The sequence below is a fragment of the Camellia sinensis genome, chromosome 2 (assembly GCF_055761805.1).
Source record: "Camellia sinensis isolate YWXY chromosome 2, ASM5576180v1, whole genome shotgun sequence".
Lineage (NCBI taxonomy): Eukaryota > Viridiplantae > Streptophyta > Magnoliopsida > Ericales > Theaceae > Camellia > Camellia sinensis.
In genome coordinates, this window is record NC_138962.1 from 58,862,336 (window position 1) to 58,934,424 (window position 72,089).

Genomic DNA, 72,089 nt, shown 5'->3' on the forward strand with positions numbered 1-72,089 from the left:
AAAGATATGGACTTCATGTTGGTATGTAAGGCTGTGAGGTCCCACTTCACACACCGCAGAATGGCATTAGGGTTGCGGGGTTGTAAGATTTTTGTATGCTCACACAACCAGTACTGAAACAAATAACAAGCATCAGTAACGTGAATGTTCACATCAATTAACACTGTTGTGAATGTTTACACCAGTGGCTAGTAATTTGTGTTTATCCATTACTGAACAGTAATGTGAATGTTCACATCATTGATGTCAACTTCCACACCATTGCCTAGTAATGCGTGTTCCACATTTGTTTTGGTGCTAACATAAGGAAAACACTGGTGTCAATGTTTACATCAATACACATTGATGTGAACAACAACGTAATATGATTGATTGAGAAATTAATAGTAATGTGAACATTTACATCAATAAACACTGATGTGAATGTTTACACCAGTGTCTACTAATGTGTATTTATCCATTACTAAACAGTAATGTGAATGTTCACATCACTGATGTCAACTTCTATGCCATTGCCTAGTAATGTGTGTTCCATATTTGTTTTGGTGCCAACATGAGCAAAACACTGGTGTCAATGTTTATATCAATACACATTGATGTGAATATTCCTAACATTCCACACTGTCGTGAACATTCACATCAGTGTGTACTTATGCCAACCTTGCCACCAATGCGTACTAATGTGTATGTCACATTTGTTTTGCTGACAATATGAGTGGACAAGCCCTGTAAATGTTCATATTAAATATAGAATAAGATTTATGAGATTTACCATTAACAACATAACACATCCGGTGACTCGTCCTGGTTTTCCCTAGTTTTGGCCCACTGACCCCATCAGGGTTGCCCAGATGCTCTCAGCGCAGTCATACTCGATCATGTTGTCTAATGGATCTATGTATGAGTAGAATGCCCATCCAATTGTTTCTCCGGACGTGGAAAAAATTAGTTTGACGCATGCATACATGCAAACTAATCTTGCAACCTCTTCATTGTCTTGTTTCTTTGTGCCCTTTAATGCTTCGTTTAGAATTTCATGTATTTTTACAGCACTTAACCGACTAACATCCTTGCACATTCGGTGTATGATGCCAGCAGTTAGTTTTGCACCATAAGAGAGGTTCATTGGCTTGGTGCTTGTAGACATCCCTGAACGCCCCGGGAGGAACGAGCTCCCGTTCTGTTCATTTGGGATCACTACAGCTCAGGACTCTAAAATTGTCTCGGTTCTTAATCTGAACCAAAGAGTCCAAATCTGGCAAATCGTTTTACGAAAACAGATTTTGAAAGAAGTGCCAAACATGGACTGATTTGCCAGATACAGAGTCGCCACCTAAATATTTTATTTTGGGAAATTTAGGAAACCCTGACTCGGTGCCGAAGGCCACATGTCCGTCATCACCGGAGTTGTCTCGGCTCGGGAGCTAGGGTACGATTGGGGAAGGTCAGCTATGAGCACCCCCTCTCGCCCGATCCGAAGATCGGCCTCTACTAACCGTGATATCCGTTTTTGAAAACGCTATGTGTTCTTATTCCAGTTATTAGCCTAGCATTACTATATTATGCGCACAGCAAACAAGTATAGACTAGATTGCCAAATTTGGAAATAAACATTGCATATCCGTTTGTTTTGGAAAAATGTTTTGGAATTTGCTACTCGCAAGTGGGCTAAAATACGGATTTCAACGAGCTATTCCAACTCGGGCAATCCAGCCTTCACCCACAGGCAACCAAACAGTTTATCTCACATAAGCATCTAGCCACATGGTAAGCATGCTGTCATGATAGCATTCACACACATGCGAGATGCTAAAGCGAAAACACTTACATCGTACTCCGTGCCAAAACAATAAGCTAGTTAGCAAACATGCATGTCCTAGCTCATGTTAAATTGCCTAATGCAACACACACAGGGTGCAATCAAAGTAGGCTCGGCTAACCTAAACATGGCATATGAAATGCGATCAATTGATGCACGTATTCAATTTGGAATTAAAGTACAAATGCAGTTAGCGTGATGTACCGAGCCTGATGCGTGTAATACGAATGCATGAATGCACGCATGCGTAGCATAAGGTATGCTAATCTGAAAAATGCCCTAATCTACCATTATAAACAGGTAAATAAAAGGGGAGAAAGACGTGAGATTGGAAGACATTCACACACTCACACACACTTATTACATAATTGCCCTCACTCGGAGGAACCAAATAAATATTACAGTCCGAATGATAAGCAAATAAAATTATTACAGAAATTCTAATTAATTAATAGAAAGAATACAAAAAGAAAGGAAAAGGGTGGCCGCAGCCTCTGCCTCGGGACATGCAAATGATGCATGCTCGAAACCCGGCTCGCCTGGAAAACCCGTACTGTACCCCTGCTACCTCTGTTTATACTGCCCTGTCTCTCTGAAAATTGCCAAAGCCCTAGGACAGGTTCCTTGCATGCTGCAGAGTACCACCGGCTAGGGGGGATTCCCACCGGTAGTTCATAATTCCCATCGGCTGTTTTTGGATTTATCGGCCGTTCGAATATTGCCGGTCGGCATTGAATTCTGCCGGTCGGCAGAAACTTCCTGCAGAAGACAGTTTTGACAGCAACAGAGAACAGACAGTATACGGCATGGGATTTCAGGCACATGTGAGCATGGTCATGCTTCCCATCATGCTTTGAACTCAGGGAAGCATGGCCCTCGATCCTCGAGCCATCAATGGTGCATGATAGCCCAAGAGATCAAGCTTGCCATTTGATGTAAAGATGCATGCAACCACACAAATGAGGACCAAGACCCTATCATGCCGAAGTCAAGGGTCCCGGTGACCGAGAATCAAGGCACATTGCATTACTCGTAATATGAATGTTCCTTGATCCTCACACTTGGTTTGACACCCCAAACCAAGTAATGCAATGCATGTTATGTAATCATGGCTCAAAATGCAACAATAAGATGGAAATGCAAGGCATGCCAAATGTTATGCAACCAATATGGCAAGTATGCAATGCTAGGCATGCAAGATGTAAGTGTAATGCAAATATGGACCATTTGAGCAATGGGATCAACATATTACATGGCTTAATGAAGCAATCATGCAATGGACATGAGACAAGCATGCAAGAGGGCCTTGAACCATAAAGGGGCAGACCTTGATCCACCCCGAAACAGTGGCCAAAAGTGCCTAGAAAGGTAGACAAGAGCTCAAGCCAACAAGTAAGCCAAAGGTCCTAAAGTTAAGGTACAAAAGGAGGGCACTTCACTCCCATCAACAAGACCACTCATGGCATGAATTGGACAAGTCAAAACAGAAACTTAGCATGCAAAATGGACTCCGAACCTACTGATATGGCAGCTCAAATGGCTCCAAAGGGATGTATGCACCAAAGCTCATATCTAGGCATAAAAGGGCCAACTCTCAAGGCATGAAAGAGATCGCAAATGCACACATGTAAAATGATTTAGGGACTGAAGTATGGTCCTAAATGATGCCAAAATCATGAAGATGGTTTAAGCTACACATGTTAGAGGTCAAAATGCTCAAAGCTCACAAGCCAAAACACAAAGAGATGACATTAAACAAGGCAAGCATGACTGAAATAGATGACTAACAGACCTTAAACATGGTAAAATAATGCCAAGACCTTCATAGAACTAGGCCAATACATGCAAGGATCATGGCCTAAACACAAGGCGCATTTCTAGGCCAAATAGGGAGATGTAAAGCAAGTATATTAAGCATGTAAAAAGCCACAAATCCGACCAAAAACAAAGATTACATATGACCTAAAAACACCCAAAAACCTCTGAAAAAGGGCTAAAACCAAACAAGCATGCATGTTACCCTTTTAAGCCAAAATGCAAGAAAATAAGACAATGAAGGGAGAGAGGTGTCCCTCCCCTATGCAAGACTTCAAACCACCTTCCTTACCACTGAAAATCCACTAGTTTTCAGTGGTGAGGAGGCCAAAACACTTAAGCAAATAAGGCCTTACCAAGGAGGCTACAAAAAGGGCAAATGAGGCCTAAGAGGGTGAGTTTGAACTCAAACCACCAAGGACCCTTAATGAAAGTTCTAAAGCATGAAAATATAAGCCTTTTTTATGTTATGCACAAAAACTAAATCAGCAAGAAAGATAGGTAAAACACTAGTGCAAGTTTGGGGAAACTAAAGCAAGATGCTCACCCTTGAAGCACACCTCAAGAACAGCCAATGGAACCCTCTTCTTCTGATCAAAAACAGCCCCAAAACTCAAGAATCAACCCTCAAAGTCCCTCAACCTCGGAGCAAGGTGTAATAGTGTGTGTGTTAGTGCAAAAGTAAGGTAAAATCACACTTTTAGGCCAAGAAACACACACAAAGGAAGAGAGAGAGGGAAGTATAGAGAGAGGGTGTATCTATATGTGTAATCTCTGGTTTTGCCTTCAAAGTTTCTAACCTAGAACAAGAGGAAGGCTCCTCCTCTTATAGAAGTCCCTCTTGCAAAGCTTATACAACAAGCTTGCTTAGAGGGAGATCCCTCCATACACGTGTATGGAGGGAAGCAGAGTTGGTGCCAGCTATCACAGCTGGCACAAAATATCTACATAAAGTAGATGAACAGTGGTCGGCTGCCCAAAAATGCAATTTTGGCAAAAAAAAGTGCCGACCGGCATAAAATAGTGCCGACCGGCAATATTTAGTGCCGATGGAGACAAAAACCAGCCGGTGGCCTCTGGCTATAGCCGGTGGTATGTGGGGGTGCCTCACAAGGCATTCCCTACATACCCAAGGCAAAACACAAGTGTTTGGTGCAAAACCAGACACTAAACGGTCGAGTTCGGAGATCCTGAGGCAAGGCGCATAGCCGAGACCTTCGGGAACTCCAAACGAACACAAACATGGATGATCACCGGGTGTTCAGATGGTGACGTCCAAGTCTTGAGGACGGTCAAAAATGGGGTGTCTACAGTTGCCCCTCTTTGACAGAACTCGAAAGTCATAACAATGACGGGAGTGAATGTCAAAGCCCAGAGACGACCCATTTTTGACAAGGCCGAAGACTCAGACAAACATGCAGGACAGACAAGGTATGCGCCCGAAGGCAGGGGCGAAATGCAAGACAATGCACGAAGCCGAGCATAACTTATGATCATGCAAAGAAAGCTGTAATGAAGCACACATGCGACAACTTTAAGCCAACGTATACCAAACTACACTACAATGCAGAAAGGATGTAAGAGAATCATGCAATTCTCGATTCTTCTCACTCGGAGGATACAATACCTGTGCGGCTCGTCTGGTTGCACCAGCCTTTAATGAACCGTACATACAATATCGTGCCTGCAAAGAAAACAAACTTAACAGGTGCAATATTGTTAACAACATGCATAGTAGTGTACTCGAAATACGTGACAACGCAAAGCAAGTGGGGAGCATAACAATGCTGTGAAGGTACAGATGCGTAAGTGGAGCATGCGGTCTACGTAGGCAACGAAATTGATCATAAGCATGCGGTCTACGCAAGTAACGAAATTAACAAATATGCGGTCTACGCAAATCAAAACACGCGGTCTACGCAAGTAACGAAATTGAACAAGCATGCGGTCTACGCAATCAAAACATGCGGTCTACGCAAGTAATGAAATTAAATAATCATGCGGTCTACGCAATCAAAACATGCGGTCTACGCAAGTAATGAAATTAAATAATCATGTGGTCTACACAATCAAAACATGCGGTCTACGCAAGTAATGAAATTGAACAATTATGCGGTCTACGCAGACAATACATGCGGTCTACGCAAGTAATGAAATTGAACAATAATGCGGTCTACGCAGGCAATACATGCGGTCTACGCAAGTAATGAAATGGATTACAAACATACGGTCTACGCAGGTAATGTAATTAACATGCGGTCTACGCAAGTAATGAAATGGATTACAAACATGCAGTCTATGCAGGTAATGTAATTAACATGCGGTCTACGCAAGTAATGAAATGGATTACAAACATGCGGTCTACGTAGGTAATGTAATTAACATGCGGTCTACGCAAGTAATGAAATGGATTACAAACATGCGGTCTACGCAGGTAATGTAATTAACATGCGGTCTACGCAAGTAATGAAATTGATTACAAACATGCGGTCTACGCAGGTAATGTAATTAACATGCGGTCTACGCAAGTAATGAAATTGATTACAAACATGCGGTCTACGCAGGTAATGTAATTAACATGCGGTCTACGCAAGTAATGAAATTGATTACAAACATGCGGTCTACGCAGGTAATGTAATTAACATGCGGTCTACGCAAATAATGAAATTGAGAAGAGTTGAATGTACACATGCAAGCAAAACATGTTATTCACGATGCTGGAATGTAAAGTATTGTAACACAGCATGATCGAATCGGTTTTGTGGGATTCACAAGATATGAAAAGGATACGGGACGGAATGTCCTCCGTATGGGTCGAGCATCGCCCGCAGAAGTTATGGCCTGAGGTCAACTCGAAGGTTCACGTTTCAAAAGTGTGCGTTCCCGTATTGTGAGGGCGTCAAACCATGTGGTTGACCCGATCAAAGGTACGGAGGGTGCGTTGACCGCAAGGGGAGTTTCACTGGTATCAATTCCGACACTTTGCTACCCTGCCAATCTATGCTTTACTTTCCTTTTTACTGGTAGTTTAAGCACATTGCACTGCCTCAGGCAGGTTTTATTTTTTTCTCAAAACTACAAATTTTGCGAAACATGTGACGGGAATGAAACAACCATTTTGTTCAAAAGATGTTGTATTTGTAAACTTTCTGTGCATCGCATCACAAGGTATCACACCACAATGTGAACGAAATTGAACTTATTTTGAACACTGAAAATTTGCATCGTAATAATCAGGTAGTGAACCGACTTACAACTCAATAAGCAAAACAAAGACATGATGTCACCAATCAAGTGTGAGTACAACTCGATAAACAAATCAAAAGCTCAAAAAGAGTGAAATACAACTCGATAAGCAAATGTACAATAGCTTGACAAGCGGACAGGTGTGACTCCGCGAGAATCGATCGCCGGGGGAGGGATCGGAGGTGGTGAAGTTCCCCAATGCCTAGCATAAACAGCTCAGGGAACCAGGGGGAAGCCCACCGGCCAAGGGTAGAGACCACCGGCTGCAAGGAATGGCCACTGGCCATAAAATTGCTCGGTCGGCAAAATATAATGGTCGGTCGGCAAAGAGTTTGGCCGGCCGGCAGCTAATGAGGGAATCACCAGAATGTTGACACCTGTCCTCCACCCAACCTTATCTCCTACAAGAGACCCCAACTTCGTAGTTTTTCTCAATTCCACACTGATTTGCTCTAATGGAAGAGTTTCTTGCTCAAAATCTCACAGCTTGGATTGCTAGCTTGGATGGCTCGGAAAAATTGAATTTCCGGGGTTTCGGCCTAAACGCACTATTCACTTTGGGTCGTACCCCATTGCACCTCCCGTTTCTTCATGCCGCGGCAAGGTTTTGGAATCCGGTGACGCATGTCTTTAGCTTCGCTGGGCAAGAGATATGTCCTACTTTTGAGGATTTCCGAGCCTTAATGGAGTCCGAGCGCGACGAGGAGATCCTGCCCCAACTTAATTTCGGCCATGCCCAATCCATAAGGCGAATGTGTGGACTTAGTATGCGTGACGCTCGGTCTCTGATTTATGACGGGATGCTGGACATTCCGAGTTTGATCGATCGGTTTTCTGATGCCGGCGATCGCAACAACCATCATTGGCAAGGCTTCCGGCGACACGCCCTTTGTTTGTGCATGCTATCTCGTTTTCTATTTGTCTCAGGCTCTGGAGGGTCTAGTGTCCGACTGACCGAGGTCGCCCAAGGCTTGAAGGAGGGCAAGAGCTGTATTGCCATGACTCTGGCTGAGATGTTGATGGGCTTAGACGCCTTTTATCGTCATGAGACGACCAGATTAGCAGGGAGTCCACTACTACTTCAGGTAATGTTTCCCACCCAATCTCACATATATGCATTGCTCACATCACTCGGCCCTCAAGCTCGGTTTTTCTCACAAAACCCTATTCTCACTTTTCTCTCATCGTACATCTCTCTATTCTTTATTCTCTCATTTTTCATCCCTTTCCAGGTATGGTTGATGGACAAACTGCAGGTTGTGGACTCTTGCCCAGCGTATTCAGCTCGCGGCTACTTCTTCCGGCACCGTCTGGTCAATGCCCTGGATGAAGGATGGTGGTTCGCTTGGATGTGCCGCTTGTCCGCAGACTGTATCGCTTGGCGGTGCCCTTGGCTGAGCCTTCCGGCAATGAGTTACAATATGCCCCGGCAGACTGGGATTCAGCTGATTGGTCTCACTCACTGTGTATTCTACTTCCCATTCAGGATTCGACGTCAATTTGGCCATGATCAGACCTGCCCGCCAGAGGGTATAGAGTATCCTGCCGCATTCCCAGCCCGAGGCGCACAGCTTGCTTGGCAGGCCACCGCGTGGAGGATGAGAGAACTCCTGGCCCCCGCTCCTACTTTCAGTTGCACTTTGTCTGATGAGTGCGCGGATTGGCTCAACGAAGAAGCACAGATTGGGCCCAGCTTGGCATCAGAGGCTTCGACCAGCTCTGGGAGGGGGCGCAGGAGCACCTGACTTGACTATGCCCCAGATTTATTGCTTTATTAGTACTTTCAAGTTTTCTTTATGAATGTAATAAAAAGCAACTTTGATTATATGCAAGAGCAGGAAAGCGCTGTTTTGAAATCAATGAAATTGAACGGTTATGGTACTGAAAATTCTCCGCTTTGGTCCAAAAAATGGTCTTAGTTGTAAAAAGATTATTCTGAACAAAGTCAGCTTTTATTAAAGCTTTTCAAAAACATTTTCGATGTGGATCAGAACTGGACACGCCTAAGATCTGTCACTGAGATGCACAACTCCGGATCCCTGCAACTGGAAAGTTGCCCCTAGTCTGAATAGTACCGCGGCACTGCATTGCAACGGAAAGTTGCCCCTAGTCTGAAGAGCGCTGCACCAGAGATCATAACCGAACCCTTGAATGCTGAATAGACAAAGATGACCGAGATGATCAAATGGACAAAGTTGATCGGGGAAAAGGGTTATGGCTGAACTCCAGGATGAAGTTGCCTACGTATCCCAAAGATGGGAATCAAGCCTTACATAGTTCAGGCTCAGGTTCACTCGAGTATTTTCACTCTCCTTTTGCGCTCTAACTTTTGCCAAAGCCGCCCTTTGCGGGTTTTCAGCCTTGCGAGCTCAGTTTTTATATTTTCTAATTTTTTGTGCTCTAACTTTTGCCTAGGTCGCCCTTCGGGTTTTCGGCCTAGCGAGCCTCTCAAGGGTAATATTTCTTCAACTTGTCCATGTTGATTGGTTGGGAGAACGCCAGGCCATCTAAGTCCATCAGAACCACAGCTCCACCTGACCAGATAGCTTTGATAATGTAAGGACCAGTCCAATTAGGTCTGAACTTGCCCCTCGGGTCGTGGATGGGGGCTCAGTTGTCCTTAAGTACCAGATCTCCTTCCCTTAGATTCCGGGACTTAACCTTCTTGTTGAAAGCCTGGGCAATTCTGCGCTGATAACTTTGAACATGGTACAGTGCTTTCAGTCTTCTCTCATCAAAGAGCATGAGTTCCTCGAACCTGCTCTGCCACCAATCTGCTTCGGCTATGCGACACTTAGCCAACACTCGTAATGACGGAACCTCAACTTCGATAGGTAGAACGGCCACCATCCCATAAACTAATGAATACGGGGTCGCTCCGGTAGAAGTTCTAATTAAAGTCCTGTAGCCCCACAGAGCAAACGGCAACTTATCTGGCCAGTCTTGGTAGGTTTCCACCATCTTCCGTAGTATATGCTTGGTGTTCTTGTTGGCTGCCTCAACTGCTCCGTTGGTTTGCGGCCGGTATGTGGATGACTTATGAAAAGCCACGTTGTACTTCTCCAACAAGTCAATCACTTCCTTCTTAAAGTGGGAACCATTATCCGAAATAATCTCGTTTGGGACTCCGTAGCGGCAGATGATGTTGTTTCTGATAAATTTTGCAACGTGCGACGCCTTCAACACTGCATATGATTGGGCCTCAACCCACTTTGTGAAGTAATCTATCGCGACCAGGATGAACTCATGCCCATTTGACCCCTTCGGAGTGACAGCCCCGATCACATCGACTCCCCAAACTGAAAATGGCCATGGCGAAGTCATGTAATACAGCTTTGACGGCGGGATGTTCATGCGGTTTGCATGGATCTGGCATTTGTGGCATCGCCGAACAAAACCGATACAGTCCTCTTCCATTGCAGACCAGTAGTAGCCCTGTCTAAGGATTTTTCTGGTCAGCATTACTCCGTTCATGTGTGCACCACATTCTCCTCCATGGATGGCCTCCATCAGGCGCTTTGATTCTTCGGCTTCGACACATAGCTTGTGCATTCCCAGATGGCCTCTCTTATACAGCTTACCCCCACAGATGATGAACTGAGCGGCCATTCTTCTGATTGCCCTCTTGTACTTGGCATTTACCCCTGGCGGGTATACTTCCTTTTCCAAGAAATTCCAAATGTCATAATACCAGGGGTTGTTGTCCTGAGCCTCATCTATGGCGAAAATCGACTCATATGCTGGCGCAAACTTCTGGTCAATGATGACTGGACGCATCCGGACTCCGGACAGGATGTCTATCATGGAAGATAGAGTTGCTAGTGAATCTGCGAACCTGTTGTTCTCTCTCACTAGGTGAGTGAAATTTAGCTTCTCAAATCGAGGAATTAATAAATCCAAGGTTTGGTAATTATCATCCTTTCCTCTTTGACTTTCCAGTCTCCTTTTGCTTGAGATACAACAAGGTTCGAGTCCCCAATAACGTCCAACCGTCTTGCCCCTAGTTCTAGGGTTGCTTCTAGGCCAGCAATACATGCCTCATATTCTGCTTCGTTGTTCGAGACTTTGAACCGGAGCTTGAATGCTAAAGGGATACGGGAATCGTCCGGCGCTATCAGCAACACTCCTATCCCATACCCGTACTGGTTTGACGCTCCGTCAAAGTACATCGTCCAAGTTTCATCTTTGACATTCAGAATGGCTTCATCTGGGAATAGGTACTCAACCGCCTCATCCCCTTCAACCGGGTGGTCAGCAAGGAACTCCGCTACCGCTCTTCCTTTCACTGACTTGCGTGTTACATACTTCAAATCAAATTCGGAAAGCAACAGCAGCCAACGGGCTAGCCTACCCGTAAGTGCCGGTTTCTCGAAAAGATATTTGATGGGATCCAAGCGTGAAACCAACATTACAGAGTGAGCTAACAGGTAGTGTCGCAGCTTCCTGGTAGCCCATACCAAAGCTAAGCAAGCCTTCTCCAGCGGAGTGTAGCGGGTCTCGTAGTCCAACATCTTCTTGCTCAGATACTAAATGGCCCTTTCCACCTTATCCTCCGATTCCTGTGCGAGCATGCAGCCCATTGTAGTCTCAGTCACTGAAAGGTACAATATCAACGGTTTCCCCGGCTCTGGCAGTGACAACACGGGCGGATTCTGCAAGTATTCTCTGATCTGTTCAAAAGCAGCTTGGCATCGGCCGTCCCATTGGAATTTCTTGCCTTTCTTCAGGAGACCAAAAAGTGGTTCACAAGTCAAGGTCAATTTTGAAATAAACCGTCTTATGAATTGCACTTTACCTAGAAAGCCTCGCACCTCCTTTTCAGTCCTTGGTGGTGGCATTTCTAAGATGGCCTTGATTTTGGAAGGGTCGACTTCGATGCCCCTTTGTGTAATCAGAAATCCTAGCATTTTTCCCGCTGTAACACCAAATGTACATTTATGAGGATTCAGCCGCAACCGAAATTCTCTGATCCATTGGAAGAACTTTTGCAAGGCGGTGTAGTGGCCCTCTCTTTCTTTGGACTTGACAATCATGTCATCCACGTACACCTCAACCTCTTTGTGGATCATATCATGCAATATCGTGGTTGCAGCCCGTTGATATGTGGCTCCAGCATTCTTCAACCCAAACGGCATCACCCTGTAACAGTATGTCCCCCACGGGGTGGTGAAAACAGTCTTCTCCCGGTCTTCGGGTGCCATCACTATCTGGTTATATCCTGAGAAGCCATCCATGAACGAAAGCAAGGCATGCCCTGCTGTAAAATCTACCAACTCATCAATATGCGGCAAGGGAAAGTCGTCCTTCGGACTAGCTCTATTCAAATCCCTGAAATCCACACATACTCGGATCTTGCCATCCTTCTTTGGCACTGGAACAATGTTGGCCAACCAAGTCGGGTATTCAGATACCAACAGGAAGCCTGTATCAATTTGCTTGGTGACCTCTTCTTTAATTTTAATGGCCCAATCGGGACGGATCCTTCTGAGTTTTTGCTTGACAGGTCAGGCCTCGGGATCAAGAGGGATCCGGTGCTGTACAATCTCAGGATCGATTCTAGGCATGTCTTCGTAGGACCACACGAAAACATCTTTGAAATCTTTTAATAAAGCGACTAAGCGCTCGCGTTCCTCCGAAGACAACGTGGACCCGATCTGGACCAGCCGCGGGTCCTTCTCAGTACCAACATTCACAGTAGTGATTTCATCCATTAAGGGTTTAACAAATCTTTCCTGCTCTTGATCAATTAATCGTTGCAAAACCGGAGGAATTTCTTCCTCGTCGTTTTCATCAAAATTTTGAAAGTCCTGATTTAAGCAATAAATCAAAGGCACAGAAAAATACTCAGAAACCACGTCCACATCATTCTCATTAAATACTTCCAAGCCGTCCGATTCTTCTGTTACAACAGACTCAAAAGAGAAAGAAAATGACGACCTAGACAGGACTGTGGCATCCGGGTTATCACCCCCAGGAATACCGGACTCAGACTCAGTTGAGCTGGAACCTGATTCCGACTCACAAGATTCGGTGGAATCAGATTCCGGCTCACTACGTGACCCGGTGCTGCTGGACAAAAATCCTTCTTCATATTGCCAGACGAGAGAGGGTGCGATGGATGCATCCAAAATAGTTGATGGTAGGCCCGCAGCCGCTTCATTCCCGATCATGCATACCGAGGAGTTGTCCTCCAAGCACTTCTGTTCGATCGGAGGATCTGAAAGTAGACATGCCAGTGCTACCCCCATTTCATTTTCAGCGTCCTTAGACTGCACTTCCTTACTGTGTTCAGCCTCAGCCGATAGATCTGTTTGTCCTTTGGCGGTATCATCCTCAGGTAACTGTAAATCAAAGAAGATCTCAAACCCCGGTACGCGCTTCTTCTCCGCGTTCAGCCATGGTTCCGGGAAGCCGCAGAACGGAAAGTCCTCCCCCTCCCGGACGAAGCGTCCGTTTAGGGTACCCTGAATGGGCCGGTGCATTAAGTCAAAGGGCTTCCCCATCTGTTTCGCTTTGGCCCTTCCGGCCATCTCCTTTCCTTTCCTTATCCAGTCTTGTTTGGTGGGTAGGTAACCCAATCCAAAGGTATGAGGGTTGTGTGGCACTTCGGCCAATGCCGCGACGCCTTTCTGGCCGCTCTTCCCCAATCCCATCCTGGGGATGTGCTGGAGTTTGTTCATGAGATAGACTGCTTGGGCACTGACATATACCCCTTCATTAGCTGCCATGATGTCCTGTACAACCCGAGCCTCAGCCAAGGTAAAACCCGATATGAACACATCTTCCATGCCGTGCTTGATTTCTAGAACAGGCGTGGATACCTCCGGCGGCGGATGAATTGATGAGTTTCCAAAAACAATGGCTACTCCCTTCCCATAGGGGTATTTCACCACTTGATGTAGGGTGGAGGAGACCGCTTTCACCTGATGCAGCCACGGCCGCCCCAAAAGCAAGTTGAACGTTGCAGGAACCTCCAAGACATGGAAATCTATCTCATGCTGTCCCGGCCCAACCTTTGTTTGGATCTTAACTGTCCCCATTACTTCCCGGCTTGTGTTTTCGTATGCCCGAATCACCTGGGCCGTTGGCACAAAATCCGCGACTTTTAAACCGATTGCGTAGGCTGTCCTGGCCGGACAGACGTTGATGGCGGACCCCGTGTCGACAAGCACCACGGGTATCCATTTATCTCTGCACTCCACAGAGATGTAGAGTGGCTTGTTATGGTTCGCACCCTCAGGTGGCAGTTCTTTATCAGAAAAAGTCAACACCGGGGCAGCCCTTCCCGAAAAAACTAGGCCCACCAGCTGTTCGGGCGTGGTGTCTATGGAAAGCTTGGCTTTGTCCATGGCTGAGAGTACAGCCGGTCTATGTACTCGAGAAGCCATAAGCAGCCCCCAAATGGAGATGTCTGCTTGTATCTTCTTTAATTGTCTCAATACGGCCTCATCCTCGAGTTGCTTTTCCTTTTGCTTCTCTGCCTCCCTATCCTTTCCAGACGTCTCTGGGTGATCTAGGTGTGGGGGCTTGAAATACCGTCCACTCCTAGTCATGTGATCGACTTCGCCAATATACCAGGTATCATCTGGTTGGTCAATCCCCCAGTCTTCGTCCGTGTGGGCAAGACATAGGTCGTCGTCTTCCCACCACATTCCATCTGCAGCCGACAGGCACCTATCCGGTTCTGGCATGACTGTCCTCATGCTCACAGTACCTTCTATTCCTATGCTCGCGGCATTCTCCATTTCCGTACTTGCAGCGGTCTCAACCCCCACATGGGCTTTTGCCTTCCTGAGTCTCTCGGAATCTTCGAATCTTTCCCGTTCTGACTGTGTCAATGTAGTAGACTGTTCAATAATCCCTGTACTCAAAATGCTCCAATCCCGAGCGAAACTCTTGACACCGGCGCTCTCCGGCGATATACTCTGTTCTTCGGCCCTCCCGGCTGTTACTAACATTCCTACCCCTGCCGGGCCTTGTTCTGACTGAAACTCTCCTACCACATCTGGCTAATCGTCCAACCATCCCGTGGCCTCCGTCAATTCCTCATAATCGAACCAGTTGACGGCTGAGTCTTCTGGATCTTGGTTACTGTAAAACTGGAGCTGAGCAAGATCCTCTTCCACAGCTGTCAAATCATCCGTTCCCTGTCCTGGACTGTCCCCTTGGATTGTACACAGCTCTCCTCCTGCTAGAAATTCCACATCTGGTCTATTCTGGCCCATTGGTGAAATGTAGTCACTAGGACTATAAGCATTCCTAACATCACTCCCAAACTCCGCAGGCTCTGGCTTGACAACCTCCTTCTCCTTTGGGGTCTTCTCTCTCCTATTCTCGATGGTCACCACCACTGGCTTGGGTTGGGTTATGGAGACGTCCATCATGCACAAATCGGTGCAATCAGGAAGGAAAACCTCCGGCTTAGGCAGGTAGGAGGGTGTGATGTAGATACTAGGATCGTAGGACACGACCCTAGTGTGGGTGAAATTGATTCTTTTGGGTGGTGGAGCTTGGTTATGTGTGGGGAGAGGATTTGTAGTAACATTGGGTTTCTCAGGTGGTAAAATTACCCCGTTATCGATGAGATCTTGAACCTCATGACGCAACCGAAAGCACAGGTCGGTGTTGTGACCGTGCGCAATATTTGGCCGGATTGTGGGCAGCAGGGAGTCTTTCCGGTAAGGGCCGCGGCTCTAGGGGCTTCAGATGCCCTTTTCTGATCAAAACCCCCAAAGCTTTGGACAGGGGCATATAAAGCGGAGCGAAGGTTCTGGTGTTTCTGGGAGGGTATTTGGTTGTTTGTGGGTTGCACCGGACACACCGGAGAACGGTGCGGCTGCCATATTTCTTGGGGAAGGGTTGGTGGTAACCATACTCACTTCGGAGGTCCTGGTAGTTGTAGCGCCACTCGGGCCTGCATTAGTGTTAAGATTGAAAGTTTTGCGGGGCTACTCCCGGTCATTATCAATCAATCCTTGCTTTAAGGCATCCTCAATTTGCACCCCCATTTCATGTAGATTAGAAAAGGTAGGAAATGGGAGTACAATCATCTTTTGCATTAACTTCGGCTGAAGATTGCGCACAATCATCCGAATCTGGTCTTTGTCTATGGGCCTTAAGGTCATCATCGAAGCCTTAGCCCGCCATCTGGTTACAAATTCCGAGAAACTCTCTTTGGGTTCTTGCCTCGTTGTCTCGAGGTCCCGGGTCGTAATCTCGATCTGTGTATTGTATGAATACTGCAAGATGAAGGCCTCAGCCATCTCGTCCCAACTCCTCTTGACGTCATCCTCCAATTTGGCATACCATATGGCCGCTACACCCGACAGGGTTCGGCCAAATAAAGACAGCTTCTGCAGTCTAGTGAGGCCCATCGGCCTTAGGATGTCTGAAAACAATCTTAGGTGCACCATGGGGTCTCCAGACCCATCAAATCGATCAGCGTGTGGCATCTTGAATCTGTCGGGCAACGTCACGGCTGCATCGGTGTACCCATCTTCGATGTCAGGGATGGTCCTGACTCCCTGGGATCTTTTGAACATCTTTTCCAATTTACTCAATTTTAAGGTTGTGGGGTCCATTTCGAACTCAAAAGGAGAGTCCGATGTATTGACAGGTGTGGGTGCCTTGGATAGTTGTGGCGGAATCGGGGGCGGAGCTGGCCTCGTTGGAAGGTCGGTATCTTCTTGGACATTCCGGGCATTCGGTGTTTCTTCGGGTATCGGAACCCTTGGTGGTGGAGGAACTTGCTGTGAAGCAGACGCTCCAGTTTGCTGCTGCAATCTCACGATTAACACCGCTTGCTCATTCACAACAGTGGCCTGCTGTTTGGCGAATTCTACCTGCCGGACAGCATCCTGCTGCATCATTTTCATGCTTTCTTGGAGTTGGCGCACCATCTCCTCTAAGCTAGCCATACTATTCTGCTCTGGTTGAATTACTGGTATATGTTCCCTCTCTATAGGTGAAACAGGACCCTGATCCCTACCGAGCTCAGGCGGGGTAGATAAAGCTCTCTGAACTGACTGTTGGACTGGTGCCCTCTGCCTAACTGTCCTCCGTCTAGTAACCGGGGGTAGAGAGTGGTACACTGGTTGTCCGTCTATCAGATCCTCAGATCGATGGAGCCGACGACCTCTGATCCAGAGTGCTTGGGGAGTATCTATCGGGTTGGAAGTAATGGTGCTAAGCTACCTAGAAAAAAAGATAAATAAAGCAGTAAATAAACAAACAAACGGACAGCACAATGACGTAAAACAAGCACATACAACGCACAGTTGGGCATTCACAATACACAGTTGGCAAGGCAAAACACACTGTTCCTTAATACTGATCACTGTTCCCCAGAATTACTGTTCCCAAAACTGAACCTGGTACCCGCAGATAACTGATTCTTATAACTGATACTGATGCCCTCAGGTCTAATACTCAATCTTGCAGACTGATACGGACATTCCTGTAGAGATACACTCTGAAAGCACATAGCAAGTAAAGAGAACCAAAACACCCCTATGTTGGGGTAGGGTTTCCCTGTCCTATTTTGTCAGGAGCTAGGGTTTCACTATGCACGCAGCAATTTTCAAACAACCTAACATCGGGTAAGCAGCCTGTCCTAACTTGGAATGGTCACTATGGATCCGAATATGTACTAGGTCGAATGGCCGAAAAGGGTGGCCCGGTAAAACCGGGGTTTGTGTTCCCATACTGCAGAGCCCATAGCCGGTCAGCCTTATGGTCATGCCTTGACAAGACAAGCCTCCGGCAAACCGTTCAGGAATGGCAGATGGCAAACACTGTGTTCCTAGGCGCACCAATGCACATGCAATGCAAAGAGACACATAAACGAAATCAAAACAGGATATCATGAGTTCGAGTCAAGCTCTCTAAATTCCCCAGCAGAGTCGCCAGAAACTGTAGACGTCCCCGAACGCCCCGGGAGGAACGAGCTCCCGTTCTGTTCATTTGGGATCACTACAGCTCAGGACTCTAAAATTGTAATGGTTCTTAATCTGAACCAAAGAGTCCAAATCCGGCAAATCGTTTTGAGAAAACAGATTTTGAAAGAAGTGCCAAACATGGACTGCTTTGCCAGATACAGAGTCGCCACCTAAATATTTTATTTTGGAAAATTTAGGAAACCCTGACTCGGTGCCGAAGGCCACATGTCCGTCATCACCGGAGTTGTCTCGGCTCGAGAGCTAGGGTACGATTGGGGAACGTCAGCTATGAGCACCCCTTCTCGCCCGATCCGAAGATCGGCCTCTACTAACCGTGATATCCGTTTTTGAAAACGCTATGTGTTCTTATTCCAGTTATTAGCCTAGCATTACTATATTATGCGCACAGCAAACAAGTATAGACTAGATTGCCTAATTTGGAAATAAACATTGCATATCCGTTTGTTTTGGAAAAATGTTTTGAAATTTGCTACTCGCAAGTAGGCTAAAATACGGATTTCAACGAGCTATTCCAACTCAGGCAATCCAACCTTCACCCAGAGGCAACCAAACAGTTTATCTCACATAAGCATCTAGCCACATGGTAAGCATGCTGTCATGATAGCATTCACACACATGCGAGATGCTAAAGCGAAAACACTTACATCGTACTCCGTGCCAAAACAATAAGCTAGTTAGCAAACATGCATGTCCTAGCTCATGTTAAATTGCCTAATGCAACACACACAGGGTGCAATCAAAGTAGGCTCGGCTAACCTAAACATGGCATATGAAATGCGATCAATTGATGCACGTATTCAATTTGGAATTAAAGTACAAATGCAGTTAGCGTGATGTACCGAGCCTGATGCGTGTAATACGAATGCATGAATGCACGCATGCGTAGCATAAGGTATACTAATCTGAAAAATGCCCTAATCTACCATTATAAACAGGTAAATAAAAGGGGAGAAAGACGTGAGATTGGAAGACATTCACACACTCACACACACTTATTACATAATTGCCCTCACTCGGAGGAACCAAATAAATATTACAGTCCGAATGATAAGCAAATAAAATTATTACAGAAATTCTAATTAATTAATAGAAAGAATACAAAAAGAAAGGAAAAGGGTGGCCGCAGCCTCTGCCTCGGGACACGCAAATGATGCATGCTCGAAACCCGGCTCGCCTGGAAAACCCGTACTGTACCCCTGCCACCTCTGTTTATACTGCCCTGTCTCTCTGAAAATTGCCAAAGCCCTAGGACAGGTTCCTTGCATGCTGCAGAGTACCACCGGCTAGGGGGGATTCCCACCGGTAGTTCATAATTCCCATCGGCTGTTTTTGGATTTATCGGCCGTTCGAATATTGCCGGTCGGCATTGAATTCTGCCGGTCGGCAGAAACTTCCTGCAGAAGACAGTTTTGACAGCAACAGAGAACAGACAGTATACGGCATGGGATTTCAGGCACATGTGAGCATGGTCATGCTTCCCATCATGCTTTGAACTCAGGGAAGCATGGCCCTCGATCCTCGAGCCATCAATGGTGCATGATAGCCCAAGAGATCAAGCTTGCCATTTGATGTAAAGATGCATGCAACCACACAAATGAGGACCAAGACCCTATCATGCCGAAGTCAAGGGTCCCGGTGACCGAGAATCAAGGCACATTGCATTACTCGTAATATGAATGTTCCTTGATCCTCACACTTGGTTTGACACCCCAAACCAAGTAATGCAATGCATGTTATGCAATCATGGCTCAAAATGCAACAATAAGATGGAAATGCAAGGCATGCCAAATGTTATGCAACCAATATGGCAAGTATGCAATGCTAGGCATGCAAGATGTAAGTGTAATGCAAATATGGACCATTTGAGCAATGGGATCAACATATTACATGGCTTAATGAAGCAATCATGCAATGGACATGAGACAAGCATGCAAGAGGGCCTTGAACCATAAAGGGGCAGACCTTGATCCACCCCGAAACAGTGGCCAAAAGTGCCTAGAAAGGTAGACAAGAGCTCAAGCCAACAAGTAAGCCAAAGGTCCTAAAGTTAAGGTACAAAAGGAGGGCACTTCACTCCCATCAACAAGACCACTCATGGCATGAATTGGACAAGTCAAAACAGAAACTTAGCATGCAAAATGGACTCCGAACCTTCTGATATGGCAGCTCAAATGGCTCCAAAGAGATGTATGCACCAAAGCTCGTATCTAGGCATAAAAGGGCCAACTCTCAAGGCATGAAAGAGATTGCACATACACACATATAAAATGATTTAGGGACTGAAGTATGGTCCTAAATGATGCCAAAATCATGAAGATGGTTTAAGCTACACATGTTAGAGGTCAAAATGCTCAAAGCTCACAAGCCAAAACACAAAGGGATGACATTAAACAAGGCAAGCATGACTGAAATAGATGACTAACAGACCTTAAACATGGTAAAATAATGCCAAGACCTTCATAGAACTAGGCCAATACATGCAAGGATCATGGCCTAAACACAAGGCGCATTTCTAGGCCAAATGGGGAGATGTAAAGCAAGTATATTAAGCATGTAAAAAGCCACAAATCCGACCAAAAATAGAGATTACATATGACCTAAAAACACCCAAAAACCTCTGAAAAAGGGCTAAAACCAAACAAGCATGCATGTTACCCTTTTAAGCCAAAATGCAAGAAAATAAGACAATGAAGGGAGAGGGGTGTCCCTCCCCTATGCAAGACTTCAAACCACCTTCCTTACCACTGAAAATCCACTGGTTTTCAGTGGTGAGGAGACCAAAACACTTAAGAAAATAAGGCCTTACCAAGGAGGCTACAAAAAGGGCAAATGAGGCCTAAGAGGGTGAGTTTGAACTCAAACCACCAAGGACCCTTAATGAAAGTTCTAAAGCATGAAAATATGAGCCTTTTTTTATGTTATGCACAAAAACTAAATCAGCAAGAAAGATAGGTAAAACACTAGTGCAAGTTTGGGGAAACTAAAGCAAGATGCTCACCCTTGAAGCACACCTCAAGAACAGCCAATGGAACCCTCTTCTTCTGATAAAAAACAGCCCCAAAACTCAAGAATCAACCCTCAAAGTCCCTCAACCTCGGAGCAAGGTGTAATAGTGTGTGTGTTAGTGCAAAAGTAAGGTAAAATCACACTTTTAGGCCAAGAAACACACACAAAGGAAGAGAGAGAGGGAAGTATAGAGAGAGGGTGTATCTATATGTGTAATCTCTGGTTTTGCCTTCAAAGTTTCTAACCTAGAACAAGAGGAAGGCTCCTCCTCTTATAGAAGTCCCTCTTGCAAAGCTTATACAACAAGCTTGCTTAAAGGGAGATCCCTCCATACACGTGTATGGAGGGAAGCAGAGTTGGTGCCAGCTATCACAGCTGGCACAAAATATCTACATAAAGTAGATGAACAGTGGTCGGCTGCCCAAAAATGCAATTTTGGCAAAAAAAAGTGCCGACCGGCATAAAATAGTGCCGACCGGCAATATTTAGTGCCGATGGAGACAAAAACCAGCCGGTGGCCTCTAGCTATAGCCGATGGTATGTGGGGGTGCCTCACAAGGCATTCCCTACATACCCAAGGCAAAACACAAGTGTTTGGTGCAAAACCAGACACTAAACGGTCGAGTTCGGAGATCCTGAGGCAAGGCGCGTTGCCGAGACCTTCGGGAACTCCAAACGAACACAAACATGGATGATCACCGGGTGTTCAGACGGTGACGTCCAAGTCTTGAGGACGGTCAAAAATGGGGTGTCTACAGTGCTGCAGTCCACCCAAAAAATAAGTGATACATCACTTCTAAAAATCTGAATGCTCTTGTCCCCGACGTAAAACCTCCCACTGGATGGCTTGAATGTCTACGCTATACGTACAATGACATCATCGTATTTCATGCAATGGTTAAGGTCGACTTCCTTACTGATCAAACAATCAAATAAAGGCCAAAATGGTGTTTTCCTAAGGCATTTCAATTGACCATTTGTAAATTTTGTAGCCTTCAATAGTTTCACCAATCCAGTGATATTTGACCAGTAGTTGACCTTTTTTATGTTCACTTGTTTGGGACTAGCTGTTTGATCGGGTTTACCTTTGGCACACGATCCCTCTCTCTTTCTTTTGCCATCAAATCTACGGGGAAGACCTGTTTGTTCAAATAAGAACATATTTAATATTACGTCACAAATGAATAGTGATAATAAGTGTAAATAGAATGCCATGTGAATAATGGGATTGTGACGGTGAAATAGTATGTGAATAGCTGGTGCAAATATTCAGATGAAGAGGTGATACCATATGACAAACCAAAATTCACATGAAGAGGTGACAACAGTCATGCATTACAACTATTAAACTAACACGATGTATACACGATGTTAATCTTCACATCATTATACTTATATGTTTGAATGTGAATATTCACAGCCAAATATATGGTGTGAATATTCAATGTGAATGTAACAATGTGAATATTAACATTATATTCACAATGTAAATATTGAAATTATATTTAGAATGTTACAATGTAAATATTAACATTACGTTCATAATGAATGTCAACAACAACAACATAATATGACTGATTGAGAAATTAACAGTAATGTGAACATTCACATTATTATACACTGATGCGAATGTTCACAACAGTGTCTACAATGTCAGTTTATCCAGTAATGAACAGTAATGTGAATGTTCACATCATCGATGTTTACAAATTCAATTCCAAAAACAAAAGTAGTTATAGGGCAATATAAATATATATATTGGTGATCATATTATGTTATAATTGGTTGAAAAATAGAGGGTAGAACCAACAACACCCAACAACACCAACAAGTCTGACATTGATGTCACAATGTGAATATTTACATCATATTGCATCACATTGTTGAGTGAAGATTGGGGGTTCTATGGACATCAACAATCAACAATATCAACAATGACAGTAATGTGAACATTAACAATATTATACACTGATGTGAATGTTCACATTAGTGTCTACTAATGTCAGTTTATCAATTAATGAACAGTACTTTAAATGTTCACATCATCAATGTTTACAAAATCAATTCCAAAAAGAACAATAGTTATAGGGCAATGTAAATATATACATTGGTGATCACACTATGTTATAATTAGCTGAAAAATAGAGGGTGGAACCAACAACACCCAACAACACCAACAAGTCTGACATTGATGTCACAATGTGAATATTTACATCATATTCCATCACATTGTTGAGTGAAGATTGAGGGTTTTATGGACATCAATAATCAACAATATGAACAACGACAGTAATGTAAACATTCACATTATTATACACTGATGTGAATGTTCACATCAGTGTCTACTAATGTCAGTTTATCCATTAATGAACGGTACTATGAAGGTTCACATCATCAATGTTTACAAAATCAATTCCAAAAACAACAACAGTAATAAGGCGATGTAAATATATACATTGGTGATCACATTATGTTATAATTGGCTGAAAAACAGAGGGTGGAACCAACAACACCTAACAACACCAACAAGTCTGGCATTGATGCCACAATGTGAATATTTACATCATATTCCATCACATTGTTGAGTGAAGATTGGGGGTTCTATGGACATCAACAATCAACAATATCAACAATGACAGTAATGTGAACATTCACATTATTATACACTGATGTGAATGTTCACATCAGTGTCTACTAATGTCAGTTTATCCATTAATGAACAGTACTGTGAATGTTCACATCATCAATGTTTACAAAATCAATTCCAAAAACAACAACAGTAATACGACGATGTAAATATATACATTGGTGATCACATTATGTTATAATTGGCTGAAAAATAGAGCGTGGAACCAACAACACCCAACAACACCAACAAGTCTAACATTGAGGTCACAATGTGAATATTTACATCATATTTCATCACATTTTTGGGTGAAGATTGGGGGTTCTATGGACATCAACAATCAACAATATCAACAATGACAGTAATATGAACATTCACCTTACTATATACTGATGTGAATGTTCACACCAGTGTCTACTACTGTGAGTTTATCCATTAATGAACATTAATGTGAAAGTTCACATTAGTGATGTTTACAAAATCAAATTCCAAAACAACAACAGTAATACGGCAATGTAAATATATACATCGGTGATCACATTATGATTGAAAGACAGAAGGTGGAATGATATTGCTTACTTTTGTTCCTCATGGTGGGTGGGTACGGAAGTCTATGGACCACACTCAGTTGATGGAATACGGTCAATCGACCGACGGGAGTTTTGGAACAATGAACCACCCTCCTTCTGATGTAAACCTTTGCAACGGTGAGATGATGAGGAATAGCAGTGGCCAACGACAGTGGACGATGGATGACAACGATGGTGAGGCAATGTGAATCTAGGATTACGGTGAGGCGATGTGAATCTGGGGTCGACGATGAGATTTTGTTGGGGAAATTTTGTGGATTGAATAAATGAAATCAGAATGGGTTTGTTTTTAGAATCATTTAGACGCGGGAGAAGTGGAGAGATGGTTATTTCGTCCTTTTACAATTAATGGACCTAATGGAATATTCAAAAATAGTTTGGGTTTTATGGAATAAAATAGTTACAAATAGGATTTATCAAAAAAAAGCCCATAATTATATTGTAAATATTTTTTTTTTTTTTTTTTTTTTTTTTTTTTTTTTTTTTTTTCAGATGCTATTATTTTGAGTACGTGATGATATCTTCACATATTGATATTCGAGCTTACTGTTGGTACTAAAACAAGCTATAATATGTATGCTTTTTTTTTAATTTGTACCGTCTATATTTTTGTTTTGTTTTAGATAAAAATTTGAGTTCTTGAATTATCACAAATTATTAATACTGTTGGAGGATGTTTTATATATTTTTGTAAATAATGTTTGGTTAAGACTATATTGTTGCAGGGTACATATATATTATTCGTATATATGATTTTGTTTTTTTTTTTTTTTTTTTTTTTTTGAGGACTTATATATGATTTTGTGAGTGTAAATGTGAATGCGAATGCGAATGATGATGTGTGTGGATGTGGATGTGGATGTGGATGTGGATGTATTTTATTTTACAAAATAATAATAATTTGTACAGAGAATGAATTAATAAAAATATATATATATATATATATTTTACGTAAATAATTATTTTGCGATAGTAATAAACCGTCGCTAATGTAATCACTATTTACTTACATTTTATTATATGTGACGGGTTAACTTGTTGCATACACATGTTAGTGCTAGTTTAGCGACGATTTAAGTTGTTGTGAATACATTATTGATTTAATTCTTTTTTTTTTTTTTGCAATGATTAATACCATCATTAATAATACTTTTCGCGACGTCAACTATCGTCCTTAAAAAAAAATTGGCGATGGCATCCTGACCCGTCGCTAAAAGCAATGTTTTTCCCCCTTTCTTGTGTCAGGTTAAACCTTCGCAAATACCATTGATTTACCATCGCTTTAGCAACCCCCCATTTCCTGTTGCTACATGTGGACCTTTTGCAATGTTTGAGACCGTCGTAAAAGGTTCAGTTTTTAGTAGTGTTATTATCTAGGGTCGCTGTCAATTTGATAGATTTTTTTATTTTTTATTTTTTTTATGTTGGTGGTGCAGATCAAAAGGATAGTGTTTTTTAGGGAAAAAATTTGGTTATGAATGTTGTTGCCAGTTTGGAAAAATTGTTTAAATGTGGCAAAACGATATTACAAAACTTGGGTTCGGTCTAAGTTATCATTTTGTAATTATACGATGCAGATGATTGAGTGAGTTCATTCAATCTAAAGCATTATGCACAATGTTCTCCAAATAATCTTCTTTATTAGCTTTGGTTGGTCCACTAATTTGAAGGATAATCCACAAGAGGAAATCATTCCCAAAGAAAAACACTTGTAGCAGCAGGAAATAAGAGAACTTTAAATACAATGACAGAACCTAAAGGTAGCTTACCCGCCAACAAAACCGAGATCCTCACGTGCTCGCCAATAGCATTTTGGTAAAGAAAAAATAATTAAATTTTGGTAGGAAAACTGATGTGGCAACGGATATCTTTGCCAAACTTTTATCCACATTTGGTTCAAGATTTGGCTGACATTTTTTGTAAAGGCATTTGACTCACCATTAGAGGAGTGATTTTGTGAACTGAAGCCAATTTTTTGGCTTTGGCAAGGCATCTGACAAAGCTATTGGAGTTGCCCTGATTCATGTTATATAGGTTTGGCCAGGTGGCCAATCCCAAAGTAATACCCCCCAAGGTATCAAAAGCAAAAATACATTAAGTTATAAACACACGGAAAAAAAAAAATATTCGAAAGGAAAAAAGATATAGGGCTAATTTATAGAAACTTAGCTAATAATAGCACTTTTCAATTAAAGACTATTTGGTGCAATTTATTATTCTTTATTTTGAAATCTATGTTTCAACTATTTAGTGCAATTTTACTGCTACTTATTATAGAATAATAAATCCATGAAGTTGGAAATAAATAAATTATCTTTAAAGTGGACAGAAGTATTTTTAGCTTTTATTTTATCATTTATTCAACTTACAAAAAGATGCAAAAATCTAACCCAAACCAAACTAATCACAATTTATTATTAACTCTATTGAATTCAAATACTCCCTTAAACTGGTCCCAAGCCACAAACCTACTCAATTTAACATCTGAAATTCAATATTGCTTGTTCATTACTAAGAATACAAGTTTTGAGCTCAACATTTGTGGACAATCTACTATGCCACTAATGTTTGTTGTCCACATGATGCAGTTCATATCAAGACACCACTTGCCATCAAATTATATCAAGACACCGCTTGCAGCAAAGACCTATGAACTGCAGCAAGAGAAAATGACATATTAGAAACTGATTTATAGAAATCTAGCAATTGAAACAAACAGAAGAAAATAATCAAAGTGGTTCATTCATACTAGTAGAGATCAGAGAAATAGGGAAGGAACAACATGGTTTCTCTCTGACTTGAATGTGTGTTCTCATGCTTGTAGTCTAATTTTTTTCGGTGAAATTAGTCAAGTATGGAAATGGTAAGCCAAGTGTAAAACTTGTTAAAGTTTTTAAAAAAATCATTACCTAAACTAGCTGATGTCAAAAATCCATATTGAACAAGACTTCCTTTTTGCTAAACTTATTCCGTTTCTAATTTTGTATTTCTACCTTCCTGAACAAAAAAATTAAGCAATAATCTCACCTAGTTAACTATATGAACAATTTAATAAAATTGAATGGATAGGGAAAAGAAGAAATTGTCACATTATTCCAACCAAGGAAGCAGTTCATATGTGATATTCAGATGGGCAATATGACCTGCAACATTAAGAACAAACCAACCAATACAAGTATTTTGTTTTCATTCCAAATAGAAGGCATTTACAGATTAACCCCCCAAAAAAGTTTTTTTTTAAATAAATATACCTTAGAAGCTCCAATCTATAAATTTCTGTCATCTATCTTTTAAACACCATCTAACAAACCTTAAAATTCAAACCGAATTTCTATTTCTACAGTTAAAAAGAAACAAATGCAACACCATGTTCTGAAGCTCTAATCTATAACCGCTTTATTGCTTTAGCATAAACTTAGTAGCACCAAGTTCCAACACCAAGTTAGCCTTAAAACCAGCCATTATATTTCACAAATTTCTTTGATGATAAATAATTTATCCTCTAGACTAAACAGCATGACTCAACTGAACTGGAGAGGAGACATATCCACATCCGTATGTCATTCACATCCTTGCCCAAGAAGTTATGATTTATTACATGCAGCTGGCCTCTTTTCTATTGAATGACTTTGTCCATGGTTTTTCCTGGATGATTCAAGTAAACCAACATTGTCAGAAATTTCATAAAGAAATAATGTAGCTAGCAAAAAGAAAATTTTTAAACCATGATGAACATGAGAAACTTGCCCATAATTCATATAAATTAGAGAGAAAATTATATGGAAACCATCAAGGGATATGAACAATGCCCAAGGTCCTTTGCAAGAAGAATCTAAAAAATAAAATAAAAACAAAGCACATGGAAACCGTCAAGGTTGTTGATCTTTGTTTTTGAGAACTGCCTTGATTTTTGTTACTATCAATAAAACATCAACATTTTAGACCATTAGTTTCTGTAAACTGATTCATTCATGTTAATGTCCACAAATTGATTCATCAACATTTCAGCTATTTGAATTGGGTTTGCTATGTTTTAACTTGAATTCCGTCAATTATGCATCAACTTCAGCACTCAAAGAAACCATGTGCTTCTAAACATAAGTTCCAGCATTTTAAAGACATTGATTACTATAGCTTTTAAAACAGAATTTAAGCTTTCAAACTTCAATTCAAGCACTAGAAAGCAAGAACAATTAGTACTATTAAGATTTATGCTTCAATTATTATGTGATGCTCCTAATGAACGACATAGCAAAATATTTTACATGTGGGATAATGTTGGCCCACATTTGTTGGTTGGTAGTTGAGAGACACTGAATGACTCAGTGTGTTTTGTGGTTCCTTAAGAGCAAACAACCAAAATTATTGTCGTGAGCAAATAACCAAAGTTACCATCACAAGTCACAAGCATCAATGAAAAAATATATATAAAATAAAAACAAGAGAAAATAATTTCCTAAAACTAAAGCCAAATAGAAGGATCATACGTCCACCAATTCAATAATTTTAAATTTTGGAACTGCTTTTTGTTGTTGTTATGTTTTCAATTTTCTCTTCTCCGGTAATGTCATTTGCATTTTATCACTATTCTATAAATTTTTCATCTCTTACTCTTCATTTGGGACAAGAAAAAGCCGTTGGATTTTTTAATATTATACATTGGGTGTGTTGAGCATGTTGGTATAATAAATAATAATTTTTTTCCTTAATTTATATAGAAAATCATTGGTTTTCCCATTCATTATGTATTACACTGAGTTGAATGTTAAGCAAACCCCTACTCAATCTGATGGAATTCCAAACAAATGTAAAATTAATATTAAAATAATATGTGCATAGATAATGCACCAACAACATCCAATCATGAGAAGAATTGTATATCAATCAAATAAAAATCCTCAAATGCAGAGGTAAAATATGCAACTATTAATCCATAAGGGAAATATTACATTCAACCATAACCCAAAACCACCAATATTAGAAGTATAACACAAGAAGAAATGAAAAATTATAAACATAAACAATTTCAATAAATAAATAAGAAATTACAATCTCATATCAGTTACATGAGTACCAAAGTCAATTAACCACACATTAGATTTCACAAACCCAAGCCAAATTTGAAGTATATATCTATATATATGGAATCAAAACAACTACCAAATCAAACAAACATGAAAAACAAAAGCTATTCGTATCATATTTTCCTAAATTTAAAAACCAACCACTCCAAGTGAGGCCGTTTTGAAGAAGTGGAAACAAGAATCGGGAAAGGAAATAGGGTTAACAAAAGGGGATTTTGGTCTAGGGTTTCATAGAATACGGTTGAAGAAAGGCAAGAGAAACGAGTTGAAAAAAGAGACATAGTGAGAGATTCATACATTCAAGCAAAGTTTTTACATACAGAAAATAGATATGGAACAATCAGTAAAAAAAATGCACTTCGCGGGATGGTCTTCTAGGGTGGACAAGATTGTCGGAGTTGTGTCTGAAAATGTGAGGGTTTCAGACCAAATAACATGAGGGTTTTGGCAAAACAACGTGAGCCTTTGTGGGGAGGGGGGAAGCACAATCAATAAAAGGGAAAGAAAAAAAAAAGTAACCGGTTGAGAAGCTATTCAATTTTTTTAATTAAATTATGGTACAGATTATAGATATCTAATGGTTTAAAAGTAAGGTGTACATGATATGCACATTTAATGAGGTGCACAATCCTTAATACTCTGATAATTGAACATAAAGTCATTCACAGAGAAGACTTTCAAATGTTTATTGGATTTAAATCATATAGGCACATTTGAAATAACTCTTTCTTGAACCTTGATCCAATCTAGATGACCATCATTACACAAACATTTGTTTCTCACTTTCCACAGTTCCCAAAAAATTGGTAAAGGTATCTTATATATAACAATTCTTGTGTCTTTTTGGATTTTTAAATAAATCAATTAGTTCCATGAAATAAGGTCGCTCTACAAGAGCAAATATTAACCATTCCAATTCAAATTGCATCAACTTCTCTGAATGCATCTTCATGAACTTACAATATCCAATTGTTTGTCTATGAGCTTGTGAACTATAAAACCTTAATAGGTTTATACAGTAACATCAAAATATCCATTCATTTCTCAGTTTATACAAATCCCAAAAAATTGCTAAAGGTAATACATCCTAAACCACTTTAATTTTCTTTCTCATAGGAAATCAAGCCACCACAAGAGTAATTGTTAGAAACATAAATAGATTTCAATAAGCAAATAAAAAACTACAGTCTCATATCAGTCACATGAGTACAAAATTCAATTACCCACGTAGATTTCACACACAAACCAAATTTCAAGTATATATATATATATATATATATGGAATCAATACAATTAACAAAAAATTTCAAATTAAAACAATTTTTCAAGATCAATACCAACAATAATAAAAATACTAAAATCGAGACTAATAATTATCAAATAATTGATAAAATTGATAAAAAAAAAAAGAAAAAAAAGATCTTTTTTATCTTACGATTCCTCGGGATCAAGAAATCAATTCACCCAATAAATTTTTTTTTTTTTTTTGATTGGATGGGAATGGATGAAGAAATACTAATTCGTCCTATATCGAATCTGAAACTTTGGTTCTTCCCAGAATTTGTACTACTTTATAATGCATATAAAATAAAACCGTGGTTTATACCAAGCAAATTGCTTTTTTTAATATAAATGACAATGGTAGTGAATATAAAAACATCAATAGAAAGCAAAAGGGGGTTATACCCTCAAATGAAAAAAAAAATGGAATTAAAGAATAAAAATAAAAAAAGAAAAAGAATCTACAGGGCAAAGAGATCTTAGATCAAATGCACAAAACCAAGTAAATCTTGTATCTGTTCCCTCAACCGAACAAAAAGTTATTGAAGAAGATTATTCAGAATCAAACATGAAAAAACATAAAAAGAAAAAACAATACAAGAGCAATACTGAAGTAGAACTAGATTTCTTCCTAAAAAAGTATTTACTTTTTCAATTGAGATGGGATAATGCTTTGAATCAAAGAATGATCAATAATATTAAAGTATATCGTCTCCTACTTAGACTGAGAAATTCAAGAAAAATTACTATATCCTATATTCAAAGGAGAGAAATTAATCTGGATATAATGCTGATTCAGAAGAATTTAACTCTTACAGAATTGATGAAAAGGGGGATATTAATTATCGAATCCCTTCGTCTGTCTATAAAAAATGATGGACAGTTTATTATGTATCAAACCATAGGTATTTCATTAGTTCATACGAGTAGGCTTCAAACTAATCAAAGATATCGAGAACAAAGGTATGTTGATAAAAAGGATAAGGATTTTGATGAATCCATTTCAAGGCATCATCAAAGGATAACCAGAAATAGAAAAAAAAAAAAAATCATTCTGATTTGCTAAAAGAATGAAATTGGCCGATATTATGACAATACTAGGTAGCATAGATATCATTATGGGAGAAGTTGATCGTTGAAATGATAATTAATACAATAGAAGTACAAGTTATCAATTCTTTTTCTAGATTGGAATCCTTAAAAGAAGTCTATGGGATCATATCGATGTTTGTTCCTATTTTGACTCTTGTATTAGGAATCACAATAGGTGTACTAGTAATTGTTTTCTTAGAAAGAGAAATATTCGCATGGATACAACAACATATTGGCCCAGAATATGCTGGCCCTTTGGGAATTCTTCAAGCTCTAGCAGATGGTACAAAATTGCTTTTCAAAGAGAATATTCTTCCATCTAGAGGAGATACTTGTTTATTCAGTATTGGACCATTAATAGTAGTCATATCCATTTTATTAAGTTATTCAGTAATTCCTTTTGGCTACTGTCTTATTTGTTGACCTCTCATATGAACCTTTTAATACGTATTCATTTAAAGGACTAGTAAAATTCAGAGAGTAGATTCCAAGACATTGATCAATTCAAGAAGAACTTCAAGCTGAACTTTGAAAACTTGTTTGTGGATTCAATTCAAATGAGTACCATCCCAAGTCAGCAATTTAGATACTGGGGTCGACTCCTGTTGCACTTGAATTAGATTTTAATCATAAAAAATCAAGCCTCACTAATACTTTTCACACTGGACACTGACTAGAACTCGCACAGCTGCACATGTTTTTTATAAAATAATTTGGATACATGATTCATACACACTACTTTGTATTTGTTGAGTCATCTAATCATTAGTGAGTAGTTAGGACTTTCAAATTTTAATCTAGTAGATGTGTAGCGATGTGTAGCATCGTTTTGAAGTGTGAGGTTGTGATATCAAACTTCTATGAAGAGGAGTTTGGTTTCCCCAATATGGGGATTGTGTAATTTATTTCTTAGACTATTTTTTGTGACAGTTGTTAGTTTAGTGATTGCTGACTTTTTAATTATTGTTGAATTTTAATTGTTCAGTTTGATGTAATGTTTATTATATACCGTTTGAACAAAGAAAAAAAATGAGTAATATAGAACAGGGGATTACAGGTCTACTACTATTGCCAATATGGCAATATCCATTGCTTGATCAACTAAGGTTGTGTTTGGATCTAGAATTTTAGGATGGATTTAGGAAGAGAAATGAAAGGGAAATGTGACAAACAATTATCGATGCATCTTCATGAACTTATAATATCCAATTGTTTGTCTATGAGCTTGTGAACTATAAAACCTTAATGGGTTTATACAGTAACATCAAAATATTCCAATTGTTTCTCAGTTTATACAATTCCCAAAAAATTGCTACAGGTCCAAACCATTTTCTTTCTCATTGGAAAATTAAGCCACCACGAGTAATTGTTAGAAACATAAACAGATTTCAATAGGCAAATCAGTTACATGAGTACAAAATTCAAATTCAATTACCCACACATCAGATTTCACACACAAGCCAAATTTCAAGTGTATATATATATATACGGAATCAACACAACTAACAAACATAAAAAACCTAAATCTATTCAAATCATATTTTCCTAATTTTATAAACCAACCTAGTGAGTTCACAAAGGTGAAAGGGGCAGTTTCGAAGAAGGGGATTTGGGTCTAGGGTTTCATAGAATGGAGATGGACAAAGGGAGAGAAACAAGTTGCAGAGAGAGAGAGAGAGAGACATACATTGAGGCATGTAGCTTGCTAAAACAAGGAGGAAAAGAAAAGGGCAGAGAAACTCGCTCTTCGGTGCTTGGCGCAGAGGAGCTCCAGTGAGATCCTGTAGAGATCTTCGTCAACAGCTTTGGGAGCTTTTCTCTGTGGTGGAGGATGCGCCGTTGAAAGCAAAGCAGGTCTCGGCGGTGGCAAGGGCAGTGGTGACGACTGAGAGAGAGAGAGAGAGAGCGTAATTTTGAAAACGTTTGGGATGAAGGAAGGGTCTACGCATTTGTGAAAAACAATTAAGGGGGAATTTTGATTTTGACAAAATTTGAATGTTTGTTCCAAATTTTTGGAGAAAATTATTTGGAGGGAATTATGTAATAATCATTATAATTGGTTTTATAAATTGGTTTTATTTTCCTAATTTTATAAATTGGTTTTTGTTTAATTTTAGAAAAATATAAATTACAAATGCGTTTGGTTTCAACAAAATGTTTAAAAATATTTAAAAATATAAACTAAAAACATGTTTATCCAGGCCTAAACTATTGATATTTTTTTTTTTTTTATTGTTTATGACAATGGGATCATATACATTATAATTGAAAAAAAAAAAACATGATTGTAAAAAAATTAATTCAGAAAAAAATGTTTGAAAAAAAAATTAATTGAAAAAAAAATATTTGAAAAAAAAATTAATTAAAAAAAATTTGTTAGCCAAAATTTTAAATTTCTGTTTAAAAAGCAACGTAAACTAATTTTTGGAGCTTACAATTTGTTTTCAAATTTATAAACTAAGACAACCATTTATAAACTAAAAAAATTATCAAACAAGTTTTTCTAATAGTTTTGTAAATATTTGTAAATAAAAATTGAAAACTAAAAGCGAAATAGTTACCAAGCAGGCCCTAATAATAAAATAAAATATTAATTTATAATTTTGTCAATTTATACTGAAATTTTTTTATTTATTTTTAATATAAATTCTTCATCTATTTTTATTAAGTAAAATTAATAAAAAAAAAAAAGAAGTATTTTACTCATCAACTACAAAATGTATAATCACACCATTAATTGGCGTAATAAACATATTTACAATTTTAGAAACCACAAATATCGTAATTAAGTCATTAAATTTTGTAATATAAAATAATAAATACATAACTACATCACTAATTAACCAGTAGAGCGAGAGGAAAGGGAATATGACAAAGAGAGTCTAAACAAACTTATCGCTTGTGAAAATGACGTCAAATGTGGTGTCGTTTCCAATAAGGAACATCGGAGATATTGTGACACTTTGTACTTTTGGGTTTATAACTGAGCTAGGTGTAATTGAAAGTTGTTAAGGTTTGGTGGATATATGTGTGGGTGTTCTCATGCTTTATTTTGGACTAGCGGTTGTTAAGAATTGGTGAGTATAAGGTTGTTATTTTGTTAGAACGGATGCAATTTTGGGGATGAAATTTCTTAAGGGGGGAAGAATGTAATGATCCAGAATTTTTCCCTCCGCTCGAGCGGAGGAGTTGACGCTCGAGTGGACTTGAGAGGTTCCCAGCATTTTTGCAAACGATCCAAAATTCAGAGAGTTGTGAATTCCCGCTCGAGCGTAAGAGTGGTCGCTCGAGCGGACGGCTTTGTTGGTCTGCGCGCGCTCGAACATGGAAAGTGAGATTGCCCTTGGCATTTTTCTAGTGTATTTGGAACCTCCTTGTCTTATTTTGGGACGTTGATCAAAGTGGTAATATGATGGTAAAGTAAGAGTGAACCAAGAATTTAATTCGGATAATTTTTCCTACAAATAGTCATCATTCTTTTTCCCTTTTCTTTTTCCACACTTTGAATTTGGGTGTGAGGCTAGAACCATTGGAAAGCTTATTTCTAGGGCTTCAATTTGGACACAAGAACGACCTAGAACAGAGTCCGAATGAGAGAGTTATGCCCGTTTGAAGTTTTGGAATCTGTGTTAGAAGCAGGTACGCTCGAGCGAGAAAAAAGATGCTCGAGCGTACTGCGCGAATTCAGCAAGTTTAAAGGCACATTTCTAGATTATTCCTTGCTTTTTCCATTTCCTTTCTCCTTCCTCTCACCCTAGGCCCGAAAACCCTAGGTTTTTGACCCGAAATATCTTTCATTCCTCTAAGATTTGGCCAAGATCTCTTGCTAAAAAGTGAAGAAGGCTTGAAGCTTAACATTTTCAACCTATTGAAATTCGAATTTGCGAAGGATTTTTCTCAAAGCTTTGCTCCTTTTCTTGATTCTTGAGGTAGGGGTCCTAGTTCTCCTTCAATACTTGCATTAATAGATAGATTTGTGGTATTTTGATTATATAAATGCAAAATCTACATTTTTGAGCATATAGTGTTATGTCATGGAATTTGGGGGTTTAGGGTTTGAAGTGTTGGGGTTCAATTGTTGGGTTAAGATGATGGATTATGAACCTTAGGTGTATAATCAATGTGAAAATTGGAATAAAAATCACTACAAGAAGTTGGGCCTTGAGTGACGAAATTTTTTTGTCTTCAAAGAGCTAATTTCGTCACTATAGATATTTGTGAGGAAATATTTTTGTCACTGGTTTCGTCATTGAATGTTTGTCACTAAAAACCAACGTGACGAAAAATAATTTCGTCACCAATGAAATTACTTCAGCGACGAAATTTTTTGTCACCAATAAAACAACATTTTGTCGCCAAAAATTCTCATTTTCGTCACCAAATAGTGTTTCAATACCATATTTATAACTTTAGTTGACGAATAAATTTCTCACGCATGTTGATCATTGATGAGGAAATAATTTCGTCACAATAAGATGTAAAGATGACGAAATTTTTCGTCTTCAAAAGTCATAATTTTGTCACCAATAAAACAATATTTTGTCACCAAAAATTCTCATTTTCGTCACCAAATAGTTATTCAGTACCATATTTATAACTTTAGTTGACGAATAAATTTGTCACGCATGTTGATCATTGATGAGGAAATAATTTCGTCACAATAAGATGTAAAGGTGACGAAATTTTTCGTCTTCAAAAGTCATACATGGGTGACGAAATATATTTCGTCACAAATATATATATACGTGACGAAATTTTTAGTCACCAAACAACAAAATAAATAAAAACTTTCATATATAAACTGCAATAAATTTTGTCACAAAAAAAGTTTATTGGTGACGAATAATCACTTTGTCATAATAACAAGTACAAATGACAAAACAAATTCATCACTAAACTTGTTCCATATTTTATATTCAATTTAAATTATTATTTCACAAATATCCCTGCTCATATCCCAATAGCTTTTTAATTGTACTAAGAAATCCAGTAGCTATTATACAGCACTCCACAAAAAAATTCACTAAATAATTTATTTTATAAATCAAAATATATCCATCAAACAACCTTAATAATAATCCATTAAGTATCACAAAAAAACCATCAAAGTAAATCCCAAAATAAACTAACGTGGAGTCCACCAAAAAAAATCAACACTCAATCTTAATTTGCAACTACAACTAAGCATCAGTTTAGGAAAAAAATTCAATAGTTGATCTTCATTTGCAAGTATGCTTCCGAACGTCATCAAAACCAACCTACAAAAAAAATAAACAAGGCAAACATTAGCATAGAATGTATATATATAAAGTTTATTATAATAGCAAAGTTTTATTATAAACTGAAAGCCAAATATCATAAACTTAACAAATATACAGAACTGTTCTCAAGATCACAAGCTTGAAGTTATTGAATAGAAATTAACAGAGATTAACTAAAAAGATGAATACCATGCTCATTCCCACCCATGGGCTTTGCAATGATCACCTTAACATGGCAATTCACTGTATCCCTAGAATTATGCTCGGATCAAAAACTGGCTGTGACCCACGGACAGCAGCCAAACCAGTTATAACACTACAACATCTCATGGTAAGAACCAAAGCATGCAGTCAATGAGAATGGGAAGGAACAAATATTGTGGCTGCTGCACAAATGGGATTTAAAAAAATTTTGAAGAGAGAGAGACAGAGAGCAACAACCTACAATGCAAAAAATGGAAAACTGGACCATTAGCTTGGTGAGTTGTGACAGTAATGACCAAAATGGATGTAGATAATAAGCTTATTATTTTTAACATTAGCATTAAAAGGCCACGCACAAAACCTAAAAACAGCTCCCTTCTAAATTTAGAAAATAATACACACTGCTATACGTATTATTGTGTTTTAACATTGATTGCTTCCTTTTTTTTTTTTTTTTTGATCAACAAAAACTTTATTGATGAAAGAACCTTACAAGAAGGAGAAAATACATCAATAAAGGGGACAAGAAAGGACAGGGGAGAGGGGGATGATGCACAGCACCAAAACCAAACTGTTGGTGACGGACCAACAAGAACACAAAAAACACAACAGACAGCAGGATAAAACGCACACAGCAAGCTACCCATCCCAGCAAAGGTATATACAAAATATACATCACCAGGCCTACAATTAGATTCACATCCAAAACTGAAGCAAAACTGAAGCAAAATTACCTAGACCAGCTGCCCAGCAGATCTGTCCACTCACACAGCATAGAGATACAACCAGCAAAGCAGAATGATACCAACAGCAGAGCATACAGATACCAACAGCAGAGCATACAGATACTTGTGACTTAGGCTATACAGATACCAACATCCACAGATAGAAACACACCTAACAGCAGGCTATTATCTGACTTAGTTTTGTCTCTACTTTGGTTCGTGTGTATTTTAACTAGAGTCCTGCTAAGTAAGAATTTTGATAATGAATCTATTTTCATTAAATACATCTTCAAACTTGTTAAATCTTAGTTAATAAGTAGTCAAACTATTGTACTTTAACTAGTATATACTAACCAACATGAGAAAAATAAAATGATAAAGCGAGCGAGACTTACCAAAAAGGCGATGTACAAGTGCATGGGATACCTCATCCTCTAAATTGTCCTTTGAAACCTTGCTTCTTAAGAAACTCCATGATGCTTGATGTGATCTCAAAATGCTCGTCAATCGACCCATTCATCTTCCCTATCTCTTTATTTTGTGCTTGAATTTCCTCTCTTTGTACTTGAATTTCATGTTTCTGTGCTGTAATTTCCTCTTTATGTGACTGAATTTCCTCTTTTTGTGACTGAATTTCCTCTTTTTGTGACTGAATTTGCTCCTTTTGCTCTTGTATTTCCATCTGTAGACGCCTCACATAGTCACTGTCAGTTGAAGCACTGGTAGTCCTGACAGAGAAGGAACGCCTCAACCCGAGTCCTTTAACATATCCCGACCTTGGCTTTAGCACCTTCACAGATAGCTCCTCCGGAGTAATTGGAACCACACCAGGTCGGGAGCAATGTTCAGCTTGGATCTTTATCATATTATCCTGTCATTTAAAAAAAAAATAGAAAAATGAATAAAGATACAATTAAAATTGCAATCATCCTAATACAAAAGGTAAATATACATACATAATTCTCTTCGCACTCCGGAGAAATCCACTGCTTTGTGACATCATTAAAGTCTGTAGATTTGTAAACACATGGCAACTCTGGCAGTTGGCCCCCATTTGCAATTGTCTGATTTTTTTTGTTCAACTAGTAAGTTAAATAAGAATGATGGTAGTAGAATAATCTTTAAAAAAAAAAAAATCGAACAAAAAATTAAAGAAGACCCACCGCCTCGTGTACCCTAACTGGGAGAGATTTTGACCCACACCTATGCTTCGTCTTCAATTGATTTCTATTGTCAATGTTAGCATTTGATTGCTTCTACAAGGAGGAAGTTCCAATAGAAAAATATATATATTAGGAAGACAAGGTAATTGTCAACAATAAATAAACATAAGAAAAGTTTACCAGCCAATTGGCATCATTCCACTTCTTGTCAATCAAGTTTTTCCATTTCTCGAGGTCACATTCAGGCGGTGGGTGGTTTCTAGCATACTCCTCTCCCTTAGCACTTTTAAGGTTCAGGTATTTTTTTCGTAGTCTGTAGGTGTAGCTGCTCAAGCTCCGTCCACACTTTGTTGCCACCGCTTTGCTAACATTTGTGGAGTCACCTTCCATGTCAAATTGATCCTAGCAACAGCCACAAATCTTGTAAGTCATAATTAATTATATTACATTAATTCAATCAATTATGTAAAACTTTTACCGTTAGACGCTGAAACATAGGTGCCGTAACTTCTTCGTTGACATGTTTCCACCTGCGAATGCTAAAGTCTGGCAAGTGTGTTCGGACCTCAACACCAATTTTGGAGACTAATTGAGAGGCATGATCCCCCACTGGTGCACGATACTCCTGTGGTATAGGAACTTTGAGCTTTCCATCTTTTTGAACCATTGCTTGAACCTTCAACCCGCGTGTCAAGCCACGAGGGTGTCTAGTAGGCACTGTTTTAAAGACATAACATTGACTGGTTAACAATTAATTAAAGCGAAATCATAAAAGCAATATAAGTAACTTTTTTTACACATTGAACGGTTCTACACAAATACAAGAAAAAGATTGCTAAATTTGCATTATCTACGGTTATCTACGGTTCCTGAAAAATTAAAACCAATCCAATCCGTTTAAATTGTGGAACCAATCCAAACCAATCCGTTGAAACACGGATTGGATCGGTTTAGGACCACGGATTTAAATAATTAAATAACAAAAAAAATATAGACATTACATTTCCATTCCAATAGCAACATAGCTGCTGAAAACCTGTAAACGATATAATTAAACAACATCCATTCCAATGGCAGCCTGTAAACAAGCTTCACAGAACCTCAAGCCTTGACAGGATATCTACAACTATCATTAACTGTAGGGTGCATTCATGTTTCATAGGCATATGGCTCATCTGAATTTCAAACCTTATACAATGCATAAGCCATAAATCAATAGTTCTACTTCCAGCCTGAAAAGGAATAATAAAAGATAGCCATGAAGACAAACCCAAGTAGTTGAGATAAAATTCTGTCAAGTTCGCTTGAGCCAATCAAGATGACAATAATATCAAACAGTCCAAGAGTCCAGATATTGCTAATGCTAGATACAATAAGAATCAAGATAATTGCAATAACAGTTTGATTTCTTTCACATACATAAACATGATTAAAATTCACCAGATGCACCCCAAAAAAAAAAAACTCAGAAACATGTGGGTCCCAAAGGGTGGAAAAAGTAACATTTGGGGTTCAAGCAACTCTTCTAATTTGCATGGTTATTGTTGTGTGTTAGTTTTGTGGTTTTGAATTTGAAAATATGTATATATGCATGTGTGTCTATATATATATATATATATACTGAGAAATGATTTAATTGTAGACTCAAAGTTCAACACAGTTGTCAAGTCATCTCTGATGCATTGGAATGATCAATCTTCATGTTCTAGCTTGATTTAATGCTTGCTTTTATCATTTTTTACTTGAATTGCGATACTTTTTTCTCACAATTTTAGTTTGTTTTGGTTTAATTCTTCTCAATTATGGTCTATATTTGTTCTTCTTTATACTAAAATTATTTTACTCATTTCTCATGAATTTCCAAACACTGCTACAGACATGACCATAGACCATAACCAAAATAATAGAGATTTGCCCAAAATTTAATGAGCCCAAATGAAGCTAGGAAAATAGGATTTTGATGGAACAAGTAATAGAGATATTTGCTAGAAAAAATAAGTTGTAGTGATAGAAAAATGAGGCTTTGTTTTTGTCCTTTGAATAGCAATCTAGGAAGCACGAAGACAACAACAAAGTAATTAAAAAATAAGGTTCTATTAAGGTGAAGTGCTTGCCCACATGGCTTTAATGTGATACAATAAGTTTTTGTTTAATTGTAGTGATAGACTTTTTCATGCCATTGTAAGTCACAATATATCTGCTTAGTGAACTCATAAAACATGATTATAGTAAAGATTTTAAAGGGAACATGATTTGTTTAATTGAACTATTTTATTTTCTTTTCTTAAATTCTAGAGCTTTGTTTTTCTCAATAAGGAATTCAATGACAGCCATGACTACTTAATCATTGTTTCTCAAACTAACTTAACAAAGAGGGTCTTAAAAATGCTTTCTTCTGCAGTCCTGATTTAGGTAGGCAGTTTTTATTTTTATTGCAGTTATGAAATTAGCTCAAAGGTTGAAATTTTAGCTTTGGATTTTTTAGGAAATCACATTATCATGTTGTTTTTCAAGCAAGACAGTTTTTCATGTGTCTTAATGGGAACATGGCCACCAGCCCCGATGGCCACCCGGCTAGTTTCTTTAAGAGTTCCTGGGAGGTTTTGGGTAAAAATATTGTTGAGGCTATTAAATCTTTTTTTTACTTCTGGTGAACTTCTTAAGGAGGCTAATAGGACCTTGATTGCTTTGGTCCTTAAGGTTGATGAAAGTAGGAAGAAAGAGAGAGGAAATCTTTCAAAGATATTTCTTTATTATTAGTTGCACACCACATCAACATACCACGAGTTCATTTATATACACAGATATATGATTTGCTCTAACTAACTAACTAAGATTAACTAACTAAGTTTGTTACAGATCAGTTACAGAATCTATTGAGAATCAGTTGGAATCTGTTGAGAATCAGTTGTAGATTTGTTATATACAAATGATCTCATGTACACAGACTAGATGCTTGTATTGGTCTCTCATCATGAACACCAATAGTTGACTTGCAATTATCATACACACCAGAGTGAGCAGATCTCCTATTTGCACCTGCAGTAGCTGAAGATATAGCAGAGGCATCAGATGTAGTAGGTGCAGCTGATATAGATGCAGCTAATATAGATGTTGATGAAGCTAGATGATCAACTGAAGCTGGATGAACTTGAGCTAATGTTGATGAAGCTAGATGATCAACTGAAGCTGAAGCTTTATCAGGCCCCTTCAAGCTGAAAGGTGGGAGACCAACTAAAAGCTTGGATTGAAGAAAAAGAAAATGAGACACAGGAACAGATTTGGTAAAAATATATGACACTTGATCAGAAGAAGACACATGACGAATAAGAAGTTGCTTAGCTGAAACTTTTTCGCGCACAAAATGATAATCGATCTCGATATGCTTTGTCCGAGCATGAAACACAAGATTAGCAGCAAGAGAAAGAGCAGACAAGTTATCACACCAAAGCACAGGAACAGAAGAATGGCATATATGCATATCTCTAAGAAGCATGTGAAGCCAAGCAACTTCAGCACTTGCAAAAGCCATAGCCCTGTATTCGGCTTCAGTAGAAGATATAGCAAAGGCATCAAATGTAGTAGGTGCAGCTGATATAGATGTTGATGAAGCTAGATGATCAACTGAAGATGGATAAAATTGAGCTGATGTTGATGAAGCTAGATGATCAACTGAAGCTGAAGCTTTATCAAAGGTTCCTAACCCTAGCAAGGTAGGGAACTACCGTCCTAAATAATAAAACTTGTGTGCACCTAGTGAGACTTGTGGGTTGAGTGATGTTGAGCATATAAATATTTTTTTTTCTAATGTTTGTTATACAAATTGGCAAGCTGATACATATTATGAGGAAATTTTTTGTTTGGTGGGTTGAGATGAATGTGAGCATATATTTTCTTGAGTGTTTTATGTGTGATTTGAGAGTGTGGATTGAGTGGCTAAGGACTATACTGTGTGTTTGTTCTCAACGTATTTTGTTCTTTCCTTTTGGTCCTAACTGATGGTTGTTATACTACTTAAAATGGGTCGCTCATGTGTTTAACACCCCCATAGCTCTCGTTATGTGGTGGTTGAACATATGTAATCCTATGTTTGAGTTGGTGTATCTGCTGCTTGGGTTTGCTGAAACTGGGCAGTGGTTGGTTCTAGTATACCTACTGCTATTATTAGGGTTCTATGCACCTTTAGCTGAGCTATACTGTAGGGCATGATGCAACTGTGCTATGGTCTAAAATCTGGGACTATTATAGTGAGCTATTTGTTACTGCTGTACATATTGCTACTGTTTGATTGGTTGGATCTGCAAATCCTGATGGAGCCATGTAGTTGGTTGATGCTGCCGTAGTTGGTGTATCTAGTTGCTATTGGCTACTACTGTTACTATTGGTATTACTGCCTTTTCTATTGGAAAATTTTGCTACAGCTAGAATGCTGTTTATTTGTGTCTTGTACAGTTGGTTATTTGTTGGAGTTTTCGGATGCTCCTCCTAAATTGTTTGTTTTTATTTTTGTTTGCTGTCTATATTTCCTTATTTTATGGCCCCTCTTTGTCTGTATGGGGTTTGATTTGGTCATGTTCTAGGGTTTAGGCTTTTTATTTTTTTTAGCAGCGTTTTAGTCTTTGTCCTGTTGTTATTAGGGCCTGAGGTATACCCCTTGTATATGTTATATATTTCATTGTCTTAATTTATGACTTATTCACCTAAAAAAGACAGTTTTTCTTGAAATTAGCTCAATGGTTGTACTTCTAAATTTCCTATGTAGGCAAATGATTACCAAGTTCCCAAATAATTTCTCCTTCTTCAATGTTTTTGTTCAAAGAACTAGGAATGCTTGAAAACTAAGAGCATCTCCAATAGAGATGTTAACTTTGTGTGTTATATGACAAAAAATTACAAGTGAGACCAAAATTAAAATAAAAAATAAAAAATCAATCCCTATGAAACAAATTGCTTGAAATTTTTTGCACCATAGAATTATATTAAAACAGAGAATTTGTTTAGCTTAGTAAAATTCAGTATCTTACCGACACTAGATTGGGGGGCTGCCTCCCTCGGTGCCTCCATATCGACATCAAGTGGCTGTGAGTGTTGGGTATCCACATTGTCATGTAAATCCCCATTTGGAACAACAATTGCCTCGTGCGAAGGTTGAAGAGATGAATGCGCCAATCGTTTTGGTGGCATTGGTAAGCCCTAAAAAACATAATACAAAAGCATAAACAATAAATACATAAAAATGGATAACTAAAGATATGTATATGGAAACCCATCAAGGCCACTGTTGATATTTGTAATCTGATCCAGTCCACTCCTTTTCTTCCCAAGACTGGTCCTGACAAGTGGTTGCTTTGAATATTTTTAAAATGGTCAGGTAAAGGGTGTTGTCACTCAAAAACCTGTAGGCAAGTTGAGTGGTTGAGTGGTTGTGAGCTACCAGTAGTTCTAATATCTTTAATTGGTTTTCCCTAATTGTGTGCTTTGCAAGTTGTCAATCTGGTGTTTCCAACATGGTCAAATTATGTCTTATTTCGTTATACATTTGTGTTCCAGCTAACTTACTCCTACAGTTTGTTTTGGTATGCATATTGTTGTATGTAGGATGTATATTTTCTAGTTTTATTTTATGACTTATTCATCCAATAAAGTATACGGAAATATAAAGATAGTATTAACAAAGCATCGTTAACAAATATATAGCTATCGGTGACATAATAAAAAAAAATGAATGGCCATACATATAGTACCTCATCGTCAACACTTTCAAAGGACTCAGCATCAGTGTCATCCTCATGATCTGACGGTATGTAGTCATCATCATCTACCCTAATTTTCTTTCCCTTTTGATGAACACGATTGGGCTGAGTAGAACCCATCAAAGAAGTTGCTATACGCTTCAATTGTAGAGCATCCATTTTCTTATTATTCTTCTTGATTGTCTTATATCTTTCCATTTCGTACTCTGTTCGCTTCTGTTTCGCTAGAAAACCTGGTTTGATCCATTGTTTCTCCCCTTTGGCCATTTGGTTAACTAAAAAGCATAAATTGATATCAAACATGAAATATAAAGCATAATTTTACTTGAAGAGACGCAACAAAATATATCATAACCATGTAATGCATTAAAAACATATGTCCATATAGAAACCTAAAAACAACAAAAACTACATATCATAATCCATATCAGGTTCCATATCAAGATCCATATCATCTTCAAGTACGCCAAGTTCTTCATCTTCTTCATCATCTCTACCATCTCTCTTTGTTTTATTTGAAATAACCTCAGCTTCAATATCATCCCTATGAAATCGAATAATATCTTCAATGTTGATCGGGACAACTGAGTTAATGTTTTCTTGTTGGAATGCATCATTAAATTCTGGTTGATCTGGTGGTTCTCCATCACCAACCTCTGGCACATCAAACACACCTCTATGTTGGACCCGTTGCACGACTTGCCAAGGTTGCCCCCATTTGGTGTCATTCAAGTAGAACACTAGCTTAGCTTGACTAGGCAAGATAAAAGGGTCAGATTGATACCATCGGCTTGTGACATCGATGCTTGTGCAATATGTGTCAGCTCGTACTGTTCTACTTCTACCAGTGTTACCGGTGTTGTACCATTCACATTGAAACAAAACAACTTTATTTTGGCACATGTACTCAAATTCCCATATATTGCACAAGTGACCGTAGAATTCGTGCATCTTTCCCTTGTAGTCCCCTTTGGTAAGCACACCACTATTTTGACTCTTACGACGATTGTCTAATTCCTTCGTGTGGAATCTGACACCATTGATTATACAACCCGAGTACTCTTTCACTAGCAAATTAGGACCATTCGCTAAGGACCACAATTCTTCGGTTGCTTCTGGTGCCTCATCAACTCTCAATCTATTTATCTACATCCACATGCAATGTGCAACACTTGAATTATGTTAGTAATGTTTGTATTTTATAAAAGCCTAATAGTGTTTGGCCAATTGTGAATATTAAAAATGACTTACATATTCTTTGAACCACTTTGGAAATTCCTTCTGTTGTATCTGAGTTATATCTTGTCCACTGGGAATTTGTAACAAATTCTTGTGTTCCCTACTCAAATAGTTTTTGTTAATGTGTGAAATACTACTATTATTAATGACTAATAACATGATAACTGTTAAAATATATATAATTATAAGAAACACGTACTGAAGATACTTCTCTATCTCAGGGCTATTGTATAATAAGAACCAATGAGCAATATCACGAAGTTCCTGTGACATCTCAACATGCTTTCTGATTTGGCCAATAGGACGAGCAGTTTCGGTGAATATTATCAAACCTTCACGACGGACTCCATAATCTTCATTTCGTGCATCTCGATTATGCACGGTTTCAATCCCTTCAAGATACATTGAGCAAAAAGTAATGCACTCCTTGACAATGTAAGCCTCTGCAATAGAACCTTCTGGTCGAGCTCGATTGGTGACAAACTTTTTCAAAGATCCGAGAAACCTTGAAGAGATAACCAATTAGGAGTATGGTTAGGCACACAACATAATCTATACCTTTCATTTGAAAGTACAATTTTAGAAATTACCTTTCAATCGGGTACATCCACCGATATTGCACAGGTCCTCCGAGAATAGTCTCACGTGGCAAGTGAATGGCCAAATGAACCATCACATCGAAGAAGGCTGGAGGAAAGATCTTTTCAAACTTACATAGTATGAGTACTATACGTTCCTCTAATTTCTCCATTTCACTTCGTTTCAGTGTCCTTGAGCATAGATCTTGGAAGAAGCTACCTAACTCAAAAAGTGCTGTATTGATCTCTTTATCTACGTAACCACGCATCCCAATAGGAAGAATCCGTTGTATAAGTACATGGCAGTCGTGGCTTTTCAATCCTGTTAATCTACCATTTTTTGCATTTACTGATCTCGAAATGTTTGCCGCGTACCCATCTGGATACTTGACTGATTTCAAGAATTCAAAGAAACCCTCTCTCTCTTTAGGGGTCAATGAGAAGCTGGCTCGCGGCTTCACATATGATCCATCGGGATTTGTTGTCAGCCACAATTCTTTCCTTATATTCATGTCTTCTAAATCCATTCGTGCCTTATCTGTATCCTTGTTCTTTCCATCAATTCCCAACATCGTTCCAAAAACATTTTCACTAAAGTTCTTCTCCACATGCATGACATCAATGTTGTGTCGAAGCCTCCTTTTCTTCCAATACGGTAGCTCATACAAGATGCTTACCTTTGTCCAATTTGGGTTCTGACGAGGTCTTTTCCTGTTGCTTGGATGTTTTCCATATGTGACACCCGTCACGCTGCCCAATTGTTCTTCAATCTTTTCTATCGATATCACCAAAGATCTCTTACGTTTTTCATGCTTGCCATTATATGCTCTACTCTTTCGCCTTTCTGGGTGGTCATCAGGCAAGTAGCATCGATGGTTACTGTACGCAGTCTTACTTCTTAAAGATTCAAAATATGGTTCATCATTGCAAGTGTAACAAGAGTAATGACCCTTTGTTCTCCATCCAGAAATGTCACCAAATGCGGGCCAATCATGTATCGTCCACAGCAAAGCTACACACATGCAGAAAGTCTCACCAGTCGAGGCATCATAGGTTAATGTACCATTTTTCCATAATTCATTCAATTCTTCCACTAAAGGTCTCATGTAGACATCAATATCAATTCCTGGTTGTGATTCACCAGGAATAAGTAATGACAACATGAAAAATGGGTCCTTCATAGCCAACCACGGTGGCAAGTTGTACGGAATGAGTACGACAGGCCACAAACTATATGAGTTATTCATATTTCCGAAAGGGTTGAAACCATCAGTAGCCAACCCTAGCCTCACATTCCGAGGCTCCAAGGCAAATTTAGGATGTTGTGTACCGAATTCCTTCCACTCATCACTATCTGCAGGATGCCTCAATACACCGTCATCTAGACGTTTTTCCGTGAACCATTTCATATCCTTAGCTCTTTTCCTCGACATGTACAACCTTTTCAATCTCGGTGTTAACGGGAAGTATCGAAGAACCTTACGAGAGATCTTCTTACCTCTACCATGATTTGTCTTGTATCTAGAAGCCTTACAATTTGGACATTTATCCAATGTTGCATTCCCCTTCCAAAAGAGCACACAATCGTTTACACAAGCATCAATGAGCTCGTATGACAAACCCAATTCACGTAGTATTTTTTTAGCTTCATAAGTTGACTTTGGAACCAAATTATCCTTTGGTAAAAGTTTTGTTAAAAACTCTAGCATCATGTCAACTGACTTATTACTCCAATGGTTTGTTACCTTCATATTAAGTATCTCGATGACAAATTTTAACAAAGTGTAATTTGTGCAACCTGGGTACACCTCACGTTTGGCATCATTCAATAATTTATCAAAAGTGCGAACCTCCTCCTCTTGAGTTGTATTAGTTGATTCCCCTCTTATTCGATCTTCCACTAAGGCATCAATACCTCCCAAAACCTCATTGCCCTCAACGGGTATATCATGATGACAAGCCTCGTTTGATTCACGGGGTTCCCCATGCACGTGCCAGATAGTGTAAGTTGGAATAATCCCATGTTGCAGCAAATGAATTTGAACAATTTGAAATTTTTGACGAACAACATTCACACACTTTCGACAAGGGCACAAAATTTTACCATCTCGATCGATAACCGCCATTGCAAAACGGAGAAATGATATTACCCCATCATTATATGCCCGACTTATCCTTCCATCAACTGTGCTACCTAATGCAATCCAACTCTTGTCCATGTCTGACTATGCCGAGTTAATTAAAGTTAGGTGAATAGGACAAATTTTATATAGAAAAATATATATATATATTTCAATTAAAAAAAATTTCAAGTTCAATGATTATACTGAGTTATATAAATTACAACCACACATAAATCAAGTGAGACAATAGCCAAAGCAATTTAGCGTAAACAGAAGAAGTATTCACAACGAAAACATAAACCACAGCAAAATAACCATCAATAAGAAGACAAATATCATAAGTCAGAGAAAATTTAACCAATAAAACAGTGAGCTGAGAGTAAAAAGCAGATAACATGGCACAGAAAGAAAACCCACAATATGCCACATTGAGTTTCTAAAGCAGTCAATTTAAGTACTCAAATATCCAAATGCAAAATGATATGATTGAACTACACGTATTTGGAAAAATATATATATGCCCCGAATACCAGAATTGACAAATCTATCAACTAAATTGGGATATTGAAAAAATAAGACATTGGGAAACAATAACTATTCTGGCTCACATTTCACTCGGTAAACAAAATGTGATTAAATTTTGTAGAGGAACTTAATAATGTACTTGAGGAGCTATGCATATAAGAAATGAACAATGCCAATATAATTGATAGCCACATGCGACAATTCCAATGAATGCCCCGAGACTATTATTTAGTACTTAGACTGTTATTGCAGTTAGTACTCTGTTTGATTTTCTCTTTACTCAACTATATACGAAGTCCAGAGAAATTAAAGCAACATATGCTAATTTAAGGGTGTAATATTCCAATTTTCATTAAATTGATAGTTGTGAGAGAAAAATAATTAATTAATATGTAATATATAATATTTTATCTTATTGATTATTTTAATATTTTTTATTTTTACTGACTATTTTAGCCAAAATCTATCATCCCAAACATATAGACTCAAACTCCCCTAAAAACTTAGAAATGCACATGAGAGAGAGGACTGGGGCCACTGTTTTGTTTGGGAAGTGTTGGATTGGAGATGATAACAGTGAATGGTTTGTAAGAAAAAGTTGAAAACCCTTGAAAGAGAGAATAATTCCTTAATGGAGCCAAGGGGCTGTGAACTGTTACTCACTGTTTTAGATAATTCAAAGTATACAGATTTTGGATGCAAAGCTCAGGGTCATAAGCGGCGCAAATAAATTATTTTAGCCAAATAAATAAAATAAAATAAAAATAAAGAAAAAAGATTGACACTCTACCCTATATCAGTACACGATATAATATAGTATAAAAATTATATAAATTTATAAATTTTATAAATATATTGACTTTTTTTTAATAAAAAAAAAATCAACAAAAGAAAAGTTTCTTGATGAAAATTGCAGATATACAAAGAGAGTGTACAATATACAGATACATCAATAAGAAAATCCATAGATAAATGCATCAAACTGAAACACAAATGAAAGACAAATTAGAATATGATATCAGAACACCAAAAGCAAGATATTAATCGTAGAACATTAAAAAGATATTCACTTCAAGTAGACAAAGCTCAAAGATATCATATATACTAATCAGGTCTCCACATTTCAATTTTTTTGTCACTAATTTTCTTTGGCATCCAACGTGCCTTTTTAAATGATGGTGCATAATGCTAAGGGCACAAAGGGAGCTAGTAAAAGTAATTCAAAACATAATTACCAAATAAAGTATGTAGCATAACTTTAAACTTAATCTCACCTATTTTTCTCAGCAAAAATTAAGATTTATTGATGTAATAGAAAAGGTTATAAAAGTACACCGCAAATACAAAATGAAACTTAAAGCTGTTTTGGGAATAAATTAAAAAATATTACAAAAATAGTCAACTCTTTTCTTTCCGTTTTTATATGTTTTCTTATAAAAAAAAAAAAATCAAAAATCAACTTTTCAAAACAACCCTTAATATGATTAACATTCACAATTCATTTAATTTTTGAATAAATTTTTCAAGCTTTGTAATGTTGCTATAAATGAGAATTAGTATATAGAATTAGATACAAACATGGGGTCATTTTAGGGCAACTTAGAGCTGACTCTCTTATACGTTTCATATGGGATTTTAGGAAACAAAGATTGTAAACTAATCAACTCAACATTTATATACTGAGAAAGTAAAGCCTAATGAGTAAATGTGGAGACCTGATTAGCATTATTACCTTTATTCTTAAACATAAACAACCCCACAGAATAAGAATTTCGACATGCACATTCTCTAGAGTTGAGCTTAATGAGTAAATGGACTAGCTAATGCCACAACAAAGCAACTTAACATACCATAAGGACTTACTAATTAGGTCCCCCACGGTAGATAATTAATAAATACTTATGGTAGTGATTTTAGCAACAAAAGTACTAAGAGCATCTCCAACCACACTCTTTATTTTTCACTAACTAAAGTACAAAAAAAGGACACTCTTTATTTTACCTAATTAGTTTAGCTATTGTGTGTTCCAATCATACTCTTTATTTTAACTAGTCATTCAAACTAACTTAACCAATTTTCAAAACAAAAAAAGCTATATATATTACTGTATTTTTCATAGAATGCCACATACACACCAAACGCTGAAATGGTTGCCAATGTGACATTTGCGATAATATTTTTAAAAATAATATTTTTTAATATTAGTTTTAAAAATACTATAAAAAATAATGAGGAAATGACTAAGATTCCCAGTTGGAAGCAAATTAATTAATAAATGGAGATCATTTCAATTTAAACACTCCTTGTTTTGTTGAAAATGATTCAATGATAATTTTAGATAAATAAATGGAGATCATGTAAATTCAATAAAAAATGATTCAATGATAGTTGCAACAAACTCTCTAATGATATATAACAAGAGCTAACATTCTGCTTCCAATGAAGAATTCTGCTACGATTAAAGCTAGAATCCCAAGTCTACAACCAACTCTGTAATGATATATAAAAGAGCTCTAATTCTGTTAACATTCCATCAAGCCTATATATTATAGAACTAAGAATTCTAGTGAAATTAAAACTAGTTTTGAAGTTTCAAATGAACATGAATAAAAGTATTTTGGTGGGGATTAACCTTTCACAGACAAGATTGCAGAGGTTAGCTGGGATATCAGGTTGTTCATAAACTAATTTTGTTGGCTTGTTCCTGTTTGGAGTTTGAAGTGAACAAGGAGGCACATAGACACCAACCTTGTCACAATTTGACAAAGCTCAACCATGTCTTCAATTCCTATCTCCTATCTCTTATCCTCACGTACAAAATAATGGGTTTGTGCTCTAATAACTAAATTAATTGAAATGGGAAGGAAACTGGTATGCTTGATTGAAATGTTTGATCCATTTCAATCAAACACTTCACCAACCAGACTCCAAACAGGAACACACCAACAAAAACTAAGAACAACAACCAACACACAGCATCAGTAACATACAGGGACAATAGACACACACAGATCAGAAACAGATCAGCCAAGAATCTGCAACAGAGCAGACAAAAAACCACGACCAGAGCAGACAAAAACCAGCAACATAGCAGACAAAAACCAGCGACAGAGCACCCAAAAACTAACAACAGATCAGTAACACACAGGAACAGATCAGCAACTTATTTGATGCATATTCCAATATACAAAGATTCATGATTAGGAAGATCTAACTCCCAAACAAGCATTGACACTAGATAATGTTTATGATGATGTTTACGGAGCTAATATGGGATCACCTTCAAGCCAAGGCCCCAAGCTAGACCTCTTGTCCAAAAAACATTTAGAAAAAAAATTGGGATTGTGTTCTTTCTGGATAGGTGATTCTACTCTTCAATGTTCTTAAAGATTGAAGAGTTGCTGCCTTGAGTCAATGCTTAGGGCTCCAACCAGGTCAAAACTATGGGTACTCTGCTCTCACATATGGAGAAAGGCATATGTATGAATTAGAATATGACAGACTTCCACATTTCATTCTATCAGACCAACTCAGTGGAGATCATAGCCACTAGGAGGAATTCCACCAGAAGTACAACATAAGATTATCTAGGGGGTAATACTTAAGGTGAATTGGTATACCCTTGGAGGAATTCCACCAAAAGCATCTGAAGTTTACAAAATACCCAGGGCCAATAAAAATCAACATTGGTTTGCCCAATTTGCAACAAAATTTCAATAACATTTGACCCCTTCATGTACTTAACTTTGCCGCTGCCTTCTACTACCACTCGGACAATGACAGTAACCGTATTTTATGGTGATGGGAGTGGTCTTCCAACGCAATACACTGTTACTCTCCTAAAACATGGCTGCTGTAAAGATCTCAGTCAGGCTCTGAGTACTACATGCTGCTTAAGGAGCGATGAAAGCCTGTTGCTTGCAGAGGTAATTTATATCTTCTTGACTTCTATTATATATTTACTAATCTGTTGCTAATTCTTTATGTATTAGTCTTCTGAAGCCCTGGATTTTTAATATGCAGGTTTACGAACATCGAACATATCGATATTTAGAGAACCCTTCGGAACCATTACCTTCTATAAAAGATGATGAACATATTGTAGCCTACGGGCTTCCAAAGCGGGCAGAATTAACAAGACTAGAGATATGTCATCGATACTTGGAAAAGTGAGTTCTCATTCTTGAATCCTTAGTTGTTACGTTTCCACTTGGCTAAGATTAAAAAATCTTGAATCCTACCATGCCTTGTGTGTTTGGTCTTTATTGGGTAGAGTTGACATGTCTGAATGAGTCTATGGTTTTTATTTCCTTGTTAGGGATGCCAAATTGCCTAGTTGCATAGATGCTCTGATTGATCTTTTTAGTTTTTTGGTCTGAAGGCAATGAACTACATTATAGGAATAACCCTTGAACAAAAAGCCAAAAAGGAAGGAAAAGTAATAAAAAAAGTGAATGAAGGTGGGATGTAACCCAGGTCTGAAGTCCGGTTGCTGTGTACTAGGATAGATGACACCTTTGTTTTAAGTAAACATTTATTAGGTTTAAGACTTTTTCCTTGTAACTAAAGCATCATTGCTTTCCAGATGTTTGTCAGATAATTTCAAGGGCAGTGAGAGGAAACTTTTGTTGACACCACTGGTTACTTATCTGGAGGACACACAAACTGGAGCTGACATCGATCTTGCTATTAGTAGAGTGTTGTCCCCATTGAGAAAGAAAACTTTTTTTAGTTCAACTATTGTTCATAGTGGCAAGGAAAATGGCTCTGCTGTGGAAGCTATTGATGAATCAGCAAACATCTACGCTACCCATTCTGGACCTGGAAACCAGTCAACGGACAGCTTAGAACTGGAAGAAATGTCCTACAGGGAGTTGAGCTTTCAGCTCTGCATAACAGATAACAGAGGTTTGAACTGCAGGCCTATTTCAAAGGATTCACTCATAAAAACTGGTCAACTGGTTAAAGTTATGTTGGATTGGACTGATAAAGAACACAAATTATATGATTCCAGCTACTTAAAGGATGTTCCTGAGGTTCACAAGACCAAGCTTACTGTGAAGAAAACTCGACAAGAAGCTATCTCTTTATTTTCATGCTTGGATGCATTTTTAAATGAGGAACCTTTAGGGCCTGATGACATGTGGTAGAACACTTTTAATGCTTTTGACCAGCTGAATTGCATATTTTCAGAGCAATTCACCTCAAGTATTACTGCCTCATTTTTTGTTGTTTCAAAATTTCAATGTAGGTACTGCCCTCGTAAAATTTGTGGGTAGGGAGGATGCATCAACATTTTAAACTAGAAAAATTCAGCCTTCCCATTGGAAACATATTCTGTCTATACAAAAACCACACGCTACAGAAACAAATTACAATAGGAAAATTTCCTACATTTATGCTAATTATAACCATGCTTATAAGTTATATCAATATAAACGTGACAAAGCTGCTTCTGAAATGGGTATTGAATCCCGTATAGATTATCAATTTCTTGAACATCATTACATTTCAAGTTCTAAACAGTGGAAATAAGTTGGAGAGGAAGCGATAGAGAGATTGAGGATGTTAATGATCAAAGGCTATGGTATATAAAGATTCAAGATAAACACTTGTCACATCTTTATGTAGACAGCTGGGGAAAAAAAACGGCAATTTTAATGTAAGAAGTAAACAAAATAAGCCTATCAAGTACATGGCAACAATGTTTTATTGATCATGAAGTATTTGGAGTATTTGGAAATGCCAACAATAACTTGAGGCTTCTGATCTCATTTACAACAATTGAAAAAATAAGACTGTCAACACAGCAACCGACTGCCTTCCACTGGTTCTATCATACAACCACCTCAAACAAGACTCTTCGTAACCAATAAAATAAACCATAGTGCAAATTAAGTATGATTAATATTGCAATAAAATTAGTACAAAAGCTAACAACATTCGAACTTACTCATATCCAGGATAAGATAAAAGCAATATTAAAAGGGTGAAATAGTACAGAAAAGATATCTGTAAAGACACAAAATTAAATAGTAATTGAACAACCAAACATAGCAGGCTTGTGAAAATCAAACATGTGAATTTTAAAAACAAAAGTTCAACAAAAGTAATTTTCTCAGGGGAAAAAATTAACACAATCAACCATAAAAATACTAATTTTAAGTAACAGAATCATTGTTAAACTTTAAGAGAATCAAAACGTGTTACAATTTAAAGATCACGTACATGTGGACAGGCCTCTAAGGACTATGATCAAGATAAAGACAAAATAACTAAACCAACTTGATATTTTGGCATCATCACCATAAAGAAAAGCTTTCGAATTTTTCAGTTGCAACTAGTATTTGGGACACTACTTGATTCAAATGGTTCTTACAAAGACCGAATATATCTAATTAAATTTCAAATTCGACAGTCCATCTTTCAAAATTAAGGAAAAATAATTATTGCACAAATTTCAGTCCCTAGACCTCCCATTCTAGAAAATAGATCTGTTTTAATCTTTTCTCTGTTCATCCTCACATACAGCTTTCCAATTAAGCTCCATTCCAGAAAACGTAATATGTAATGGGTATAGAACTATATCAGCAATTTGAAGGGAAAAAAAAATACACAATCTGAAAAAAAAAATAAAAAATAAAGAGAAGATGCCCACAGCCAACTAAAACAAAGGCAAGAAATAATTGCAGTAGCAGAGCATCAGGCATGTACAAGGATCCTCAAATAGCCATGTACAAGGATCCTCAAATAGCCAGTCATGGTATCCAAGAAGAATCAGGAGGATGATCACAGAAGCAAAGGAATCGATCGATATCAGTAAGTAATCAATTTTATTTTTTTATGAATAACCTAAGTAGAAAAACCTATAAAATAAACAGATATTAAACAAACATTCAAATATAGAGAGGAGTTGAACCCTAATTTTATTAAAAATACAGACAAACAATCCAAATCATATGAAATATTCACATTTAGTCAAGGGCTTTTACTAAATTCAAACTCTTAATTATAATCAATAGGACATTCATTCTCAAGTTTATAGCAGAAAACTTGCTGGAAAGAATAAAATACAGCATTAATTCTGAAAATTAATTTCGAAAATTAGGGAAAACAGAGATAGAGAAATAGAGAAATTGAGTGAGAGAGAGAGGGGGAGAGAGAAAGAGGACCCATACCTGATGGAAGAGAACACACAGCAGTAAAGGAGATACGTCTGTGGCGACACTGAAGGAGGAAAACAGGGACGGCGCTGGAGAAGAATACACTGAAGGGGCGCTGGAGAAGAACACACAGCACTTGTGTTTTGAGAGGGAGAGGGAGAGGGAGAGGGAAAGGGAGAGGGGGAGAGACAGAGATTGATAGGGAAACTATTCGTCAGTTTGTTTTGAGAGGGAGAGACAGAGATAGAGGCCCATGCGAAGACTGATAAAAAAATAATAAAAAAAAAGGAGGGAAAAATAAAACTGATAAAAAAAAAAGAGGGAAAAAAAAATCTAGGCAAAAAAAAAAAGAAAAAATAATATATATTTTTTTTATTACCGCTTAATATGTCAAAATTCTTCTTTGAAAATTGGTGGCAAATTAATTCTCACTAAAAGGCCTAAAAATATTAAAAATTATTAGTGACGAAAATATATTTCTCACCAAATGTTCTTAAAATATTCAAAATCAAGTTTTTCAAAAATAAAAAAAAAAAATTAGATTATTGGTGACACAAATATATTCCTCATTAATAATATTTTAATTATTGAAAAAAAAAATTCTCACCAAAACTTTCAAAATTTTGGCACCATAAAAAAAAATTAGTGGGAAAAATTTAGGTGACGAAACTTATTTTTTTCTCACCTAAAAGTAAATATTTATTGACGAAAATAAATTTTGTCACCTATTATTTTTCTTTTTTTATTATACGTGACAAAATTTATAATTCCTCATGGATTATTCTTATTTAGTGACGAAATTTGTTTTCTTCACTAATTTTTGTCACCACACCAAAACAGAGAATAAGAGAAAAAGACACCAAAAAAAGAGCAAAGAGAAATCATGTACCAAATCATCAAGCAAAGAAGATGTGGCGGTTACCGACAAGGCTGCTATTGGCGGTGACGATCGACAAGACTAATAGAGGCGACGATGGCGATCGGCATGGTGGAGGAGCAAGAGGTAAGACAAATTAATACCCTATTTTGAGAGAGAGAGATGATAAACAGAAAAAAGGATAAACAAAATTAATACCTTTTTTTTTTTTTATTGTCGCTCAATATATCAAAAATTTTCCACCAAAATTGGTGACAATATTATTTCCTCATCAAAAGATATCAGAAATATTAAAACGTTTTGGTGACGAAAATATATTCATCACAAATAATTTTATAATTAGTGACAAATTTTTTTGTCACCAAAAGTCCCGAAATTTTGGCGCCACCCAAAAAAAATAACGGGAAAATTTTAAGTGACGAAACTTAAGTTTTCCTCACTAAAAATGAAGTATTTATTGACGAAAATATATTGTCACTTATCATTTTTATTTTTTTATTATATGTGACAAAATTTATAAATTCCTCACGAATTATTTTCATTTAGTGACGAATTTTATTTTCTTCACTAGTTTTCGTCACCATAGGTTACTTTTGTTGTAGTGAATTAGTGGTTTGAGAAGTTTGAATTTTTCTTGAAAATCTTAATTTTTCTTGAAAACCCTAAGTTGATTCGTGATGATAATTAATGATTTTTCCCAAATTGAAAGTAGAATCATGAAATTGAGGTATTGAATTATATTTATACAGGTTTAATTGAATTTTGGAAGTGCTTGAAAATTATGTTAAAAATTAGTGATTGAACCTTTATTATGGACATTGTAAATCATGCTATAATGTGAAAGGAAGATTGTAACGCCCTCAAAATAACAACATTAAGCCCATCAGATAAGACATGCATTTACATATAAACTAACCACATTCCTTTATTCCTTAGAGTTCCATTACATAAGTATTACATGTTAACATCATAACAAAATGCCCTACAGGCTTACAGCTTTCCAAGTTAACACTTGGTTACAACAAAAGAGTACTATCTCGTTTACACATTAAGCCCTTGACTTGAAGTTACATGTAATACATCAAAAGTAAAACGACAAAACATGTCCGCCTCTAGCCTCCCAAGCTATGTCCTTGGAGGTGGCATGCTTCCTGCACCTGAAAATGATATTCCCATATAGGGTGAGCCACAGCCCAGTAGAAATACACTAAACCAACCATGAACAATGACTAAAATATTAGCAATTGATAGATGGCCAACACTGATACAATCACATAAATCACATATTTATGTCATACGACTTATGAGTCCAAGTTTCCTTTCATTTTCCCTTTTTCAACGGATAGGCATATAAGCACTAACCACATTCTCAACAGATATGTATAACAACAATATCCACATTCTCAGATAAGCAAATAAGCTATGTCCATATTTTACAACAGATATGTATAACCACAATATCCACAGATAAGCATATGAGCTATATCCACACATCACAAAGATAAGCATATAAGCTCTATCTTCACTTCTAGACAAGCATATGAGCTGTATCTACGGAGTTCATCCCCTATCTTCTCCCAACACTAACCGGTTTAGAGGTACATCCCCTATCTTCCCCTAAACCGCGGAGTACATCCCCTATCTCCTCCTCTACACATAACGTATACAAACACATTGGTTCTATATACAATCACCCAATACATACAATTAATGTATTCTATCAACCGTCAAGTTCCATGACACACTTCATTGATTAGTTTCAGTTTGCCTAATGATCATGCATTGTCTACAACAATCACGACTATCCTCCACCGATAGCCCAAAGCAGTTATTTCTAAACAGAAAATAAATGCACAATGGATATTCAATCAACATTTCATTTCTTCATTCTTCCCAATTAATTATCCCAATTAATTAAACAATGTAATTAGGTCAATTCCCATAATTAACATTTCAACCCTTAGGTCCCATTTTCATCAATGATTCAACAATCATTCCATTTTTCTATGCCAAACATGCATCTAGGTTTATTATGAATAAAACCCCAACTTTTGTAAAATTACACAAAAGCCCCAAACTTTCACAAAATTACCAAACCAAGCCCAAAATCTCAAAATACCAAAATTTAAAGACAAAACTCATAGAGAGGAGTAGGATATCCCTACCTCAAATTCGGAGTCCCAAAGGACAAAATGACAAAACCCAACATGCTCCAAAACCCGAAATTTTCAGATTAAAATGAAGCCCTCGACGATCAACAACTTTTTTGTAAAGGCCAAAGGCGAGCAAATCACTCCTACTAGATCAAAACCTAGAGAGAAGGTAGTATCTAGAGTGAGAGGCTCAACAATGGTGTTTTTGGAAAAGTAGGAGAGAGAAGAGAAAGTGAAAAAGTGATTTGAAGAGTCACAAATTCGGGACTTTAACCCAGGTCTCCGCTCGAGCGTAAAACACCCCGCTCGAGCGGCCACTCACAGACTTCCGCTCGAGCGGCCAACATTCCGCTCGAGCGCAGAATGCACTCGCCCAGCACGTTTGCAGAACCAGGCCTCCGCTCGAGCTCCCAACCCTACGCTCGAGCGTACAACACTGCACAACAAATACTGGATGGGTGTATTCCCCGCTCGAGCGCCAACACCTCCGCTCGAGCGGACAGGCCAAAAATCTGGGCAACTAGTTTTGGTTTCTAAACTCAACCAACCTGGAACAAATCCGCCCAACACATCCTATAACTCAAGTACGAAGTAAAAAGGATGTAAACAAGATAATAAACAACTACTAACATCCACGGACACATGTCCGGATCACGGTATAACAAGGGTAAACCCGGGATCGCTATAACCTCCCCCCCTTAAAGAATTTCGTCTCCGAAATTAAGCACAAGTTTTCGAAAACAGGTTTTTCTCCATTTTAAACAATGTTACATTTTAACATTCAACACTACGACCATTACCGGTCACCCCCTCCCTTTAACAAGAGGCATTTCACAATATGTAAACAACATATGTACTTTCAACATGCATCAACATTATGCATTATCTTTCCAATTTCAACAATATATTCAACACATAAAGTGTCACATTCAACTTCCATATGAGGCAAGTTTCAAAACATATTTCCAACAAACCAAAACATTTTCAATGTTTCACAACTTAGGACATATATGAAAGCTCTTAAGTTCTACAATTGTTCAAAATTTAAACACAAAATTACATATCAACAAACAAGTCCGGATATTTCTCACGGACTCCCAACTCACGTTCCCAAGTGGCTTCCTCCACTCCGTGATGTTTCCACAAGACTTTCATCAAAGGAATGGTCTTGCCACGCAGGACCTGATCCCGCCTATCCAAGACCCGAACCGGTCTCTCCTCATACGAGGCATCCTCATCTACCTCTAAATCAGTCCAATCCAACACATGTGATGGATCTAGCTCATACTTCCGAAGCATACTCACATGAAACACGTCATGCACTCCGGACAACTGCGGCGGTAAGGCTAACCGATAAGCAACCTCACCAATCCTCTCAAGGATCTCAAAAGGACCAATAAACCGAGGGGATAACTTCCCACTCTTCCCAAACCTCATCAGACCTCGCCTAGGTGATATCTTCAGAAAGACATGGTCACCTACCTCAAACGCCAAAGGTCTCCTCCTACGGTCGGCATAACTCTTTTGTCGACTCTGGGCTGTAACAAGCCTCCTACGGATAAGCTCAACTTTCTCCGTCGTCTCCCTAACCAACTCCGGACCCAACAAAGGTGCATCACCCACCTCGGCCCAACACACTGGAGACCTACACGGTCGGCCATACAAGGCCTCAAACGGTGCCATACCGATGCTAGACTGAAAACTGTTTTTGTAGGCAAACTCTACCAATGGCAAGTGCCTCTCCCACGTCCCACTGAAGTCCAGGACACAACCCTGAAGCATATCCTCGAGGATCTGAATAGTACGCTCGGACTGCCCGTCAGTCTGAGGATGATAAGCTGTACTAAAGGTCAACTTAGTGCCCAAGGCACTCTGCAAACTCTGCCACAACCTAGCAGTAAAACGAGGATCTCTATCTGAGACGATCGTCACTGGGACCCCGTGCAATTTCACTACGTCCCGAATATACAAATCGGCAAGATGATCCACCGAATCTTTCACGCGCATAGGAATAAAGTGTGCCGACTTAGTCAACCGGTCTACAACCACCCAAATAGCATCACTACCCCGCTGAGTCCTCGGAAGACCCACAACGAAGTCCATAGTGACATGCTCCCACTTCCACTCGGCAATAGGCAAGGGTTGCAACAAACCCGCTGGCCTCTGATGCTCGGCCTTCACTTGCTGGCAAGTAAGGCATTTCGATACGAAAACAGCCACATCTCTTTTCATACCCCGCCACCAAAACTGGCGACCCAAATCCTGATACATCTTAGTACCTCCCAGATGCACCGCAAGGCGCGAATGATGAAACTCTCGGAGTACTTCCTCTCGGCAAGACTCCGGTACAAACAAACGGTCTCGGTATCTCACACTCAAGTCGGGATACACCGTCAAACCTTTCTCAACTATCCCACGGGAGATCTTCTCTCGGAGGGATTCTACCTCAAGGTCACCTTTCTGTGCCTCTAACACTCTAGTCACAAGTGTAGGCTGCGCAACAACAGAAAACAAGGCCGCAGCCTCAACAGATTCGCCCAGTAGCAAATCAAACTCGCCAAGTGCTCCCAACATCTCCCATTCCCGGATGGCTATACAAGCTACATCACTAATGGTCTTCCTACTAAGGGCATCGGCGACAACATTGGCTTTTCCCGGATGATAATGCAACTCAAAATCATAATCCTCGATGAACTCCATCCACCTCCTCTGCCTCAAATTCAAATCTCTCTGTGTAAACAAATACTTCAAACTCTTGTGGTCCGAGAACATCTCGAACTTCTCACCATACAGGTAGTGCCTCCAGATTTTCAAGGCAAAGATCACTGCTGCTAACTCTAGGTCGTGTGTGGGGTAATTCTTCTCGTGTATTTTCAACTGACGTGAGCCATAAGCTACCACTTTCCCTTCTTGCATTAACACACAACCCAAACCCTCTCGTGAGGCATCACAATAAACCGCATAACCCAACCCTCTCTCCGGAATAATCAACACCGGAGCGGTGGTCAACCTAACTTTCAGCTCTTGGAACGACTTTTCACAAGTCTCACTCCACACAAATTTGACTCCCTTCCGAGTCAATCTAGTCAACGATGACGCTAACCTGGAGAAATCTTTCACAAACCGACGGTAATACCCAGCTAATCCCAGAAAACTGCGGATCTCAAACACACTCTTAGGCTGTGCCCAATCTTGCACTGCCTCAACCTGGATGTATCAACAGACACCCCTTCCCCGGATACCACGTGGCCTAAGAATTTGACTTCCCCCAGCCAGAACTCACACTTCCCAAACTTGGCATAAAGCCTATGGGCTCTAAGTAACTCAAGCACCACTCTCAAGTGTGCCTCGTGCTCCTCCTCAGAAGGCGAATAGATAAGGATGTCGTCCACAAAGACGACCACAAATCGGTCTAAGAACTCCCGGAAAATCCGGTTCATCAAGTCCATAAAGACTGCCGGTGCATTGGTAAGCCCGAATGGCATCACCAGAAACTCATAATGGCCATACCGCGTACGGAATGCCATCTTAGGAATATCTCCCTCCCTGACCCTCAACTGATGGTAACCCGATCTCAAGTCTATCTTAGAGAAACAACGGGAACCCTTCAACTGGTCGAACAAATCATCTATACGGGGCATAGGGTACTTATTCTTAACCGTAGCCCGATTTAACTTCCGGTAATCAATACACAATCTCAAGGCACCATCTTTCTTTTTAACAAAGAGGGCCGGCGCTCCCCACGGCGAAACACTAGGGCGAACAAAGCCCTTATCTAGCAATTCCTGGAGCTGAACTTTCAACTCAACCAACTCTGCTGGAGCAAAACGGTAAGGTGCCATAGAAATCGGCGCCGTGCCAGGCACTAAATCAATAGAGAATTCTATCTCTCGGTGAGGTGGCAAACTAACAAGATCTTCGGGAAAGACATCCGAATACTCACAAACCACCCTCGGCAACACAATCTGGGTCTCATCACACTCACTACTCTCAAAGCTAGCAAGTAGACCACTAAGCTCACTTCGCCCTCGCGAATCATACCCCGGTGGCAAAACACTACCAACCCGGTCTCCCAAGAAATGGAACCACTCCCCGCTCAAGGTACATAACGTGACCCTCTGGCGGTAGCAATCAATAACAGCCCGGTATGACGATAGCCAGTCCATACCCAAAATAACATCAAAGCCCTTCATGGGCATGACAACAAACGGAAAAGGAAGCCTATAGTCGGCGACCTCTATATCACATCCTCTAACACCCTGTTTCAGAATCAACTCACCACCCAAAGGTGATACCACACAAATAGGAGATGCTAACTGTGCTAACTCCAATTCCAAAACAGATGCAAATGCAGCAGATACAAAAGAATGAGATGCACCCGTGTCTATCAACACATTAGCAACTGAGTTGCAAAACAGAAAAGTACCTCTCACTACTGATGGAGCCGGTACTAAATCCTGCGCGGTAACAGCATACACGCGCCCCGTAGGCCCCTGGTCTACCTGCTCACCTCTCGGAGCAAAAGACTGCTGCACAGACTGGGATGACGAAGCTCCCGGATTGGCCCTCGAGGCCTGCACAGACTGAGCTGGCTGAAAACCCTGCGTCTGCCTAGAACCAGACGCTCCCGAAGTGGCACTCAACTGCGGGCAAAACCTTTTCAGGTGCCCAGGCTGTCCACACTGATAACAAGTCAAGGGCTGCCCCCTGCCCAAACTCTGACTCTGCGGTCTAGCTGAAGAAGAAGCAGCTCTTTGACCCCCACCCTTCTGCGGGCAAACTGAAACCTTGTGACCTAGCTGGCCACACTTGTAACAAGTGAATTCCCCCTGACTGCCTCTCCCCGAGCCTACACTCGGCACTGGAAAGGTCGATCTAGAGACGGCACCCTGAGACTGCTGAGGGTTATAACCCTTCGGTCTCCTGCCATCACTCTGACTATCCTGGCTCCTCTTGGAGCCCCTCTGTTCTTCCTCCTCCTCCTGCATCATAATCTCCATATGAGCAGCAGCATCAACTAGGTGTCCATACTCTCGGATGTAAGACCCACCAACTCTCAACTTGAGGCCCCGCCTCAACTTCCGCTCAAACTCATAGCAACGGCGTTCCTCAGACGCCACCAGTTCCGGTGCAAACCTGGACAGACTGGTAAAAGTAGCCTCAAACTCGGCCACTGACAAGCCCTGCTGTTTAAGCCGGCTAAACTGATCCCTCAGCTTCTCCCTAGCTGCTGCGGACAAAAACCTCTCCTGAAAAGCATTCAGAAACGCCTCCCAAGTACCGCCCACACGAGCCTTCTCGTACTTCCACCATTGACCCGCATCTCCCTTCAGCTGGAAGGATGCCAAGGTCACTTTCAGTGCTCCGTCCTCAATGCCAACCATCTCGAACGTCTTACTCATCTGTTCTAACCACTCATCAGCCTTTAGTGGCTCCTTCGGATCCCCGATAAACTCATCCGGATTAGACCGGAAGAACTCCCTCTTCAAGAAAGAAGGCCCTGTCTCAGCTACCTGATTCCCAGCTCTAAGAATACCCAAAGCTCCTGCTATCTCTCTAGCCAAGGCACTCATAGCCTGCTGACCTACTGGCTCGGCCACATTGGCCTGCCCAACTCCCTCCTGCACTGCCGGAATCTCACCCGGTAACGGTACTTCCTGCCTCGCAGGTCTACCACGCCTAGCACCTCTTCCTCGTCCTGACATCCTAATAAAGGCAACACAGAACGTTAGCACATTCATAAATGTGCCGAAACTAAACACTCACGTCCTAATACATGGACAACTGTAATTCACTCCACATAAGCACATAAACACATAAGCACTTACGAATTTCATTTCCGGATAATAATAGTCCCGAGGCGTTACTAGAGTTCCAGTTAGAAACAGCATTGATCAAGTGCTTTTCCAACAAGACTCCCAGAAACCCAAGGATCCAATCAACATCCTAGAAATTAAATCCCATACCCACATAGTCACATAAGCATGTTATCAATTAAACACATAGCATATGATACTACATTTAAGTCTCTATCAAGCGAGACAAACCCATTGTGAGACTAATCACTTCCCACGTACCCAAAGTATTCGAACCCGGTACGCTCTGATACCAAGTTGTAACGCCCTCAAAATAACAACATTAAGCCCATCAGATAAGACATGCATTTACATATAAACTAACCACATTCCTTTATTCCTTAGAGTTCCATTACATAAGTATTACATGTTAACATCATAACAAAATGCCCTACAGGCTTACAGCTTTCCAAGTTAACACTTGGTTACAACAAAAGAGTACTATCTCGTTTACACATTAAGCCCTTGACTTGAAGTTACATGTAATACATCAAAAGTAAAACGACAAAACATGTCCGCCTCTAGCCTCCCAAGCTATGTCCTTGGAGGTGGCATGCTTCCTGCACCTGAAAATGATATTCCCATATAGGGTGAGCCACAGCCCAGTAGAAATACACTAAACCAACCATGAACAATGACTAAAATATTAGCAATTGATAGATGGCCAACACTGATACAATCACATAAATCACATATTTATGTCATACGACTTATGAGTCCAAGTTTCCTTTCATTTTCCCTTTTTCAACGGATAGGCATATAAGCACTAACCACATTCTCAACAGATATGTATAACAATAATATCCACATTCTCAGATAAGCAAATAAGCTATGTCCATATTTTACAACAGATATGTATAACCACAATATCCACAGATAAGCATATGAGCTATATCCACACATCACAAAGATAAGCATATAAGCTCTATCTTCACTTCTAGACAAGCATATGAGCTGTATCTACGGAGTTCATCCCCTATCTTCTCCCAACACTAACCGGTTTAGAGGTACATCCCCTATCTTCCCCTAAACCGCGGAGTACATCCCCTATCTCCTCCTCTACACATAACATATACAAACACATTGGTTCTATATACAATCACCCAATACATACAATTAATGTATTCTATCAACCGTCAAGTTCCATGACACACTTCATTGATTAGTTTCAGTTTGCCTAATGATCATGCATTGTCTACAACAATCACGACTATCCTCCACCGATAGCCCAAAGCAGTTATTTCTAAACAGAAAATAAATGCACAATGGATATTCAATCAACATTTCATTTCTTCATTCTTCCCAATTAATTATCCCAATTAATTAAACAATGTAATTAGGTCAATTCCCATAATTAACATTTCAACCCTTAGGTCCCATTTTCATCAATGATTCAACAATCATTCCATTTTTCTATGCCAAACATGCATCTAGGTTTATTATGAATAAAACCCCAACTTTTGTAAAATTACACAAAAGCCCCAAACTTTCACAAAATTACCAAACCAAGCCCAAAATCTCAAAATACCAAAATTTAAAGACAAAACTCATAGAGAGGAGTAGGATATCCCTACCTCAAATTCGGAGTCCCAAAGGACAAAATGACAAAACCCAACGTGCTCCAAAACCCGAAATTTTCAGATTAAAATGAAGCCCTCGACGATCAACAACTTTTTTGTAAAGGCCAAAGGCGAGCAAATCACTCCTACTAGATCAAAACCTAGAGAGAAGGTAGTATCTAGAGTAAGAGGCTCAACAATGGTGTTTTTGGAAAAGTAGGAGAGAGAAGAGAAAGTGAAAAAGTGATTTGAAGAGTCACAAATTCGGGACTTTAACCCAGGTCTCCGCTCGAGCGTAAAACACCCCGCTCGAGCGGCCACTCACAGACTTCCGCTCGAGCGGCCAACATTCCGCTCGAGCGCAGAATGCACTCGCCCAGCACGTTTGCAGAACCAGGCCTCCGCTCGAGCTCCCAACCCTACGCTCGAGCGTACAACACTGCACAACAAATACTGGATGGGTGTATTCCCCGCTCGAGCGCCAACACCTCCGCTCGAGCGGACAGGCCAAAAATCTGGGCAACTAGTTTTGGTTTCTAAACTCAACCAACCTGGAACAAATCCGCCCAACACATCCTATAACTCAAGTACGAAGTAAAAAGGATGTAAACAAGATAATAAACAACTACTAACATCCACGGACACATGTCCAGATCACGGTATAACAAGGGTAAACCCGGGATCGCTATAAAGATTGGGAAAATAATTTATTAATGATATGGATAACATGGGCCTTGGGGTGAAATGATGAAATAAAGGTTTAAGAGTTCATCTTGAATTATGTTGAAGTATGTTGATTATGTTGAATAGTGTTGATTATGTTGAATTGTGTTGATGATGTTGAGTTACGTTGAATGATGTTGAATCGAATTGTGTTGGACTATGATGAATTGTGTTTGAATCATGTTGAATTGTGTTGAGTTGAGTTGTGTTGGGTGTGTTGAGTTTGAGTTGAGTTGTGTTGGGTGTGTTGAGTTTGGGTTGAGTTGTGTTGGGTGGTGTTGTGTTGGTACCCGCGCGGGAAGTTGAAAAATGGTTTTTCGGTGCCCATGACCATCCGTATAATAGCCAGTAAATGTGGGAGATGGTTTTAAAAATTAAAGAAAGAGGTTTTTGGGGGACCCACGTCCCGCCGTATAGTAGCCGGAAAATGTGGGGGTGGTTTGAATTAAAGGTGCCCAATTGCCCTATCTAGGCTTATCGCTGGACCAATGTGGGAAAATATTTTTGGGTGTCCACACAGTCCCGCCGTATAGTAGCCAGCGAAAGTGGAAAAATGATTTTTGGGTGTCCACACAGTCCTGTCGTATTGTAGCCGGCAAAAGTGGAAAAACAGATGGTTTTTGAAAATGTTTTGGGTGCCCACATCCCGCCGTATAGTAGTCGGTAAATGTGGGGGATGGTTTTAAAAAGTTGAAAAATGGTTTTTGGAAATATATGGTTTTTGGAAGAAAATGGCTTTTGAGAAAATGGTTTTTGGGAGTTCACTTCTCGTCGTGTAGTAGCCGGCGAAAGGTGGAAAGTGTTATGAATCGGGTGCCCGCTATCCCGCTGTAGTAAGTCGGCAAAAGGTGGATTGTGTTGAGATGTGTATTGAGAAGTGTGTTGAGTTGATGATATTATTTGTGACTTGTGATGAATTTGTGAAATTGCATATTGATGTGTAATTTGGTTTAAAGAGGAAATGTGCATAGACGTTATTTGTAAAGAATGGAAACCAAAAATGGGTAAGGCGGTTATGGATTGGTGATGGTGAACTTAATGAGTTAGTTGTGGCAATAAAGACAAATTATGAGTGTTGTTTTGTAAATAAATTAGGGAACTTGAACTTGAAGTTATGGAGTTTTAAATAAATATAATGAGTAGGAAGGAAGAATGAAAGAAAAAGAGGAACATTAAGAATGGAAATTAAATGAGAAATATTTTGGGAATTGGTTAATGACTTTTAAATGATGTTGATTCTTAAATCGGTTTGTTTCACAAGGAACTATGGCTTTCTAAAGTTAAGGGATGATTTTTAATGGCCGAAGGTTTTTCTTAAAAGTGTTTAAAAAGTTTTTGAGAAAAAGGCAATGATATTTTGAAATTATACAATGTCACCCTACTATATGGTATCACCCTGCATGCATGATCATTTCTATCTGTGTGTTAGTTATTGATTGAGAACTATGAGATTCCTACTGGGCATTAGTGCTCACCCCGTTGTTTTTTTTATCTTTTTACAAGAAGAAAGTTTGGATTATTTGATTGAAGATTTATAGAGTTCTTGAGTCCCTTTGTATAACTTCATAGTAGATGTAAAGTAAATGGATTTTGTATTTGTATTTATTTATTTGTAGCACAATAGGAGATTGGCATGTATTGTTATCATTGTAATATTCATTGAGAAAGAGAGAACATGTATCATTGTATCTCTATTACTCAAGGGTAATGGATGTTTAAAAAAAAAAAATGGACCTAAATTACAGGCTTTGGTAATGTTTCCGAGTAATTAAAAATTGGAGTGTGACAGATATCTACAGTAACAGCAATGAATGAGAGAGATGCTTAAGGGATGAGGAGAACTGAGATAGCAGAATAGTACAACAAAATGCGTAATATTCATTTTTCAACAGTTCTATAACACATGTACAAATTGATAATAACAAAACCTTTCAAATCATAACTACGGCCAAAGGTTTGTATATGTATGACATATTAATGTGAAGGGGCTAGAGTTTTGAGATAGATGCATTTACTACATAGAGAGATATCACCATAATGAACAGTGTTGAAATAGACAGAGAGAATAGTGACGAGTTCAAGGATCTATTGTAGAGACACAGGAGTGGAAAGAAGAAGAATCCAGTGGGGAAGAACTATTAACAATGGTCGTTCGACGATTTAAGCGAAATAGAGAAGTTTGATTAATAAATAGAGAGAGCTTAGGCACAACTAAGACAAATCAAGGGAAAGAAAATTGATTGGAGAAAAAAACGAAGAAAAATTAGGGAAAAAATTTTGGAGAAAAATTATTTAGTAGAACAAAATAAAATCACATCATGATAATTTTTTTCAACATATTTTTTATTGAAATTTAGTTAAATTATATATATGTCTATAAGTGTATATAGATATTTTAAAAAGTATATCGTTCGTATATTATTATTTCTATTATATTTAATGAAGATACTATGACTAAAAATAAATCTAAAATAAAGATAGGTGATCAATTGCAATTGTCACTGAGGGATGAAACTTCAAAATTAATTGAGAGAGTTGAGAGTTCAGAGAGAATGAGAGTTTGAGAGACATATTTGTTTGTGAGAAATAAAATGTTAGAGGGGTGGTATTTATAGGACTTAGGAGGGAGGGGTTAATTTATATATATAAAAATAAAAAAAAAAAAAAAATTGGTTGTTGGTGGAATTAACGGTTATATGATTATTTCAAATTTTTTTTTTTAAAATTTTTGACCATTGCACTGACAAGGGTGGCAGGGGAGGTAGGGAGCCATTAAGGTCGGGTCGAGCCAGATAGGGAAGAAAATTTCGAGCCGAGCTCACGGGATGGGTCACACTCCACAACACACCAGGGCTAGACAGGGCTCTAAAACACATAGCCCAAGGTCTTAGGTTGAGCTTATGCCCGGGCCTGGTTGGGCCTACCCAGGGCACGAGTGGACTTGGGGTGTGCCGCGAGCTCGTGGGCCAAATTTACACCCCTATATGTGGATAGTGGTTGTGAGATATGTGATTAGTGGTTATGATATATGTGATGTTGGTTATGAAATAAAGGGTGTTGGTTATGAGATGTGGTTATGGCATATGTGAGTAAAGGTAATGAGATATATGATTAGTGATTATGAGATATGTGATTTTGGTTATAAGCATAGTGGTGTAGTTATAAGTCAAATGGTGTTTGGTTATGAGATATGTGATTAGGGGTTATGAGATATGTATGTCGGTTATGACCAAAGTGGTGTGGTTATGAGATATGTGATTAGTAGTTATGATATATATGGGTAATGGTTATGACATATGTAGGTAATGGTTATGAGCAAAGTGGTGTCAAAGAGTGTTTAGTTATGCTATATGTGTTAGTGGTTATGAGATATGTGGATAATCGTTATGAGCAAAGTGGTGTGGTTATGAAATATGTGATTAGTAGTTATGATATATATATATATGGGTAATGGTTATGAAATATGTGGGTAATGGTTATGAGCAAAGTGGTGTCAAAGGGTGTTTGGTTATGCTATATGTGTTAGTGGTTATGAGATATGTAGATAATCGTTATGAGCAAAGTGGTGCCAAAAGGTGTTTGGTTGTGCTATATGTGTTAGTGGTTATGAGATATGAGATATTGGTTATGTGACTAGTGGTTATGAGATATGTGATGTTGGTTATTAGATATGTGATTACTGGTTATGAGATATGTGATGTTAGTTATGACTCAAGGGGTTGGTTGTGAGAGATGTGGTTATGATTCATGTGTGTAGTAGTTATGACATATGTGATCAATGGTTATGAGATATGTGATATTGGTTATGATCAAAGTGGTGTGGTTATCAGCAAAAAGGTGTTAGTTATAATATATGTGATTAGTGATTCTGAGATATGTGATATTGGTTATGACAAAAAAGTGTTGGTTATGAGATATGTGACTAGTGGTCATGAGATATGTGATGTTGGTTATGACTCAAAGGGGTTGGTTATGAGATGTGGTTATGATTCATGTGGGTAGTAGTTATGAGATATGTGATCAATGGTTATGAGATATGAGATATTTGTTATGATCAAAGTGGTATTGGTTATGAGATATGTGATTATGGTTATGAAATATGTGATATTAGTTATGAATAAAATGGTGTTTGTTATGAAATGTGGTTATGAAATAAATGATATTAGTTATGAACAAAATAGTGTTGGTTATGAGATGATTATAGTTATGAAAAAATATGATTTTGGCTCATAACTATAAAAAGTGACATGTTTAGCAGATCATTTTTAATGATGTGGCTCAATCTTAGCTATTGATTTTTTATGTACCGTACATTTTGTACTATAGACTTTCCCTATAGGGTATGACAAGATAAGGTATGACAAAATCTGAGCTTTTCCTATAATCCCTTTCACGTCTTTTGCTTGTGGGCTGATGGTATTCTTCGAGACTTCCATTTCCAAGGCCTCATCCTCATCCAATTGAGTTAAAGTTGCTTTCTTCTTCTTCTTCTTCATCCCATTGAACAAAATGTCTCTCAACTCTCTCATCCACCAAGGTATGTACATGGACAAAATGTCTTCCAGAATTATCCAACTAAAAAGGCTGTAGTATCTCAGAAACATGGAGATACCTAGGGCCACTACAATAAACCATGCCATAATTACCGGTACAAATGTAATTATGAACATA

The 72,089-nt window shown here is 38.7% G+C and overlaps 1 protein-coding gene and 1 long non-coding RNA gene across 2 annotated transcripts; both read right to left on the reverse strand.

Annotated features, from left to right (window-relative positions):
- Nucleotides 1–36,470: 36,470 nt before the first annotated feature.
- On the reverse strand, nt 36,471–37,324 carry LOC145819564 (uncharacterized). The gene is made up of 2 exons (XR_014360316.1): nt 36,968–37,324; nt 36,471–36,775 (listed from the first exon to the last, which is right to left on the reverse strand). It is a non-coding gene; the product is annotated as an uncharacterized LOC145819564 (long non-coding RNA).
- An 806-nt stretch (nt 37,325–38,130) lies between these two features.
- On the reverse strand, nt 38,131–56,295 carry LOC145819565 (uncharacterized). The gene is made up of 8 exons (XM_082913531.1): nt 56,267–56,295; nt 44,615–44,898; nt 43,895–44,063; nt 39,349–39,587; nt 39,051–39,272; nt 38,871–38,963; nt 38,664–38,771; nt 38,131–38,578 (listed from the first exon to the last, which is right to left on the reverse strand). Exons 2-8 carry the CDS (start codon nt 44,888–44,890, stop codon nt 38,135–38,137), a joined length of 1,551 nt encoding a protein of 516 aa, XP_082769657.1. The 5' UTR covers nt 44,891–44,898; nt 56,267–56,295; the 3' UTR covers nt 38,131–38,134.
- Between the last annotated feature and the right edge of the window lie 15,794 nt (nt 56,296–72,089).

Coding starts and splice junctions, on each gene's coding strand:
- LOC145819565 (XM_082913531.1), bottom strand. CDS start 44,890: ATGGCCAAAGGGGAGAAACAATGGATCAAACCAGGTTTTCTAGCGAAA. Junction 39,273..39,348: donor CTATGTTTCAGCGTCTAACG/GTAAAAGTTTTA, acceptor GGCTGTTGCTAG/GATCAATTTGACATGGAAGG. Junction 38,579..38,663: donor CGGAGTGCGAAGAGAATTAT/GTATGTATATTT, acceptor TTTAAATGACAG/GATAATATGATAAAGATCCA.